This window comes from Pollicipes pollicipes, unplaced genomic scaffold (genome assembly GCF_011947565.3).
Source record: "Pollicipes pollicipes isolate AB1234 unplaced genomic scaffold, Ppol_2.1 Scaffold_5724;HRSCAF=6776_pilon_pilon_pilon, whole genome shotgun sequence".
In the NCBI taxonomy this organism is placed as follows: domain Eukaryota; kingdom Metazoa; phylum Arthropoda; class Thecostraca; order Pollicipedomorpha; family Pollicipedidae; genus Pollicipes; species Pollicipes pollicipes.
In genome coordinates, this window is record NW_023596746.1 from 38,764,759 (window position 1) to 38,834,555 (window position 69,797).

Genomic DNA, 69,797 nt, shown 5'->3' on the forward strand with positions numbered 1-69,797 from the left:
TAAACAGAATACATTAACACACGCTCGATCGGGTGGGGAGGGGGGCAAGTTGACCCTCCGAGGGTTTTTCACGAATGGTTTCTGAAAGAGGCGGCGTAGCCGCGCCAACTTTTGCATAGCTGTAGAAAATTCCATAGCGGATCGTTTGACAAACAAATTTTAGATATACCTTGTAAAGTCGCTGACCTACGACAGGTCATAGTCAGGCCCTGGTTTTAGCGAAGGCAATTTCTAGGGAACCGTTCAATCTGATACAACAACGGAGTGTTTGACGAAGACATACATCCCTGAGATGCTTTCTTATACACCACAAATATTAAATGAGCAAGTAACGTTGACCTAAGGTCAGGTGTGAAGGTCAGAGGAATGTCAAAACCAATCTGACTTATTACTCTAGGGCTTGCTGTAGGGGATGGTTTCTGGTGCTTAGTTCGAATTTATTGACAGCAGGAACCGCATTATACATCTTCAGTTGACTTCTTAGAGGTCTGAACAGGCCAATGACCTAAGATGACCCGGGTCAAACTTTTTATCTTAGGAACATACTGCCTGGCGTAATCTTTGTCGCTTATTAAAATGCAAAACTCAGAGCAGTCTTGCATCATTTTGGTCACCATGACCTTCAAAGGGTCAAAAAAGGTCAATGACCTCAAATGGGATTGTGACCTGTTGCTTAGCGACAGTTGCCTAGGCTCTGGGTGTGCTTTGGAGACCAACCTGGACTTAAGCTTATTTGAACTGAAAGCCATGACCTAGAAAGCTGAAACCTTAACCTAAGTGAGTTCACGTATATGTCAAGACATCCTGTAAATTTGGTGTCTCTAGCTTTCTTAGTTCCCGAGATATCAGAGGGGGTCAAATTGACTCCCGCACCCGAGCGAAGGGTACTTAGCCGGCGAACCGGGCGCGTGTTAAAGCATAGTAATTTCGTGACAGTATCATGAGCATAAGAAAATTCTTAACACCAATAATTTGATGCTGCACTTTTCACTTACCTTCCACAGCACTTTTTAAACAAAAGAAAGCAAAGCAATTCAATAACAAATAACAGCAGAACATTCAACAAGCATAGAACACTCAAACAAACAAACAAAACTTGGACTCCTACACGTCAGCCCATCACCAAGTCAAACACAATTAACACACCTCTGGCTTCTGTTAATATGGGGTCAGGGAAAGCAAACATTTTGTCACTGTTTCTTGCAAAATACCAATGCTTATTTCCATGAAAGTAGCCTAACTATGCCCAACCTAAAGAGGCCTTACATCATCTCATGCTGTATAACCTGTTTGTATCACAGCAGCAGTTGTGAATTACTGGTTCTTGCACAATTTCTATTGCCACTTAACATGCACTTGACCAACTTAACCTAACTTAGAGTAGCCCATGTGATGAATATCATCTCAACTCACCTATTTGTTGACAGCAGCACTTGTGATAAAAATATGATACCTAAAGCTAGTTTTTGGCTAGTTTCAACTTGCATTTTTATTCAGTTAACTTGTGTATGCTGGTTGACATCAGGGAAAGTTGACAACACACAAATCAAAACACTTTAAATCACTTTGAACAACTCATTTTGATTGTCATGGTTAACCTATGTCAAGGGCAATAACGGGTATGCTCCGCAAAACAATCTGTCTTCGCCAAAAGTAACACAACTTTTAGATGACAAAGCCAGTATTGCTGCTTGCCTTTTCAGCTGCAGCAAAGGCATCCATTTAGGCTTGTTGATTCACATTTAATGACAAAATATGAGATGTTGGCTTCACATTTTGAATGGGATGGTCTGACTATTTGTTACACACTAATATTTAACTCATATTATAATTGCTATGCAGCTTTGAGTATCCCTGTGTTGAAAATATAGTGCATATATACAGTACAGTCATTTGCCAGTCAGCAAACCATGACAACTATGGAAAACATCTGGTTAAAGCAACCGTGAGGGACCACTTGAAGAAATTTGGGGCAAATAACCAAGAATATGGAACAAAATAAGCCCACCGCATGCCTTGTGGCATTATAATTTGTCCTATGACAAAACTCGATGGATTAAAACAGAAAATGGCTAACTCTAGTTACCAATCATGCTTTGAAAGCAAGTAAGGCAAGCAATGACTTGGTCCATAGGAGACTTACTGGCTGTTTCCTGCTCCCCAAAAACAAAAAGTCAGTACCTTCTGCATGGTCTGCTGGCAGACAGAGTCATCCCATTCACCCCCAAACATAAATATCAATCATGCCCACCAACTTATGAGATTAGAATGTGAAACAAGCAAGAGGTGTGCATGATAAACATCTCCAAAAGGCAGAATTTCGCCATGAAACACCTCTGTAATAGCTGCGTCAGGTCTGTCCCAAGGCTCTATATGGCAGCATTTGGATGGCCTTGCCAGGTAGCCTGGTGAGTTAAGCACCCGAAAAGCTTAGATTTATCATTATTTAGCACCGCCATGAACCAACAAAACGGTTAACCGAGGGTTTAAGAGGGTAAAAATGACGGTAAAAATAAGTCCCGCGCTTCAAACTGTATCCTTCATTCCCTGTGAATTGTTCACGCTTGTGTGCATATCAAACATGTTTGAGCGGCTGGCGAATTAATCCAATTTATGTATGAAATACGTACAAGTTTGCAGTTGGAGCATCTTGCAGAGAAATTGGTCAATATTTTGAGCAGCAGTTGGTACTTCTAAAGGCAATCGAAAAAGAAGGAAGAATAAAGTGGGATCACACTCGTATGATGCCAGGAAAAACAAGGAGCTACATAAATATAAAAACTGGTACTCTTCTCACAACATTTTTTAATCAGCTGACTCAATTTAAAATCTGTTAATATAAGTGCTCAAATGGTGATATCCATCTTCTAAATTTAATTTAAAAGACATTTCTTGAACTTTTCACTTTTGCATTTCGGGAGTGATGCGATTTAGTGGTCAAGTTTCCTCGGGAGAAAGAAAAACGTGGAGTAAAATTCTCTACCAGGTCTTGCTGGTGTTTGTACCAGGCTCTGCTTTCGTGGTGTGGTGGTGAGACCAAAAAAAGGGTGCGTGAAGACCTTGTATGTGGCGCACAGCCGCATATTTTGAAGGATTTTGCAAACAAACCAAGCTTAATGCGTGTAAGCCCGCTGGGGTCGCTGGGGTTCTTGGGCTTGGAGGTACCTGGCGCCCTTGCTCTGTGCATACATAGACATGATTCAGGTGTAGGTGAGGCAGGACATAGCCATCGGTGTCCAGGTTCTGTGGAGCCTCGTTTATGCTTGGTGGTTTCAAGTGAGCTCGGTTTTGGATGACATCTGAAAAACTCAGAGAGGGAAAAAGGGGTTTGGCATGTGCGACTAGACAATGTCAGGCAGGAGTGGAAAATTCACATAAAATTTGGGGAAAAGGAGTGAAAAATTCCTCCCCATAGGGTGTTGCTTTGCACCCAAAGTCGGCAATTCAAGGACACTGCTCTGGATCGCCATTGGTCAAGGTCGGTTGACAAGACACACCTGATCCCCTCATCGCCTGAAAGCGTAGCCCGTTATTTCTTCGTAATCGTCATTCGCCTTCTCGCGTAAGCTCCATTTATGTCACTTTGGTGTGGATCTGAATATATACCGTGTCGTGTTTATGACTGCAAAACCCAATTCTATGTTCCGAAGTGTTGTTTGTACGTGCTGTGCAGCTGGCGTCTCCTTCGCACGAGACATGTGTACTGGGCCATGCTACCTCTGAACTCTCCCCACGCAGGCTCTAAGCGCATGTTTCTTTCGAGTCAACAGGTACCCACCAACGGTCCAGGTACGCACGCGAGCAGGTACGCACGCTGTGTTGCTACATACGGCCCGCTGCTAGACGCGTGTTGCATAATGCATCGCTCATCCCGTTTCAAGAGCATTTGCGATAAGTACCGTTCAAAGTGCTCTCTGCTGCCCCTGCCCCGAGCGCACGGTGTTCCTACCTCCATTACCAGGGACGTAGCAAAACAATGAAGCAAACTGTGCATATTATAAACGATAGTTATCACACCCACAACGTATAAACACACACACACACACACACACATATATATATATATATATATATATATATATATATATATATATATATATATATATGTATATGCATCGTGGTCGTATTTCCCTTGGTCTCATGCAAAGTCTGGTTTACTGACTTCTGACTTACGCGGTTACGGGCATCGGTTGCCTTGGCCGATCAGCTGATCGTTCGCGCCATTTTCATGCGCGCCAGCTTGCCTGTTGTCAAGCGTGTGAAGTTCGGCGCGTGGATGAAAATGTTCTAATGGCAGTCATAATTGGTCGGAGTGGGACGTTTCCCGCTTTGAGTTTCTCAGGCGCCGTAGTCGTTTAGCACCGGACCCCAGACAGATCGCGACTTGTCGCGTGGGAGTTGGTTTTCGGAGGCGGGCTTAATGTGAGATGAAACAAGGAGCAAGTAAATATGGAAGTAAGCAAACATTCCTGCCTCACATGGTTGCCATTGTCGACAAAATGAGGATTATCTTTTCACGAAACATCATTACCGATATCCAATGCAGCAATAAGATAATGTGTAAGACAATGATATGATAATGTGTGAGCGAGAGTAGGTACTTACACATGCGTACGACACAACACATGCAGAAGGGATATCACCATCAACCACATATTTCTAAGCATTACGTGATATGAATTCACACATTCGCACTCTAATTCTGGTTTCACATATCTCCCGTCATACAACTCCGCTCACAACTGGGCATGATATTACGGAGACAAGAAAAAAAAACGTGAGAAGAAACATCAGCGCACGGTACGCTGTCATCTTAACCGAGCCATGCATCAGAGAAAACCTGCCTCCGCCTGAAATGGTGGAAAAATCAAGTTAAATGGCAGAACCTGCCGCCACCCTATTGCCTACCGGCCACATATCCGCTAAATGCCGACAATAGCATGATGTTCTGACATTTGTCTCGGTGTTTCTATATGCGATCGGCTGTTTGTCGCCTAACGCCTACACTTTTGCATCTCCCGTTTTAAGAGCATTTGTAGCATGCTCCACACACTGGGCTTGCCGTAAACGCACTGTGTGCTACTACATCCATGATCAAAGACATACCGAAACGATGGAATGACCTGAACATCTTGAAAACTGTTATGGTCATATTCAAATTGCATACCCGTATCTCTATCATATTTTCTTTGGTTTTATGCGATCACTGCAGTTCGTCTTACGCAATAACAGCGATCGGTTGCATTGGTTGCTCTCATCTTATCTTATCGTTGGCGCCATTTCCATTCGCGCCAACCTGCCTGTCGCCAGGCGCGTGCGAACAGCCTGGCGCGTCAATGAGGTGTTCTCGTTGTTCGGACGGGGAAGGTTTCGCGAGCATCGGAACCTTTCGGCGCCAGCCCATGGACAGAGCACAACTTGTTGCGAGAGACTTGGTCTTTTGGAACGGGGTCAGCCTGAGGTCAAGCTAGGAGCAAGCAATTATGGAAGGAAGCAAGCATTGTTTTTCCTGTTTTGCCCGCCATGGTTTCAGTCATTAGCAAAATGAGGAGTACCGTTTCACGAAAAATCTTTGCTGACACCCAACGCATCAATAGCATGACGTTTAACCCTTGTCATAACAGGCGGTGATTATGGCACGTGTTTTGACACTCAAACGTGCTCCTAGATTTTCTGGTTTCGGAGCAACGGCAGTTTGTGATGAGCACTCCACGGCGATCTATGGCTGGCTCAGACGGCGGGCGGCAAGAAAATTGCACTACAGAATGTATTCAGAATTGAACAAGACACACACCAATTTAAGGTTCGTGTCATTGCAAGGCTCGTTCTCGTTAACATAGAATAAAGCTATAAAGTGCGGTTTTCTGTAAAATTCGACTTTAGACCTGTCAACAACATAAAAAATAGTGCCGATCGTGAGTTCGTGTTTAGAACAATATACTGCTGTTCTCGGCAAGCTCTATCTTTAAAAGCTTGGAAACGCCGGGGGATGGTAGCATCAACCCCCTCTCTCCCTATCAGTTCGAGCCATGCAAAGCGGCGAAACAGGGCGTTGGCTAGGACATACAGCGAGCATAGGCACTTAAACATACTTACAACGCACATGCAGAAAGGATATTACTATCAGCCACACATTTCCTGAGCGCAACATTACATGAATCCACACTTTCGTACTCCGATCTGTGGATGCCAAAGTTCTCCCGTTATGTCACTCTGGTCATAATTCGGCCAGATATTCCGGAGACTAGGCAATCTTCACAATAAACAGAAAATTGCACCATATGCTGTCATTTTCACCGAAAGAGTCATCTAAATATCTTGTCACCGTCAATCACGAAAGCATATATGATGCATGTGAGCATTTGGCGTGGCGGTGTTTTTGAGACATAAGTATTTTTGAGGGTGTATTCACTTTGCCCTGCCATAAGACTGTCGTTAGTGAACGGGGACACGCACTGAAGCTAATTTTCGATAACAAATCCGATCAACTTAACCCCCAATGGCCCTTTGTCTTGGCCGATTCTGGACCACTACCTGGCGCGAAATCTGATGCATGACTTAACCGCATGTCCCGACTGAGCGGCCAGATGGGGTCCACGAGTTTACCAGAGAGAGCTTCTTGGACTGCTAGACGCTGCTACGGCATTGTCAGAATTTTTATTTGACAACATTTTTGCTCTTCTCATTCAGTATGATCTTTTTTGGACTTCACGGTTACGAAAAGAGCTCCTTCCAGGAGATTCCTGTAACCCTCGACCTTCTCCCACCGCCCACCTATCCCCCCCTCCCTTCAACTGCCAGACCCCAATAAAGTTTTCAGCCAAGCCTTGAGACCTCATGCATTTCTCGATGGGGCTGAAGAACGTTTCCGTCCCCTTTCAGATTGCCAATTGGTTACTATTGCCAATCAAAGTTTTGAATTCTTTAATGCGTCTGAAGTTTGTGCGCTCAAGCAAAACGTTGTCCATATCCATGCACAGTGGTTTAACTGGGCAGCACTGTGCCGCATGACGCCACTCGTCGGCTGAGGTGGGCGAAATCGGCTCCTGTAGCCCTCTATCGGGCAATATCCGAAGTATTAGGTGAAGGGTTGCGAGGAAGTGGGGCAGTATACCAAGCCGTGGATCTCACGCACGCTGGCCGTTATGAACACTGGGCCTTATGAACGCTGGATGCTGCGATTCGAAACTTTGGCCACTAGACGTTATGAACTCGGGACGTTTCAATACGTCCGATTCTGGCCGCCGTCCACGGCCTAGTACACGACGCCAATGTTGCAGCCCCAATGAATCTCCAGCATGGTCTCATGGTGATAAGTTCGACTTTCGACTGGCACATACCCTGTACCGTTCTGGCTTTTTACGACATGCGCAATCAGATCCCTTGTGGCTACAGGTCACTTACCGATAGCTGTTATTCGAACAAAATGCAAAGGGGTCATTCCTGCGCGCTATATGTCTCCATGGGGTTGGATCAGCTGATCCCAGTTGTGCCCATATTTTAAATAAAGGTGCTCTGCATTGGCGTGTTTCTGTGACGTCATCTCAGTGGCGGAACTCGGGTCGGTAAGTCAAGTATGAGCTGAGCCCAGGGGCGGTCTGCTGTAATTTGTTTCCAATTTCACATTTTGTCACCAAATAGTTCTCAAAAGTGTTCATTTTTGTCACCGATCATGCTCTGTACATCGTTAACGTTTTGGTACTACACTAGCCTGGAGTTTTCCCAAAATATTCCCATTCTCCGTACATAGTTTCGTACTATGCAGCTATATACACCAAACGGCAGTTTTGTCCTGCGCGGTTTCATAGCTGTTAAATTGGGTAATTTGGCACGCACGGCCCCCACCCCATCGAACCTGAAAAATAAGGCTGCCAAAGTCCCCTGGCCTAACTGTTCCTAAGCCCATACCTCAGCATATGTTCATGGAGTTCAAGATGGATAGGCGGTTGGAGCTATAGCATGGGAGGCAAAAACAAGGCTTTTGCAAAGCGCTTTTATAACAACGCTCTTAAAACAAGACTTTTATACTGACGGTGTTTTATGCAACGGCTTTTTTCCGCTAGTGCGCTTTTCTGATTGAAACTTTTAGGTACTCTGAAATGCCAGGGGTTTACGGGCGTTTTCCGTAGGTAACAATTGTTGCGCTATTTGCCTGACCGATGCATCCTTTTCAGGCATGTTATGGAACGTTAGTAGGTCATTATGCGTTTCGGAAAGTGCCTGACTAAGCCGAGATAGATCTGATATTAACCAAGTCAATAACCGAGTCAGCAATGTTCAATGTGCTTTCGCATTACATGACAAAATCACACTAACTCGTCATACGTCAACCATACGGTAACCAATTGGTTCAAAACGTACAATTTATTTGGAATAAGTCTTCAGGAGGGTGTTGGCACATTCAAGTATGTGCTGTCAGCTACTGCTGCTAACGGCAACGATCAGAAAGCCTTGAGTTTGCTGGAGGCATTTCTGAACGCTGGTTTCAGGGGCTCACCAGGTCGTGCAGGGGAAAGACAGTGTAGCACTATACACGGGAAGTGCCACACAGCGCGCGTTCTGTCTTTATCTAGATGTCTAGATTCGGCACCTTGTGTCAACAAGTAGACGGACACAAACGGTGAAGTTTGTAGGTCCCATACCAGCAAAGTTTGGGAGAAGGTTTGTCTTTCATTATTGAGCAATGCTTGTGTTGAGCCACAAAGTAAGTGTCGGTGTTTAAATAACAAGCGTTAGCCTTCTCTTTCATGGTTTAGCTCAACTGGCCTTGAGACTAGCACCTTATGCATTTCGCCACAAAATTTCACTTGTGACCGTCCGGGGGATCTTTTACGCGTCACCGAATACGTTGTGACGGTCATGGCTCGTAACTGTGGAGCCTTTCTTCTCCCGCCAACTGACATCTGGCAGGTCAAACAATGAGCCGCCTCAGGAACCCAACCCCAATTGTTTATCGCATGGTGGATTGGAGATTCTGAGCCACCCGGACACAACCGTGGGACAAAGAATAAATAGAAATATGTGGGTAATATATACCCCAATGATCGACCACCGGATTGAATGCTGCCCACCCCCTCCCTACGGTCACTGGGATTGCCTCCCAGTGAAATTTCCTTAAAAAAACCCTGAGCCTGGCTCCCGCTTTTTCAACGTTCCTATTCCTTTCACCAGATATTCCCCTCAGCCCACTAACAGCTTTTCCAAAGCACAGCGCCGTCAGTCAGGTGCGTTATCGCACCTTGATCCCTACCGGCCTACTTCATTATCTTCCCTGGGTGTTGCGGACCGCCTTCTGATCGTCTTAATTGTTTCAGGGCGTTATGCATTTCAGCGGCTCTAGCCGTCAGTGATTTCATGGTCATTTGTTATAAGTCGCTGGTCCTGAGCTCTTCCCTTATCTCCCCCTTTTTTCTCTCTGCTCCCGTTGACCATTTGGGATCCTACCGCCATCGTTAAGGCTCATGGACCGTGTTGGCAACACGGCAACACGACTCCCTTATATTGCCACGGACCAATCGTGAGGCTCTGGCTGACACGGAAGTTTCTGGACTGACTGATGGAACGCGCTACAGGTAGGTTTGCAGACCTTGTCTGTCTGTCTGTTTGTACTTTTGGTCCATTATGAGTGTGTCTCAATGTATAATCGAGTGCTATATGTCTGAGGAACCCTGCGGTGTCGTGTTAAGCTGTGTTGTACTACTATAGCAACCAAACAACTGTTCGTGTTATTTTAGGGTGTCATGACTAAACATTTGCAAGTTTTTACCATACATGTGTGGTATAGGACACATAGAGTGACGGTATTTTCCAGAGCCTACCCTTTTCCTATTTCCAGGGCCATCCCCGTTCTCCATGGTATCTTCAGGCACCAGTCTCATTTCAGAGACTAAGTTCAGAAATTCCTCTAATTTTCGTGCTCCTTTGGCCACCTTACAATCCTGAACAATACCACTGATTGAGTCCCATGAAACGTAACGGAACCTCTGATCAGGGCGGCGCCTCGGATTTTGAGCGGGGATGGGGGGTGGGAGGGGGGGGGGCGGGACTTTCCACAGAGTTTCTAAGGGGCCTTCTAGATAAAATATGGCCTCCTCACAGGGGAGCCTCCTGCTCAGTGTCGTATTTGACAAGAAGGGGAACCAAAGGCATATGCCCCCTTCTCAAAATGTCACAGGTATCAGATCCGAGCAAAGGAACGTCGACACTTAAAAAGTGGATAATGGGGGTTTTCTTGTTAGCCAGCATAGGGTCTCACTTATCTAAAACAGGGCCTATTTTTCTAGAACAGGGCATGCAAATGTAAAGAGGGGCTTCTTTATTAAGAACAGAATGTTTTCGATTAACGAGACAGCCTCCAAATCTAGCCAATGGGCCTCGTTATCCAAAAACAGGGCATCCTAATCCGGAACTACGGCTATATGATACATGAAAGAGGCTTCCTGTTCCTAAAATCAGCTTCCCAAATACAAAGGGTGCCCTTTAACCCAAAACAGGCGCTTCTTTGACACGACGCTGGGCCTCATGATCCAGAGCATTGATGGCCTCATTCATAAAGGTGGCATTATGATTCAGAAATCGAGACTCTTGGTGTAGCAAAGGGTCTTCCGAGCCCGATTTATTACTCACTAGCTAAGTCATGTGAGTCTCCTTGACATGAATTTGGGTACTCTACGCGTATCTACAATGCGTTTAGCTTTGGATAAAGGGATTCCGGTATAAATCCTTGACTTCTTGCTATATCCTGGCTATTCGTTTCCACCGTTTGCTGCGAACTCCACTAATCTAGTTGATACTGTTCTTTCTGAACAATACTTTTTTGTATTTGATGACTAAAGCAGGCATCACGGTTCACGACTTCGTTAAAACGGTGTTGAAAACGTTTTTATTGGTGGCAATACTCAAATCAGTAGCAAAATCCTCATTTTGGCTGGGAGTCATTCCATTAAAAAGTGTACAATTTGATTTTCGTTAACTGGTTAATAGGGAGCCGCTGAGTGAGTGCGGGTCCAGGGCTCGAAGTCGGACTGGACCAACATCGTCAGCGTCAGTAATTGGACCAACGCTGTCCATAATTTTCGTGAACGATCTGCCAGAACAAGTGAGAAGCGTGGTCAAGATGTTTGCGGATGACACCAAGGTCTGCTGTCGTGTCCCGAGGCCCCTGACTAACTCACCTCTGCAGGCCGACCTCGATGCCCTGGCCAAGTGGTCAAAGGAGCGGCTGCTCCCCTTTAGTGCAGCAAAGTGCAAAATAATGCACATTGGGAACTGCAACCCGAGGCTGACGTACTTCTAAGACGGCGCCGAAATCGCAGTCGAGTCCACCGAGAAGAACCTCGGGATCTTCGTGGATTGCCGGCTCCAGTTACACGTGCAGACGGCGGAAGCGATCTCTGAGGCCAACCAGATGCTGGCGGTCGTGAGGCGGTCTTTTGGCAATGTCGATGCTCGCAAGTTGCCATTGCTTTTTAAGATCTTAGTACGTCCGTACTTATCCGAGTATGGCAACGTTATCTGGGGCCCGTTCGGCAAACTGGATCAGAAACAGCTAGAACGGGTTCAGCGACGAGCTACCCGGCTTGTCTATGAAGTGAGGCACCAGCCATACCCTGAGAGGCTCAGACTCCTTCAGTTGCCCTCGCTGTACTATCGTCGTCGTAGGGGAGACATGGTAGCAGTGTACCAGCTGTTTCACGGAGGTATGTCACTGTCGGAAGAGGAGTTCTTGACAAGGCACAACTCGGAGGTGACGAGAGGACACCAATGGAAGCTCAGAAAACCTCGAGCTAGGACTCTCGTCCGTCGGAACCCATTCAGCACGCGGGTTGTCAACGACTGGAAAGCTCTTCCACACCCGGTGGTGTCATCGACCTCAGCTGAACAGTTCAAGTCTAGGCTTGATACGCACTGGGCTGACATCATGTACGACGTCTCACAATGAATCTTCCCATAATTTGAGACTGTTTGGTTACCGGACCGGGAGCCTGACGAGACCGGGACCGACAGGCCTAGTGGCCTTTTACAATTCCCGATCACCATGAGGTAAGGTTAAAACAGATTTATACTGACGTCATTATAAGTAGTATCGGAAGACAGAACTAAACGAGACTGGCCTCCTGCCCAGATACGCATCCTTGGCAATTGTTGAAAGTGCTGGCGTCTTGGGCGCGGATGGGTGGTCGCGTCGTTAACATTGACGAGTTATTTGTTGATATTCTATTGTGATAGTACCGCAAACCAATTTCAGATTGAGGGCTTGCAGTTGCGCGGCGCTGTTAGCTATTCTATGCCGTCTCCCCGTGCCTGCCTCGCTCCGTGAATGGCTGCCAGCGTAGCTGCTGCGCTGGAATCGTGATTTCTCCGTTTGGAAATCTACCTATTGGTATATATTGTACGCTAGGCAAGATGAGGCCTAAAATGATGAGAAGGTAAGATTCAGTTGTTATTCAGAATATTACTATTATTGCGACGTTGTCTTAAAGAAAGTTGCCTTACTAAGGAAAGTTGTCTTCTGTGAAGAGTCATTAAGATGTACTATTTCTGTGCTGTACTTTTCGGCACCCACCACAATTACAAAGATTTCTGAGAACTGGAAAAGTATAAGGTGCAATTGTTTGCTATGTCACATGTGTTATGCTACATAAGTTTGTAATGCTGCTCTGCAACATTCTATTATCATGCAGCATTCCTTTTTGGATGGAAGAGGAAGTCAAAAAAGCTGAAAGTGTCAGGTCAAGCATCTGGGACTTACCATAAAAATTATGTTTTTGCACACGGAACAGTGAAAGCAATGCCACAGCTATCTGCCTCAATCTCCATATGTGTACACTCCGCAAGGTGGGCCAGAAGGACTGCATGTGCACATGAATACATTTACCTTGAATTGTTACAATACTTTCAAAGATAGCTTTTTATTCAGTAGACCACTTCTAAATTTTTTGTGGGGCATTTTTTCTTGCTGACTTATTTACTTGTAATAGGAGTTACATAATGTAAGCAGACAGTTGTTAGCTTTACATTTATTGTATATCATGTGTCAGCTTTACATTTATTATTGTCATTGTTTATTTATTATATGAATAGCTATAATCAGGGCTTGAAAAATGCATGTGTTAGGTTGAAAATGTCATTACTGTGGTGTTTGGAGTTCAGTGTATGGTTACAACCAATTTGTATGTGCAGGGATCATGTGTTTCTGGGATTTGGGATGTTTCAATGGTATTCTCGGTCAATAATACTTCTTAAGTATTCTTGACAATTCAAAACTTAAGTGCACTTTGGCTTGGCCTTTGTTTGGCATAAGCAAGTAAGAGGTTTGAGGGTCAGGGTGTACTTTCCTACCTCATGTTGCAAAAGTCCATTGTACATCATTCATTGTTTTTAAGGCAGATCATATCATAATTAATAGTAAAACAGGCCATCTATACTCTTACCTTGGAACTTGACTAATTACGATACTGAATATCCGACCACCGCAAACACAGCAGCCGCAACACCAGCGCCATTACTGCGTGCAGTCACAACATTAATGCGCATCAAACAGCATCAAGAACCATAAAAATGTATGGGGCCAAGGTAGCAAGAATCCATGAAATTTGATTCTTGACGCCAGTGGGACGATGGGTTGCAGGGGGGATTGGGTGGGGAATGTAAAGCAAAACATGGCAGCTAAATAAAAGCTCACTATATGGTACCTATATATGGCATGGAACATGGACAATGGGATACTGGGTTAAAGGGGATATAGGGTGGGGTTAGGTTAGGTTAGGTTAGGTTAGGTTAGGTTAGGTTAGGTTAGGTTAGGTTAGGTTAGGTTAGGTTAGGTTAGGTTAGGTTAGGTTAGGTTAGGTTAGGTTAGGTTAGGATAGGTTAGGATAGGTTAGGTTAGGTTAGGTCAGGTCAGGTCAGGTCAGGTCAGGTCAGGTCAGGTTAGGCTAGTTTAGGCTATGTTCTGGACTATTCTGGCCTGTGTGTATCATAAACATATCTAAATGCGATAAGAAACGATTTTCATTGCATTGTTATTGTTTCCTTGGTCCCGTACATTTTGTATGGTTCTTGATAAGCAGAAATATTGTAATTACGCAACAACGCAGAAACGGCGCCTGGGAGTTGAGGTGGTGTGGTGTGTGAGACGCGCGGGAGCTCGCTATCGTATTTATTAAAGTTTGAAGGTAGCATGATTCTACCTGTTTTTAGATTATTTATGATATGTTCCGCCTTAAACACAACAAATGGTGTACAATAATTTTTTCTAGTGTTAGGTAGCAAAGTACACATACACCGGTTTGAGCATATATGTCATAAAGATGTCCGGCACAGTGGATGGGTTGTTTACAGACTAGCCCATAACTGCTAGCATGTGGCCTGCTTGTTTCTGTTGGTCTTCCTCCTGCATGGTTAACTATGATCTGCTTCTTGGTTTATATCCCCTCACCTTGCTTGGTGCTTCATGCCTGCTGTAAAATTATTGGGCCTTGCATAGAACATTGCCTAATTTCTTTTCAAGGGTTAGTGGCCAGATGCACATTTTTGGTTGTGCTGTAAAAATATAGTTGGCTTCCGGACAAGTGATGCACCACAACTGGTGTGATACTCACTTTTTTGGCATGATGCAAGTCACCATTTTGCATTAGACAGATTGTAAGTACCATTTCTTTACAGCGAATGATAATTTGTAAGGCCATATGCCTTGCACTACCAAATTGTCCCTGTTATCTGTTTCTGTGATGCTCCATGAGCTGTAAAGAAATATGGAGAACTGGCAATGGCCATGTGTAACAAGTACACTCCAGAGGGAAGATGTGGTATGTGTGGTTTAGGCTGGCTTGTGTGTGATCATTTGGTGGCACTTCAGCAAGACATTAGAAGAGGGCCTAAGTGCACTCCTGAGGTTTCAGTGCATCTGTGTACTGGGTGACAACATCCTGCTATGTTTTTGCTATTTTAGAGACAAGTGGCAGCATGCACAGAGTGAGGACTGGGAAGGACCAAATTATCAATAGATGCATAAAAGCCCTTGATACCCAAGGAATCACATGCTATAACCCATCATTTGACAACATTCAGATTATAGTGCTGAAATGAAAATTTTAATCATATAAATATTATCTGTGTTAACATGCAGTGTCATAAGTGCAGAGGTTCAGATGTGTGCCTGGAGCTAGCTGGTGTTTGTAAAGATGAAATTAACAGGGACTTGCAGTGTATCTGTTACCACCAAATCTGGAAATATGCATGTTTAGCATATAATCTGTTCACTGACCAGGGGTTTTCATGTTCTTTTGTGAGGGCCCTGGTCACCATCCATGGCATGAGTTTCCAGCTCCCAATATTGGTTTGCCCCCTGATGCTTTCTGCCAGAACAGAAAGAATGAAAAATTAAAATATTATATAAAGTATGTCCCAGGGCACCAATCTGCAGACTGTCATGGCTACTCTGCTTTTCAATAAAGGATGATGTGACAAATTAAGTGAAGGTTGCAGCATCATGTTGCTTTATCAAATAAAGTGGGCTAAATCTATTGTGAAACATAGATTTGTGCAGTTCAGGTTGTTAGGCTTTCAGCTTGCCCCCATCCCCAATATTTGCAATTATTGACACCTGCATGAAACAAGCATTACCTGCAACTTCTTTTTTCTATCATCTCAAGGTTGAGTTTTGCTGTTTTCACAAGGTGGTGATTGTTGAATGGGCTTTGAATGAAAAACTGCCTTGTGAACTGCAATTTGTGTCAACATTGTGAAGGTCTTATCTTGCTTCTTTCAAATTTGGGCTTCTGTATTATTGTGATATGTTAATGTAGGTTTTGTATTAATAGATGTCAAATTGACATCATCAGAACTGAGAACAAGCCCATCTGCTGATGGCTACAATGTGCTCACAGTTAACAGATCCCTTCAGGGCATGAGTTACTCCTTTGCACTGGAATGTATTGATACTGAGTGATGGCAGCATGATGATTTGGAGCTTATTTTAGGAATGTATGTGGGGCTCATGGGCCATAAGCATCACAAGATATGATGCTGCCTGCAGATGTGACAGTGAAAATCAGCTTCTGTGATCTGGATGCGGGGTGGAAGCCCTTCAGCATTGGAGCCTGGGAGTATAAATTGTTTGTGGATGGAGAGACAAACAGTGTGGGCAAAGGAGCAGCTTTAATCATGAAAGAGGAGGAGGCAGAGCTCTGGAAAGGCATCAGGCCGATTTTTAATTTTCTGTGATGCACCACCTATGATGAAAAAGGAACATATCTAGGAAGGGGGTGAGATCCCTGCCTTACTCCTGGACTGCACCTGTACATATTTTCTGTCATGGCATCACAGCATTTGTGTTGGGCAATTTGGTTTGCTCCATTTGATTAGTATGCAAAATTTTAGAACATACTTTGCACATTGTGGATAGTTGGAAGGAACAAATGTAGCATTGCCACGGCATACAAAGGCATCATGTTTTTTGTGACAGGCTTGGAGCATATCAAAATTGTAGCATTTCCATGGTTTTTAGAGCACAAACATTGTCTGTTCTTGTTCACCATCTTGGAGTACATAATTTTATAGTCCTAGGCAGGAGGTGGTGGCAGAACATCAGTGGTTTCCAGAAAGCCAGTCAGGCCCACTTCACTGCACATGGATATGGCTCATTCAGTTGATATAGTCCTTGCATCTTGCCCTAATCATTAGTAATGTGGTAATATCAAACTATATAACTTGCTGTGCTCCTGTAAGAGTCAGATAGTAGGAACTGCAAGCAGTCAAAAGTAGGTTGAACAAGTTGTATAGGACTATACTTTTTGAGGGTTTTGGGCCTAGACTCATGCAATCCTTACCACATTAACTTTTGCGGCAGTGGAAGAGCTGTTGAATTTTGCTCATGTCTACAACAATGAGATCTCTCACTTCTCGCAAGCACAAGTGGTATCACCTGAAGTGCTGCAAAAAACATTTTTGTTATGTGCTTTTTAGTGGAATGTCCACCTCATTGACCTGACATGGGATCATCTCTGTAGTGCCACAGTGAGATGACTTTCTTTGGAGTGCACTATTTAGTGAGCTGGAATCTATGTTGCAGAGGCAAAAATGACGACAATGAAGAGGCAGGAAAGATGTTTGTTGGTGGTCTCAGTTGGGAGACAACTCAGGGTAAGTTTGTTATGCCAAGCTGGGGCCAGTTTCTTTCAGTGGTAACAGCAAAGTCTGTCTGGCCCAACTGCATGTGCCCCTGATGCCGTCATAATCGGGCTGGTCCAGTGTGATGAACCTCGCTATGACCTGTCACCACACTGCGCCTGAAGGTCGGGCGCAGCCGGTCCTTCACTGTGCGCGCTGACCTGCCGCCGACCTGCCACTGACCTTATGCGCGGCGATGCCCCGGTGCGCAGACACGATGCTGGCGTACTTCAGCCACTGGGGCGAGGTGGTCGACTGCGTCGTCATGAAGAACAACGAGACGGGGCGGTCGCGCGGCTTCGGCTTTGTCACGTTCGCCGACCCGGAGAACGTGCAGCGCGTGCTGGCCGAGGGACCTCATGAGCTGGACGGACGCACGGTGAGAGAGCGAGAGAGCGCGCGTCAGCCACTCAGCGAGCGCAGGAAGGCGGCGCCTGCTCCACTGTAGTGCCGCCTGCGCCGCGGCGGGCGGCGGCCGCTGCAGGCGGCACCCGCCTGGCGACGTGCGAGATGTGGTGGCGAGCTGCGCGGCGGGTGACGTGCCACCGGAGTGTTGGTGGACTGTGTGTTTGTGCCAGGAGATCAGCTGCGCCTGTTCAGGTGTACTGCTGCGCGGTGTGTTTCAGAGGTACTTGTCGTGGCATGTCATGTCGGTGTTATTTTCCATCTTTGCTGCCGTTGCGGGAGGAAATGGAAGATTATCCGCTTTGTAACGCCGTTTTACCGGGCCGTTTCAGATCGATCCGAAGGCATGCAACCCGCGCTCACTGCAGAACAAACTGCGCATGCGCAGCCAGACGTACCCGAAGGTCTTCCTGGGCGGCCTTCCTCCGAGTGTGACCGAGACGGATCTGCGCAACTTCTTCGGCCATTTCGGCCATGTCATGGAGGTGGTGATCATGTACGACCAGGAGAAGCGCAAGTCGCGAGGTACGTCCGGCCGCCTGTCTCGCGCCCTATCCTCTCCTGACTAGACCGGTGTCACCTGGGACCTGTCGTGATAAAATTACGGCGGTGTTCTGACCTAATCTAACCCGTGGCTCCTTCCGGGTGGCTTACAGCTCTGCTGCCCGCGGGCTGGGACATAATTTGTTTTGGCCCCGCGGATAGAATAGTTGTTTTCGTGTTATTGAGCGCAATAAAACTTTCTTGGCGTGTAAAGTGAAATTGTCAGTTGCCAACGCATTTGGCCGGATATTCTGGAAATCACAGGAGAATACATCTTTCCAAGTTATTTCCATCACAATATACTGACAAGGTCTGCTCAAAAAGGGGCAATAACCTTGGCAGTCTTATGTAAGGGAAATGCGTATGTACTGATTCTTGGCCTCTCAAAATACACTATGTTGAAAAAATCAAGTGTCGCGTAAAGTTAAGGCTGCTTTGTCCCTGCTACAACCTTCCAGACACCATTTATTGTTAGAGGATTATTGCATTCTTTGCTCTGTTACCTGTCCACGGTATCGTCTGCCGTATTTGCCCATTGGTGCGTGATCAGTCGTCTTGTCCCCTGACGGCGACCGCAAGTTCTTACACGTGTGTCCACATCCGTCACCCCCGTAGTTTGGGGGGAGGTGGCAGACTCCTCGCCGGTGGCAGTTGCTAGGAGTCCGAGAGCAGACGTATTGTTTGGTCTGACTGACGCTGACATGTCGACTGGCAACCGGCCGACGAGAGTCGACCCGGGGCCGGGGCGGGCCGGCAGCAGCATTGTTCGGCGCGTGAAACACTCCGCGCTCCTGACCGGGGCGAGGGCGGAGGCAAAATTATCCTTCGAACTGCGCGGCACAATTTGAGTAGCGTGAGCAAGGTGGACGCAACAAACTGCAATTACCAGGTTATATGAACCCAGTCACCCATCCCATCCATTCAGAATAACCTCTGTCCAACCTCGCCCTGTTCTCCCGAGTAAGTAGCCCATCTTTCATCCTGTCAGAGTCGTCTCAATACGATTCTCCCCCTGTTCGGCACTTGTCCTCAAATGCCTCTGTACTGGTTATTACCCACCTGGTGTTGTCATTTGTAAACCTAGCTATAGTTCCTAGCCGACGCAGTGACGTGTTAATTTGTAGCCATTCTTCGTAGTTTCGTATTGCTTCATGGTTTTATTATTTACAAAAATGCCTCCAACTTGCTTATAAGTTATAGTGTGTGGTCAAGCATAAATCGTTCCACGTTTGGTTTTGCTAGATGTTCTGCTGTGTAATTTTGACATGCATTGATGCGAGAGGGGATAAGTAGTTGTATTGAGACATTTGGATTAGATGACCTCAGTGTGTTCACCTTAATAGTAACAGGCCTGTTGCATGGTGTGGATTTGTACTAATCGTTGTGTTAAGGCTCTGTTCCAAGTGTGCAGCTATGTTAGAGCAGTACAAATAGTTTTGTTTCTGAACTGTTTTCAAGTATACAAAGGAGGGTTGGGGCATGCCTGTGTCCCACTACCACCGGTTTGTCTCCACTAAATTAAGATGTCTCTTACATTAAATATTTAGCATGATATTACCTTAATGTGGCTTTGACTGAAATGCCTCAGTAAGGACCAGTCGCAAAACGTCTTTTGTCGACTGCTGGCGGAAAAACAAGCACCTAAGTTGGTGGGAAGAGGTTCTGTGCCACGCTACTTTCCACACCCTACCACAGGATAATGCGGTACACAAATGCTGATAATACGTTAGATGACGTGTTTTCGCTGGAAAGCAGCCCAAAATTACGTGTGATTGTAGTACATGGCGTTTGAATGTTGATGTATAGATAGTACTTTTGTATGGGGCTCGGCACGGTTCCCCGTTATTGAAACTCATCTCCACTCATCTCTGGCTCATCGTTACCTCGAGGGCCATAGAGGGCCACGTATAACGCTTATTGAGGCATTTCATGTCATCTTCTAGCTAAGACAACGCCTAGCTTACGAGTAAGATAAGGCATAGCGTTAAGGCTAGACTTAGGCGACTTAGTTAAGTGTCACGTGCCAATGTGACGCGGGGACCCCGCTGCGACTGTGTGAGTAAGCCGCGGCCGTGTGTGTCGCCGCTGACCGGGTCATGTGAGATGTGAGGTCACCAGCGGCGGGCTGGCAGCCGTGCGGGCGCCGGCCGGCAGTGACCGCGGTCAGCGTGCCCGCGTAGAGAGGCGGGCCGGGCCGGGTCGGACGAGGCGGGCCCGGCCGCGCACGGCTAAGGCATGCGCCCCGCTCCGCCGCCGGTCGGCCGCCGCTCCCCGCCCAGTGTGCGACCGTTGCAGACTCACCGTTCGATCCTCGTAGGGTTTGGTTTTCTGTCGTTCGAGCACGAGGATGCCGTGGAGAGAGTGTTGTCCAAGCACTACGTCAACATATGCGGCAAACAGGTATTTGGATTAAGGCTTCTTGGCGCTTCGCGGTCAGTGATGACGTGTTGGTTGGTGGCCCGGCTGGCCGTCGCACGGCCACGGCCTGGTCTCCAGCTCTGATCAGACGGCTCTGATAGACTAAGTTTGTGACCTAGACTAAGTCTAGTTAAGTTAGTGTTAAGTGTTGCAGCCGTTAGTCTTAAGGCGGCGCTGGGCGCGGCGTGCGCCGCCGCCACCGCCACCGCCGCCACTCTGTCTCCCGGCCTCGCCGGCGCCAGTGCCGGCGGGCGGCGTTTGTGTGCTTAGCCGGCCAGGCGCAGCTTGCATGACCGTTGTGGGCGTGTTTGCGCGTGCGCATGGTGTGCGTTGGAGGGGGCGCGCGCCGCCGCTGACGGCCGGCCGCCGCCGCCGCCGCTAGGTGGAGGTCAAGCTGGCGGAGCCGCGTGAGGCCAACAAGCAGGACGGCCAGCCGATGCAGATCACGCCGGGGGACACCTGGCGGCCGCCGCAGGAACCTGCCCACTGGGGCATGCCCGGCGTGCCGGTGAGACCGCGCGCGGACCCCGCTGCACACTGGGGCATGCCGGTGAGACCCTCTGGTGACCCGCTGACTGGGGCGTGCCAGACTGAGGCCCAGCGGCGGTCCCGCCTGCCGAGCGGTGTGGGTGCGGCTCTGTGGCGGCCTGCGGACAGGGGCGGTCCTGCACCCTGCGGCATGCTGTTGATATGTTTTGGTGGCGTGCATGCCGGTGATGGGTTATGCTGGCTTTAGTGATGGTGATGATGCGTCCTGCTCTCTGAGGCATGCCAGTTAGCCTGAGATGACTGTGCTAGCCATGGCATGGCAGGAGATCATGAAAGTGTGCTGCTCACTAATGAATGCAGGTGGACTCCTGTAGTGACCGAAGTCACCCTTCTCAGTGTGGCACCCTGGTGATGTTTATGAATATATTGCTCATGTAAGCCTGCTGGCTAGACTGGTCGTCTGCTCGTTATGGGATGTTGTTGACCTGGTGGTGAGCATGGGTACTGGACCGTGCTTGTGTGTAACGTGCCATTCTCGTTTCGGTATCGATTTCCGTGACCTCGTGTCCTGCGCTGCTTTCTGCGCTCCCACGTCCGATGCTGATCGCAACGTGTAGCCATTTTGTCATGTCATGTCAGTCATTCATGTTTCTGTCGCTGGCCTCTGTCGTACTTGGTACGGTGCTGACCTCTGTCGTGCCGGGTAGGGTGCTGACCCCTGTCGTGCTGAGTCCTGTGCGGACCTCTGTCGTGCCGGGTCTGGTGCTGACCTCTGTCGTGCGGCATGCTGTTGATATGTTTTTGTGGCGTGCATGCCGGTGATGGGTTATGCTGGCTTTAGTGATGGTGATGATGCGTCCTGCTCTCTGAGGCATGCCAGTTAGCCTGAGATGACTGTGCTAGCCATGGCATGGCAGGAGATCATGAAAGTGTGCTGCTCACTAATGAATGCAGGTGGACTCCTGTAGTGACCGAACTCACCCTTCTCAGTGTGGCACCCTGGTGATGTTTATGAATATATTGCTCATGTAAGCCTGCTGGCTAGACTGGTCGTCTGCGCCGGATACAGCGCTGACCTCTGTCGTGCCGGGTCTGGTGCTGACCTCTGTCGTGCCGGCTCCGGTGCTGACCTCTATCGTGCCCTGTCCGTCGCTGACCTCGGCCGCTGACCCCTGTGCCCCCTGTGCGGCAGCAGCAGCTGGCGGCGGGCGGACACGGCGTGGCGCCCATGCCGGCCGGCGGTATGCCGTCGGTGATGCAGTGGAGCCAGCAGCAGCAGCCGTTCCCGCAGCAGCAGTTCGCGCCGCCGGCGGCCGGACCGCCTCAGGGCTATCCTGCGGGCTGGGCGCCGCCGCAGGGCGGCTGGGCCACCTACGGCCAGCCGCCGCCGCACCAGTACTCGCAGTTCCCGCCGCAGACGGCGGCGCCGGCGCCCTGGACGCCGCAGCCGCAGCCGCAGCCGCAGATGCCGCCGTCGGGCGGACCCTCGCCCATGCCCGGGCCCGACCCGTACGGCCGCATGATGGGCGGCGGCGGGCCGCCCATGCCGCCGGCGCCCGTGCTGGCCGCGCAAAAGCAGCCCGACTACGCCGGCTGGCAGCAGCAGTACGGCCTGAACGCCGGCTTCGCGCCCGAGTACGCCGGCGCCCGGCCCGTGCAGGCGGCGCCGCAGCACCAGGAGATGGCCGCGCCCGGTGAGTGCGGCGCGACGGAATTGCTAGCGCGCACGCCTGCGCTGCACGGGAGGTCGGATGTGGGGGCGGGTAGGGAATGTGGAGTGCGTGAGACCGTGTTGTGGACCTGACATTATGCTATGATGGCGGGAGACTTGCGCAAAGGGAAACCCTTACATGCTCATTTATATGATAGGCAAAAGTGCCACCGTTCAGGCCGGAAAGCGTACCTATGTTAGGAGTGTCCCGACTGTGAACGCATTGCATTGTTCCCCAATAGCTCGTATTGTTAGTTTGAAGTGACCATTTGTACGGGATTCTTATGGCGCTCCCCGCCCAACACCCTAAAGCGTCCTTTGTCCAAGAGGGCTCACGTGGCTGTTGTCCACCCACATCAATGTGTACATATGCGCAATCACTTATGTATGCATATGTATACATGTGATATTTCGACCACAAAAGTGATCACGAGATCACTTTTGCCATAAGCTGCTTGACAGATTGCAGCTCTTTAGCTGATGGCTTGTCGGGGTGAGCGAGATGCCCAAAATCTGAGGGCAATCAGCGTCCTCGTGTCTCCCTTCGATCGCGGCGTGGGAGCTCCCGGTCGAAGGTCAGGCTTGAAACCCACGGCGTGGCACACGCGGTGGTGAAGCGAACTCTCTCCCTCCCCTCCCCTCTCCGCTGAGTCGCGCTATCCCTTGCCAAGTACGTTACGTATCGGTGTGCATCAACACACCGTATTTCGATCAGAAGATGTCGCGCCGAACATCCAGACCGCCAGCGGAAGCCTGGGGCCCGTCAGCACTGCCAAAGGCACTCTTGGATGCGGCGAATGCGCTAGGGCCCCTGAAGCTGGTTGGCTACCTCCAGCAGACTTATCAATGCAGCTACAACTCAAGGGAGATCATAGTCTTTGCTGTACGCTGCAGTCCCGCGTGCTGTCCCGACCATACGCTGCGGTCCGGTGTGCTGTCCCAACCATATGCTGCGGTCCGGTGTACTGTCCCTCACGCCCGATTGTGCGCTGTCCCTCACGCCTGACCGTTTGCTGTCTCTCACGCCCGACCGTGCACTGTCCCTTACGCCCGACCGTGTGCTGTCCCTCACGCCTGACCGTGTGCTGTCTCTCACGCCCGACCGTGCACTGTCCCTTACGCCTGACCGTGTGCTGTCTCTCACGCCCGACCGTGCACTGTCCCTTACGCCTGACCGTGTGCTGTCTCTCACGCCCGACCGTGCACTGTCCCTTACGCCTGACCGTGTGCTGTCTCTCACGCCAGACCGTGCGCTGTCTCTCACGCCCGACCGTGCGCTGTCTCTCACGCCTGGTCGTGCGCTGTCCCTCACGCCCGACCGTTTGCAGGCCCGCAGATGCAGGGGTACGCCAGCTACCCGGGCAGTATGAGCGAGGTCATCAACTACGGCCAGCCAGGCGGGCCGGGCCCGCAGCGCGGCGGCAACTACAACCAGCCGGTGCAGGCGCAGCTGTACCACCCGTACCGGCACAGTCCGTACGCCGCGCGCCGGTAGGGCTTCCGCGGCCGAGAGAGAGAGAGCGAGAGCGAGCGCGAGCGGCCGAGCGAGGGGTGCGGCGCGGGCGTGCGTGCGGGGGTGTCTGGTCGGGGGCAGGGTCAGCAGCAGTGTGCCGAATACAGTCTGGATTCGAGTACAAAGGTTAGTGAAGCTAATTCGGTGATATCTTAGCATTCGACTGACCGTTAATTGAATACAGACTGTCAATACCAGGGCATTGGCGAGCGAGGCGTTTTTATACAAGGCTTTCGCGGGTGAGGCGCGCTGCAGCGGATGTTCGAAGTGGTTTTCTACCGGTGTCGGTACACTCGCCGTTTTGGGTTTTTCCACGCAAGCGCTGATACTGCACTCAAATTTGTTGTCTTGTTGATTCGATTTATACTGCGTCGGGCGTGCTTGGACGAGTGGCTGTAGCGGCGGCACCGAGACGTTTTGTTCCGTTTTATCTAGCACGAAGTTATTTTGAATGGACATTGTGTATATAGGTGCTGCTAGGAGCGACCAACTGTGAGCATTGTCCAACTGCGCGAGACGACGAATAAAAGTGAGAAGACCGGCGCCGTGTCTCCACTGACGAGCTGGAACGCGCCGGGGGCACAGTCTTTGTGTGTATTAATAGTCGATTATAAAATATTCGTACCTTCTCGTCAATATCAACAGTTCGATTGGCCGCAGCAGGATTTGGTGGCACGACAACACAATACAAAACGTCCGCGGGTTGGCGGCTCCTGAAGCCGCGATCAGCCGCGTTCTACCCGCCGGGCGCGCAATCCGGCCCAGCGGCTCCGCTGACTGATCGGCGCTCACTCCCGGCACGCGTGCACACGCCTCACGGCCGGCCGGCCGGCGGCGGCCACCGCTGCCGCCGGCTCACACTAGGCTGTTCGTGAGCCGGATGAGCGCCACGTTGCTGCGCGCCTCGCTGTCGGTGGTCTGTCCGCGGCTCTCATGGCTCAGCGTCTCCGAGCCGTCCAGGCTGTCCAGGTCCAGGTCGGCCGTGTCCATGGCGACCGGTGGCGACGCCGCCGCCTCCGCGCCCCCTGCCGCGACGACATGTCCCGTCAGCTCTCCGGCAAATGGCGCCTCAGCTGGCGCCTGTGGCGCAACACAGCAGCGTGGCAGATAGGCAGATCGCTGAGTGTAACAGCGCGCACAGCAGGCGCCTGTACAGCGACGCAGTACCCGGTTCCGCGCAACGCGTCATCTGGGGTTGAAGGTCAATGTGGAGCGGCCATCCGCGTATGCTCCTACGGCACTGCCAGACCGCGCGCTGCCGACACAGAGAGCCCGCACAGCGCGGCCGTCCGGGCTCGCCGCCGGCCACTGCGCTCGGATCCCACCCGCCCTCCGTCGCGCCCCCGTACTCACTGTTGGCGCGGCGTGCCGACCCGGCGGCCTTCTGCGGCGACGCTGCACCCTGGCCGCCGGCCGACGGGCCCGCCGCCACCGACGCATGCCCGTTCTGCGGTGGAGAGGAGGTCAGAGCGCCCCGGACCTCGCGCTGTCACGTGGGTCGTGATGGCTGTTGGGGGGGGGGGGGGGGACATTGAGGCCGGTTCAGTCGCAGGGCAGGGATTGGGTCGCTTCTGCTTAGCGTAGCGGAGCTGATGGCGCGGCTCCAACAGCAGAAAACCAGCCCATCAGTGCGGCAGCGGGGGCAATCACGGCGCCCGCACATTCGCAATGGGGTCAGGCTTGGCGGCTCGGAGGACCCATCTCGGCTGGGCACACAGCACGAGGCGGCAGGGAGCCTGCAGGCCCCCCCCCCCCCTCCCTCATCTGGCGCGGTCACGCTCCGTTGAAGCGCGGAGGCGGCTCAGGCGCTTCGATGCGGGCGCTTATCTGCCACCGATCCTATAAATAGGCCTGTCCGCCATGAGCTCGGCAAGCACGCAATCGGGTCCAGATATCGACTTGTACTCGAGGCAACAAATCTGTCTATGACAGGCATGTGACACTGCGAGACTCCCACCGAGTCACTGCGATCCGCGAGACTCCGACCGGGTCACTGCGATCCGTGATACTCCCACCGAGTCACTGCGATCCGCGAGACTCGCACCGGGTCACTGCGATCCGTCATACTCCCACCGAGCCACTGCGATCCGCAACTCTTCTTGTTTCAGCCGTCCCGCCAGGCCGGGTCAGCCACATATATAAACTTCGAGACTGATGTATGCGCACCGATCTATTTCACGATCTTTGAGAGCGGCCCTTACAATCTGTCAGGCGTCACACCGCAAGCCGTGCGTCGTGTTTCACCCAGCCGTCACGCGGTGCATCCACACGAAAGCCCCAACTTACAAAAGCAGTGCCGGACAGCGTGGGAGAGCGGGCCGGCGGGAGCGGCGTCCAAGCCATGCGCATGCCGCTCATCACGGCCGACCCGACGCCGCGCCACGTGTCACCTCACCTCCAGCCCAAAGCGGCGCCAGTCCGCGCGCGCCGGCCAGCTCCACCCGCTCCTCTCACGCCACGCTCCCGTGCCGCGCGCCGTGTCTCGTGTGCACCCTCGGCAAACGGTGCACGCATTCCCGCCGCCCGTGGCAGCGGCCGCTCAGGACAGCGCGGCGGCACCCCGCGGCTCGACGGTGGCCGGGGCAGCATGCAGGCCCAGCTCGCCGCCGCCCCCCTACCTGCAGCGATGCCGGCCGGCCGGCCGGCGGCGGCGGCGCGCGCGCGCTAGAAGTCCCCCCGCTCCACGTACACCTCTTTGCGGTCCGGGAGCGGCACGACCTGCGCGGCCGGGTCAGACCGGCCCGGCGCAGGGGTCACATCAGTGAGGTGTGGCCAGAACCCCAGGGCGGAGAGCTGATGTCGGGAAGACGCCATATATGGCACTAACGGAGGACAATTCCAGAGAAGATTTCAGCGGTTATATCAGGAGGAAACACAGATAGTACTGGCAGAAGACGACATCAGACTGACGTGAACTCGTTGGGCGGTCGGCGATGAGCAGACAACGGACCACGGGCACCCTGACTGCGGTGGTGGCGGCGAGGAGGCGTGCGAGCGATAAGACTGCGCCTCGCGACATTTTCCCAGCACCATACACAGGCGTGAGCCCTCATATCTGCGGCGCGTCACAGCCCCAAGCCGGCGTGCGGGCAGAGGCGGTGACGTGGTCAGGAGAGAGGGAGGTGTTGGTCGAGGCCGGGGTCGGACGGTTGTCACCAGCGAGGACGGCAGGCATCTGCCGGCGCTGCGACAGGAGAGGATGCGGCGGCGGCGGCGGCGGCGCGCTACTGCAGCGGATGGTAGCTGACGCGGGCGAAGGTGGCGGCGGCGGGGGGCGTGCAGGGCGCGCGCCGGGTAGCCGGAGGACTGGGCGACGGCAACATCTGGCGACAGCCGACGGCACGTTCCGCATAGGGCTCTCGTAGCCGGGTCTCCTCAGCACGGTACGCGGGGCCGACCCCAAGGGACGCGGCACAGCGCCAGGCCCGGTCAGGCTGGAGACGAGACAAACGACCACGTGCCGTGGCATCCCCAGCCAGCGCGACAGTGGGCCGACGAAGCGCGGCGCGCGAGCCTGGGACCCACCGGGGACGCCGCAGGGCTCACGAGCAAAGCAAAACAACGGCCCGGACGAGACCCGGTCCGAAGCTCCGATCCCAAACAAAAGAGGACCGATGCACAGATGGGAACGAAGCGGCCCGGTGACTGGGCGTAGGACCGGTCCGGAAACGCAGAGGACCGGCCCACAGACGGACGAAGACAGCGGAAGAAGACCGAGTCGGCCACAGACAAAACGGGCCGATCCGGGCACATACGAGGACCGGCCCGCAGCCGAAGCGGAGCACCACCGTCCGCATGCTCACCTGGTTCGCTGGGGCGCCCTTGGGCTGGCCGCTGCGCACGGCGCCATACGAGCGGCCAGGCCGGGCGTCGGCCTGGTCGGCCGCGCCGCGCGCCGCCGCCGCCGGCTCCGCCACCGTCACCAGACCGCGCCGGTCTGCGGCAGGGCGGCGCCCGTCAGCCGGCGGTGCGCCGAGGAGCTGTCGCGGCTCCATTCGAGGCGTGACACAGTCTCTATCAGGGAGGTTGGAGGCGCATGGTCCGTCCACCCCCGGAGACGCCCCCGATCCGGTGCCGGTGCGCGGCTCTGTCCCGCCGGGCACGCCCGTCTCCCGAGCAGGCGGCCCGCCGGCCCGTCGGCCGACCTCGGCTAGCCGGAGAGCGGCGCGACGGTGCCCGGCTGAGGGTCACCCACTTGTGTTTCAGGTGGTCAGCTAAGGCTAGAGCGTTCCACGGCAAATGGACGGAGAACAGATTGCTAGGAGCTGAGGGTCACCGCACTGGTTGCACAGGGCAGCGGGTTCGGGCTCGGGGTCCGCTGTGTGACGGATGGCGGACACTCGGGACCATGCCGACACTATGTTCATGGTGCTAACGGAAAGGCTGTGACCGCAGAGCCCAAACTAAGCGGCTTGTGTGCATGACGTAGCTGTTTGTGCAAACTACAGCTTGCGGGGTATGGCGCAGGTGCGAAGACGGGGTCAACTCAAAACAAAGCGAACGCCGTCTGCCAGCGTTCCCGCTTACAGTGAACGTCAGACATTGACTGGAGCGTGGCGCCGAACTGAAAACAGACAACAATCACAACATGGTCTGACGAGACACGTCCCGAGCACCATTTCAGCCAGTATTTTGTGACGCGCCGCACCACATACTGGTGGAAAACAGACATGTGCATCGCCATAAAGCACACGTTCCTCACCTATTAAACTAGGATAAGTTGGTCCACAGAGGACGTCTAAACAGTTTGAGACAACATTCCCCTGTCCGTACGGATTGAAGGCTTCCTCGCTGCGCTTCCCAGTAAAGGAGCCTTTGATCTGGAACGAAAACGAGCGCATCGCGTCAACGGACGGCCACGAAGGCCAAAGCGGCGCCGACGCGACGGTGACCCGACGCGCGCCTGACGGCCCTGGTGCTGCCGCTGAGCGCTGGTGCGAGGCAACGTCACACCCGGCCACTGTTCACGGCCTCCTGGCCGACAAAGCCGGCACGGAAGTGGTGAAATGAACAGCGGTCCGTGCTGATCGGCAGCGCAAACAACAGACGGCAGAACGGTCACTGCCATGTGCGGGGCAAATCACGATAAATCGCACGCGATGTCATCGATCACTGTTCCATACGACACAACCTTGCGCAAATGCTTGCAGGCATGGATTATGTTATATATTATATTAAATATACCCAGTTGATAAGAACCCTTAGTTGACTCTAGAATAGCTCCACGCCGTCTGTTGGAGATCATTGTGCTTTATGAATACTCCATTTCACATGTGGTGCTGTTTGTTAATTTGACTTGAAATAACAAAACAGTGTCACCCGTAAACGATCGGATACATCTGACTAAAGCATAGGAAGGATATGTGGAGTGTGCGTAGATATCAATGAGCATGTCCGTCCCGTTGACAGAAAGCGGCAGCAGCTTAACGGCATGATGCAAGAAAGGAAGCATGCAGGCAGCCAGCTTCCCGTACCCTTTAGCACCGTATTTTTACACATCTCGGAGCCAAATAACAACCGAAAAAGTTATAATCCGGCATCCCAAACCACCAAGGCCATCCGCAACATGAAGAACAAAGCTACAGCACTTAGGCGCTATTCGCGTTCATGAAGTAGTTCGTATGTAGTAGCAAGTAGTTCGCGTTCATGAAGTAGTAAGTTCGTGTCTCGCTCCTTCTCGTTGGGAGGGGGCGGGGGCCTAATGCTTAGTGGAGCCGGTCATATCACCAAAGGCATGGATTCAACTCCTGCCGCGGGGGGCCTTCACGATCTCCCGTTTCACGCAGAGGCGAAGACGTCAGTGAGCTTAGCAGTTACCCACATCGGCAAATGGCCGATACAGTTATGATAGCCGACCGATCGATTTCCAGCCCGCGCCCTGCGCACTGCCGCCCTCCGCTCCGCTAGCTACCGTTGGCAAGCGCCACAGCGCCAGGCCCCTCGGCCGGGCAGCAGGCGGCGCATCCCCACCCAGCCCCGGGGCGGGCCCGACCAGAGCGCGGCCGTGGCATCGATGCATCGCACGCGGATGGCGGAGGTACCGGTGCCACAGGCGGCACGCCGGCCCACTCGGTCACCACAGAACCACGCGCCGCCGACGCCGGCTGGCGCTCCTGCCGCCCGGCCGCCTGCCAGCCGCGGGCCGCCGGGGTAACGGGCTGGTCGCAACCACCCCCGGCGAAGGTGGGTGGCGTCCAAAACCAGATGCCCACTCTGCTGTGGCATTGCTTTTTTATATAAATATTCAGGCCTGAATGAGCTTGATTGCTCCAAGCGATACGATGTTGAATAACGATATGGCGTGTAGTGTTCGGAATACCGATATGGGCAGGAGGCCTAACCTCCCGCGGTTCTTGTTTCACACGGTATTAGACTTTGAGTGCTTCTAAACATCAAAGACATTGATTTCCGCGCAGCGTGATTTTCTGACATTGCCCCATTGAGCAAAATCAAGCTTCCGGACCCGCGTTCAGACCCAAACCAGCGGTCAGACCCAAGGTCCGCATTTCAGCACTGTTCCCACGCCATGCCAGTGTCTGCTGACCACCGGCGCAGCACGCCCCCGACGCCACGAGTCGGCACACTCACGTCCTCGTTGGTGGTCTGGTTGGAGGAGACTAGGTACGTGTGGAAGCCAGACAGGCCCAGGATGGACCAGATCGAGAAGAAACATATCACGCCCTCGATCACGCTGGCCGGCGACTCCTTCATGGCGTCCAGAAACTGCCTGTCGTCTTTGGTTACTGAAATGACGGAGGCGGTCGAGTGACGCAAGCGATGACGCGCGACCTCTACGGCGGACGTCCGTGATTGCGTCACGGCCAGAACGAACGAGACCGGGTTGAAACGAGAACGAAAGCAGCATTGGACGCGGTGTCGGGAGCGACGATTTATGCAAGACAAGACCTGCACTCACCGCCAACATGAAACGCGCCCCATCTCACGTGCCTAACTCACATATCCATGCATGAAGCATAGCACCAAATGTCAACTCAAGAACCACTGGAAAACCGGGGTGGAGTGGACCTGGCAACGGCCGATTGGCCTTCAACTTACACAGGATAAGATGAGTCATTACGCAGGCGAATATGAACACGCAGAGAAAAGCTAGCGATACGATGAACATGTAGAAGTATCTGTAGTTGCGCTTTCCCACGCAATTGCCCACCCAGGGGCAGTGATGGTCGAAGCGATCTGAAAGAGTAAAGAAGCAGGTTTAGTGCACGCAGTGGTAACAGAACACAGCCCATTCTTCCGGAGACCATGTGTGTTTCATCGGATTCACATGTTGTCCTTGCAGACATGTAGCAGTGCAGGGGCGCTAGTAACCAGTCTTTTCACACCATCCACCCAACGGATATCGACTTGCAAGCCGAGTACCACAATAGTCGAAGAACGACATGCCAGAAGCATTATAGCCTTGGAAGTACCTTAAAGAATCTAGCAGTGATCCTAAGCGACTAATGCTCACACCAGCCGAGTCATCCCTCATTAAACCAATAACAACCACCCGTATACCTACAAATCATGCGGAAAACAGCACATCCACAACGGAAAAAGGTCCTACAGCTCAAGGCCTTTACGGATATGACTGCAACCGAATTGAAGACCTGTTTCGTTCCGAAACATAAACTCAAAGTACGCGCCACAAACATACGCGAGTGTACCACTCTTGCAGCGCATATCAGCCGTCTGGGCAAGACCATGGGTCACCGACACAACACAAGGCCTTCAAGACAAGACAGGACGCGGCACCCACCGACACAGTTGTCGCATATGCTGCAGTGCGAGGCACGCGGCGGCCGGAACAGCTTGCAGGTGAAGCAGTACTTGAGCTTGACCGGCTGGCCGCGCACCGTGACCTCCCGCGTGCGCGGCGGCGGCCGGTACGTCGGCGAGCTGCTCGCGTTACTCGGCACTGCAGGGCACGCGTCACCGTCAGCCTTTCTGCTCCAAGACGGTGCACGGCTGCCGTAGCCGAGTACCAAGCGCGCAGCGACTACAGGGGCATCATGGCGGCCACGAATTACGTCGGGAATCGATCTAGGACTTGTCTCCTGCGCGGCCCTGACGCGGCCCTGGGCCATGGCCGGCGACTCAGATACACGGACGGGCTCAGGGACATGGACACGGACGACGAGACGGTTCACCGGCTTCTGGGAGGGGTTCAGCAACAACAGCGCCCGGCCCGCCAGGCGGCACAGCGGCTACTGGGAGGCGTTGAGGGACAGCAGCGCCCGGCCCGCCAGGCACCGCAGCGGCTACTGAGGGGAGCTGAGAAACAGCGGCGCTCGGCCCCCCAGGCGGCACAGAGGCTACTGGGAGGAGCTCGGCAACAGCGAACCAGGTTCGCCAGGCATCTCATGCATACCATGTACGAAAATGCAATATGAGCCAAGAAGGCAACGAGAAACCCGGATTAGTACCTCGATGTGGCATCCGACGACACCGCCAGATCTGTCCACGCCCGTCACCGCGCCTACATCTGTAACGCCACACACCAGTCGGGAGAACCACGCGGTCGTGCCGTCGCGCCATTATCCCGGAGCCCGGGATGAGCCGGGGTCGGGGTACTGACCGATCTGACGCTCGATGTCGGCCGCCTCGTCGGCCGTAGCGCGCGGGATGACACCCGGGTCGCTAAAACTGGTGCGCAGCAGCGCCGCCATCACGAACACGAACAGCACGCCGCCCACCACTGGGATGACGGGCGTGATGCGCTGCGCCAGGAACTGGCAGCTGCCGGAGCGGAGGGACGGCCCGTCACAGTCACGGACACAACAACCGCGAACGCGTCACACGGCACGCGGGCGAGACGTTTGTCGGAACGGCACAGAGGGGACGGACCACAGAGAGGCCCTGCAGGGAGGACGCATCACAGAATGGCGAGGCCCTACGGGAAGGACGAACCAGACAAACGCCCTGCATGGAGGACGGACTAGGGAGAGGCCCTGCAGGAAGGACAGACCACAGGGGGCTCTGCAGGGAGGACGCACCACAGCGGCCCTGCAGCTCCCACGCGCCGGTAGCCGGTAGGGGGGGGGGGGGGAGGGAGGGCGACACACGGAGAGGTCACACAGGCACAGGCACGCCGCCCACCCCGGGGTCACGCAGCACACACAACCCACTCAGACGAGACGACGGCATACCGGGAGGTCACACAGCACAGACGCACCACTCAGATTCCCGGCACACAGGAAATGGGCCGCTATCGGTGGCCGAGATTAGGACGGCAGCACCCGGCGCCGGATGGGGCGGTACACACGTCCCTGCCGCCGCCTCTTGCGCCAAGCGCGAGACAGCTGGCGGCATGGCCAACCGTCGGACAGAGCCGCCCGGCGAGGCACAGAGACAGCTCACAGCGGCCCATGTCAGCGGCGGTGATGAGACTTCAGGTCAGGTCAGGTCAGGGCGAGAGATCCGGCCTCGGTGGGTGAGGCCTGCCACTCCACAGTCCCGTGCCGACGGCAGTGCTGGAGCCGCAGTCGACTGACTCGCCACCGCTAAACTCGGTGCAATGGCGCTGCTCCAGCATTGCTAGTCACTTTCGCTTTCAAACTTGACCACATCACGAGCCGAGATACTTGAGCGTAGTGTTACTTTCGCTGTCAGGTCCGCGCAGGGGCGGCTAAGCGATCATCTTCCGTCACACGCCCCCGAGCTGTATCCGGTTTTGGGCACCCGACCAAAAACGAGGAGGCGTGGACCCCAACTCCCTGGCCGTTCGCCATAGCCCCACTGCAGCACTCCCGGTGCTTACACTGGGAGCGATGCTAACGGCGCGTATATACGTGCCTCGGCGACAACAGTTCACGTACTGCGCCCGGTACGGCAAAGCTATTCCCATACAATGGCCATCGCAGCCTCGATCGCGAACACTGCTGAACTCCTGCAGCGGACATCAGCATATTAACGATCGCAGATTCAGTGCAGACCTTCCCCGCTGGGAGTTGCGCTGCTGGTGCTGTCCCACTGCATACACGTCAGACATTACAAGCCAACTTAGCTCTGGGAAATGCCTTGAAAACAACGTGCGACTACAAACGCAAGCCGCTCGTTGTCTGCTTCACAAGTGTTGCGAGGGAGCCCGGGAGGTAAGCCCGCACTTCAGCGGGGTAAGCCCGCACTTGCGAGGGAGCCCGGGAGGTAAGCCCGCACTTCGTCGTGGCAGCCGCGAAGGACAGCTCCACCCTGTGTGTGACGCACCCCATGATGTCACCTCTGGTCTGTAACCTTACTTCCCGGACATCAGGACACACCATTCATTCCCTAGGCTCGGCCGGCCAGACGACCGCTATAGCAGCGGCGCCACCTCACCCGTTGTCCTTTACCAGCTGCCCGTCCCACCTGACTGCTGTCAGCCCGGCTGCCCGGACCCGGGCCCGACCGGCCATACCGTCACGCCACCAGCGCACGTACACTGCCGCTGACAATTCGGCCCGCTCCTCGGTGCCGGCCACGCCATCGACGGCGTCGCTAAAGGACAACTCGTTTATGCCTGTTCCGGTCTGTCAATGGGCCGAAGTAATAGGTCTGGGGAGGGGGAGGGGATAATAAGGTTGCCACGCGGCGCACACCAGGAGCAGCGGCGTAACGAGCGACCGAGTAAACAACGACATGGGCAAAGCCAATGGGGTTCAGTATAGAGGGGCTGAATGCGTTTTCCACAGAGCAGAGCGATCCAATAGCACAACGCATGCATGCACACTTCAAACGCCAGCCCCAATTCCAAGCAATGCAAATGCAATCCATTGGCCCGCTACAGTCACTTCGCCGAATAGCTGCGCCACACGAGACCGACGAAAACAGCCGCGTCCTGACGTGTGCCATCGAGCCGCTGACAGTCGCCCGACCAGTCGGCCACACGCGCCGGCCGGCCGGGCCGACCGAGCGACCTTGCGCGCCACTCCAAGGCCCCAGCCGTATGTAATCGGGTCGCCTTCAGCGTGTACTCACTCGAACACGAAGAACAGCGTCGTCGTGCCGACGATGAGCGTGACGGTGAAGTAGAAGATGCCCATCTTGCGCGCCATCATGATGCGGCCGTCGCAGAAGAAGCGGTTGCGCCCGGGGAACTGCTCCCACTTGCGGACCGGCCGCGCCATGGCCGGGCGACAGGGCGGGGCGAGGCAGGGCGGGACGGGGTCGGGTCGGGTCGGGTCGGGTCACCGCACTGCGAGCCGGAGCCGCATGGCGGCCGGCGGCGCTGCTCCGGCCGGCCTGGCCTTCCTGTCGGCGGACGCGCGCCGTCACAAGGAGGAGCGCCAGGCGCCAACGGCTGCCGCCGCCGCCGCTCGCACAGAGGCGCACGCGTCACGCCGGCCGACATGTGGGTCAGCCGATGGGCGCTCTTACTCAGCGAGCCGCACCGCCGCGCGTGGGTGGACGCCGATGACATCCGCCCTGCCCGGCACCCAGTGGTCGGCTGGGTGAGCCCGCAGCACAGCTTGGTTAGTCGTCAGGCAACACACGGCACACCAAACAAATAAGTCCTCGCGCCATCGCGGTCATCACTTTCCTCAGACGCATGCATGCAGATTATCGGTTTGGCGAACAGCGCTTTACCACACGCAGCGCGACAAACCGCCATTGCCAGCAGTCACCCCACCACAATTCCCTGCTTACCTTTTGATCCGTATCATTCATTTTTACGGGGCCATTTGGTGCCAAGTATTTCCTTGACGTGCCAGGGCTCGGTCGCCGCCGTGCCGGCCGCTGACCGTAGCCCGAGCGCCGGCCCGCCGGCCCGCCGGCGCCGCTCGTTTCCGGGCGGCCACAGGTGCCGCGGCCGGGCCCGGTGGGCACCGGGCGACACGTGCCACCGTCACCGCCGAAACCGGTCAAGGTCGCGCCGGCCACTCGGCTAATCACGCGCCGCGGCCGGCTGACCGCGTGCCCCGCCGCCTGGCCACTGGAAGCGGACGGCGGCCGGGCCCGACGGCGCTGGCCCCCTCCCGCGTGCGGTACCGCCACACCACCCCGTGGGCGGTACCGCCATACCACCCCGTGGGCGTGTCCGCGCACGGCGCCCAGCTGCGGTCACTGCCGCTGCGCGGACCGCACTGGCGGGGGTGGATCGGGACGCGCCGTTGATTAGAGAGGATCCGGACTTACCCTGCTCGTCTGGGCAGTCGCTCCAGCGAGATCGCCGGGGGGGGGGGGGGGGCGGTGCCCCCAGTGCCGGTGCGGAAGGACGAGGTCGCCCAGATGGGAACAATGCGCCCGTCACGACCGGGCTCGGGAGGACGCAGACACGCCGTGACATACAGACGGGGATCCGACATTGTGACCAGTAGCCGGTGCGTTCAAGACATAATGACTCGGAAGTGATAACCGTGATTTATTAGGGGAAGCCATAGCCACAACGTCATCTCAACGCCACAGCAAAACACATCTCAAAATAAGCATTAACCCGGAAGGTCCTTTGGAGGAGTTATGACAACGCCGGTAGACATGAGTAGCCTCACAATCATGACAATGGCTTAAATCACGTGATGAAGTGCCCACAGATTACAACACAAGTGTTTTGAAATCTGGAACAGCTATCTTTTCGATGATGAGGTTCTGAACCCTCCTATCCGCTTATGCTGCCTTCCTTTCCGAACCCTCCGATCCGGCTATGCTGGCTTCCCTTCCGAACCTTCCGATCCGCTTATGCTGCCTTCCTAATTCGAGATCTTTGGTCTGATTTGGTCTGTCATATGCCATAGCATTGGTCAAGCATACCTATCTGAAGCCGTTTGATGAGAATTCAAGTGTTATGCAAGGGTCTAGCCTCCTTACTTTCGAGATCCTTGGAGCGGGGCTTTGTGGCTCGGTTGTGGGGCAAAGGTGAAACTCGCGTAAGGTATTAGCTTCCGCGGACTTTAACTTGTGCACACGTGTGGCCCTCCAGTCTAAACATCATTCACTCTTCTACTTAAACATGATTCCACTCCTTACAACATTGGTAGACATTAGCAACAGACCACAGGGCCGTCCGCCAAATACGTCACGCATGTTAAGACAGGGTGAAATAATGGAACGTAACCGAAGCGTAAAAGGTCAGAGGAAGTCCTGGATAAAGTAGCGTTATCCTCAGGTGTGGGTGCAAGTCACGCTGAAACCTACAAAACAAAGCTTCACGGCGTAGCCGGGTGTAGGGGTTTTTGCCAAGCGTAACCAGAGGCAAACGAGGCGGAAGGAAAGCTGAACAATGGCATACAATACACAACATAATTTACGGACGGCCGCACATATGAAACAAATGGTTGGTCTTGTTGACATGATGAATTCGAGCAGCGAGAATTTCTTCAAAGGATGAAGATCAAAGAACTTGTGGACTCAGTTTAAAAGATGAGGATCTAAGAACTCGTGGATATAAGTTCAAACAGCTTCCTGTAATCTAGTGTTTAAAACACATAAGATAATGCCTATGACGGCAAAGCCCGTTGTAAGTAATTTTACTTAAATGATTAATCGCCAAATGTTATGAATTATGAATTCCTAAAACGGTGAAAACATACGGGGGAAGGCAGTGTTGCCTGGCCAGTTTTAGGATATGACACCGTTTGCTACCATGGGAACCCATGTGTGAGGGCTTAACATTGAGATAGCCTGATAATGCTATGGTGTGAGACAATATCCACGCAAAGTTCGTTTTCCTAAGTTACGTCGAGCGGATATCCTTCATTTTGGGACCTCAAGAGTGATGTTACCATCGTACTCGAATTCGCTCAGCACTCGCTATTTGCCCTGTCTGGGATGGCCTGCGGCCAGTGGTAGCGGCCGTGCTAAAGGTCAGGTGACATCAGAGGGCAGAACACACCAAGCGGAGCAACACAGCAAGTTGAACATTTGCTGCGCAAGTCTGCCGATGACCCAGAATCGCTTGGTGGGATGGTGGGATCAGGGCTCACGCAAAAAAACCTTTGCTTAAGATAGCTTCATATTCCCTAACAAACCCAGCCCCTCAAAAGGTTCGGAATAAACTCTAAAGGAAAACCCATCGCTGACAGCACACAGCTGCACAGTGACGGTAAATGTGTAGTAACGCACCGCGGCTCCACAGCGTCACCGTAGCCGACGGCGCCGTGGCCGGGCGGCCATCGGCTGGACCCGCGGGTGGCCCCTCCCCTGCGTCCCGCTGGTCCGCGGTGCCGGCCACGCGGCCGCCCGACGCAGCGGTGCACAGCGCACCCGACCACGTGCACGATGTCCCTTATAAGCAAATGGTGTGGAGAAGACACACGCCAGACATGTAACGGACCTACAAAGGAGCCGGAGTGGCACAGGCGTCCCTTTCCCCTATGCCCCGGCAGGCCCAGACGCTGGCCGCCCGATCACGGCGGCATCGGCTGCAGAGACGCTGTGAAGACGCGCGCCAGGGATGCAATGAGCCTGAACAGGAACCGGAGAAGCACAGGTGTCCCCCTCCTCCTACGCCCAGACAGGCTCAGCCGCTGGCCGTCCGATCACGGCGTCGTCGGCTGCAGTGACGTTGCCAAGACGCCATGCACGTGGTGGTGCGGCACCAGAGCTTTCCCATGCACGACACTGATCACCATGTGTGTGTGTGTGTGTGTGTGTGTGTGTGTGTGTGTGTGTGTGTGTGTGTGTGTGTGTGTGTGTGTGTGTGTGTGTGTGTGTGTGTGTGTGTGTGTGCGTGCGTGCGTGCGTGCGTGCGTGCGTGCGTGCGTGCGTGCGTGCGTGCGTGCGTGCGTGCGTGCGTGCGTGCGTGCGTGCGTGCGTGCGTGCGTGCGTGCGTGCGTGCGTGCACTTATCAGTAAATCACAAAGGAATATGTTGCACAACCTATAATGTAAGGTTTGGGTTAGGTTTGGCCACAGGGCCACCCTATTTCTAAGGATTTGCTCTCACTGCTGCCCCACACCTATCAGCCTCCATGGAATTGCTTCCCATGTTTTGACACAGATGAGTGACCATGTCCATCATCTTGATCCAGTTCAGTAATGATAGTGGACATTGCACAGAGCAACCTGTTCTTATAGTACCTATGGTTGTCTGTGGCATGACACACAGAGCAAATCTATAATTTTTCCCTGGTTATTTCAGGTGGCAGACACTTCCCCTAATATTTATCAGCTAGATGCCACACTACACCTCTGTGCTCCAGGAAAGGTTGCATGTTTGACATTCTTTATCCAGGCCAATGGCCTTCAGCTGACTCTGGATGTTATGTGCAAAACCTTGATGATATACCCCAGGATGTATTGCATGGTAACATGGCCACATCCAGGGCATTCAGTTGGTATGCTCAATGCTTGGTGACATGCCGCACCTGGTTGGCTTTTGACATGCCAATCAATATTTCTTCACAGAGCTTCAGCTCCTAGTGTGCCATTACTTTAGCTACTCTATATATGTGCCAGCTTTGTTGAGAGCAGAGCATTTATTCTTACAAACTTGTATCTCATTCATAACATGGATATACATATATATGAAAAATAGCAGATAAAGTCAATTTCAAAGGCAAGAAATGCTATCCAATCCAATCAAACAATCACCAATATTGGAATTACACATGACACCCACACACCCACAAATATTTATATGGATATGTGTATATAATATATAACATCATATATATATATATATATATATATATATATATATATACATATATATATATATATATATATGGCCATGGGCACATAATAAAATAAATAGCATAATAATAGTAAATAAATATATATAGATATGTATATACATGCATTATAACACATGTCTGAATACCAAAGCAATTCACACCATTCTTGTTTCATTCTTGGCAAGTTATATTCCAGCAGAAGTGAAAATAAAAGGGCATTTATCATCAACCTTGCAATACTCAGCCTGTCAGCATACACTTATCTGCAGCAAACTCTAAGGTGAACTAGGGAGACTTAGTTACCACAGATATCACCACATAGTTAGAAAGGCATAGGTACCAAGGATGGAAATGACCCTTATCATGGAAGATAGTGTGGAAACCTTGTAAACATTCCTAAGTGACTGATTTTCCCAAAGGCACTGATTCTTGCTTTACCTTCCCCCACTTGCATATCAACTGCACTGGACAAAACATCCTGCTGGTTATGTTATATTAGGTGTAAAATTCCAAAAAGGTAACATCCATTTTGCCCCCAACTGAATTCAAGGTACAAAACAAAATTGGAAATATTGCTAGTAATGAGATAAAACCAACACCATCTATCAATGCAGTTTTAACATGTAACAAATGACCAGTGTTTTGTAACCACACTGAAGCATAACATTTTACTGCTCCAATCCATTGGTCTTTGTTATGCTTTGGCTACACTCCATCAAAACACTCCTCTCTCCATGTGTAACAGAATGTATGGCTGGTCAACTAGTATGAATCAAGCCTAGAACTAGAATACCAGACTTCAAAAGTTCATGTTATGCCAGAGCCAAACACCCAGCATATGGCCTAGCTCACAATATAATTTCAGTGCGCACTGACAAAATCTGAACAATCTGGAGTTTGGCAGATACTCACCACATTTATTGGCATATGGTAGCCTGTATTTTAATGACTTTGGATTTCACCAAGGGAGTTTTAAGCAAAGCTTCTAACTAAAATAACTCAAACAAAAATAAATTCATAATTTACCACATTTTGGCTTGGCCTGTGTTCAATACATAGATAAACAATATTCAGCACACCATTCTTATGTGAGTTTTCAGCAGTGGCACAATAAACATGCTTTTTTTGCAGAATAGATGACAGAAGAGCTGTTCCAGAAATTTCCAGGCAACTGTGACCAAAAAAATTGGGTTTCTTTTAACCACAAGTGCACATTTCAGACCTATCCTGCAACAGGTTCAATGAGGCATAGGTTAAAATGCTCCAGGCTGCTCTGGCAGAGCCTTTTTTCTTAAGATTCTGGTGAAATATGTTGTGTTGTATCAAGATGCGTTCTCTCAAGCAGACTTCAAGAAGAGAGAAGGGGCCACTAGATTTACGTTAGCACTCCCAAAAATTCAGGTGTGTGGTGGATATCTGTCAATTTGCCTGTTTAAAACTGCATCACAGCACACACTAAAACAGAAGCTAAAAGTCCCACACCTGAACCCAAGAAGACAGGATTTAAATCGGCTGCGGCCACTGCTGGATAGCTAGGGCAGGTAGGCACCCTTTTTGCTCACTGCTGCTAACACCTACCTTTATATAGTAGGGATCGCAGCTCAGTCTAAGGAGTCTCAGAACATCTTATACAGCGACAGCAGAGTATTTTACTTCTTTTTTAGAGAAGCTCCTAGACAACCACAAACAACACTGGCACCTGGAACCGACAAGTAAAGCAGCAACGTACACCCTACTCACGCCTGCGCCATTACACTCCGTGCGTCGCGTTTGTTTGTTGATAGTGAAGTATATATATTGTATTTGGAACAGCGCCACCAGTGACGATATTGGGAAGCACGAAGTGCGTAGATATTGAAAAATCAATTCTTACGCAGATCTGCGTGAAGGGGTATAATCGACAGACAATGCCGCATCCGATATCAGGTGGTAGCTGCTTTTTGGTGTAGGATGAAATAAGGTTTAAGTCATACGCTCACAACCAGCGGTACATTTTGTTTTATACCTAGGGGTTTGCACTCGCGTCGGTGCGGTAAGTGGGCGCTGGCAATAGTATTTGGAAGGACGTCCTGTGGTACATCTTGAGATCAAATAAAATTTTACTAAATATTCATATCAGGTTCTGTTTCTAGACTCAAGTAAACTAAAATGAGCTGGAGGAAGTGCGTATGCTGAAAAAACGAAGCCGAAATATGTACGTTCTCTGATAGTGCTGACCTTACAATTGTCAATTACAATTCCCGGAATTCGTATCATCGCCCTGTAATGGACGACAGTCGTGCGCGTGGACGATTACATGGCGTCCAATTTTTTACTCTGTTTTTGTGCGTTGCTCGGTGTCACAGTTTCTCAAACCACAGCTCAGTCATTTGGTAAGAAAGATAGAAAGTTTGGTCAGTTTTAGTGAGTTGCATGTATCAGTTGCAATGAATTTGTCTTGTCCGTGGCCTGCAACTTCATAAACAAAGATTTCCTGTTGCAGTCTTAAGGTTTATTTCCTTGTGTGAAGATTGTTTTGATAATTAAGATCAACACGGGATGTTGAATGTGGCCTGAAGCCATTGTTTTCTAGTGTGGGTTTGCTGTATTTGGCCACAAGATAGGAATCAGAGGTGGGTGTGTCCCTGTTGGGAAGTGGCGTCCTTTCTTACATTTTGGGTTGCTGCATTTTTTAGATGGGGTCTTAGAGTTGGTAAAGGGTTTTCAAAAAATACATTTAAGTGGTAGAAATGATATGCGGATGCCATTTGAGTGAAATGATTTACCTACCATTGCCACGTTCACATCAATCACCTGTCTTGATGGTGGTGCCACCAAATTTGTATTATGAGCATTGGAGTAGCCAGACTTAATCTTCATGGCAAGTCAAATTTACTGGACCCTCTGGTGGTTCTCAAGATGCAGGCATATATTAGCATATTTAATACAATTGATGGCTGCTCTACAGTTAAGCAACAGCTGATGAGTGACAACTGTCAATCATCAGCTTTTGTCCAATATAAAATTCAGCAACTGCAGTGGATGCCTATATGAAACTTGTGTGCCTAGCATTGAATTTGCTTGGATCAAGCTCAGAATAGGTCAAGTTGTGCTAAGTTGTCAAATATTTTTGTGAAAAATGCTTTCAGAGTTTTTTTTAGTAAATTTTCCTGCAGCAATATTCCCTGAAACATTAGCTCTTTCTTCACTGATTGTGGTTTTACCTATGTATCCAAATTAGCACCTGAACTCAGGCTGTATAGCACGCTTGTGTTCAAGTTTTTGCTGTATAGTGCTTTACTGGGGATGTGGTGTAGCATGCATTTTTTGTGTTGGGTTGTCAGTATAATGTATGGTCAATGCATATGCAATATTTTCTAGTGCATACAAGTGATTATTCAACACTCATCATGCACCATCCACAAGAACACAGTTCACCTCATCACATTATCCATCCAAATGGTCCAGTTGGTTCAAGTGCCCCCATGTGCCAGTGTATCATGGTGGGATGGGTTGGAGATGCTTTGGGTGCTGGTTTTTTGCTCTTGATAGGTATGGCTTGTGACAGGGGGCAGGTGGCAGTGATCAAGGTATGGGTCAGATGACTTCAGAAGGCAGGCAGATGGCAGAGCATTACAGCATTTTCAACTTTTGACACCAAAGTCTGCTGTTAAACTGGCATTGTCTGATCAGATAGTAGTTAACAGGGCTTACACAGCAGGCGTTGTTTATCATGAGCACTGATTCTAGAAATCAATTCAATTAAAAGGTTTTGATGAAATCTTTAAAAAGAAAAATACATTTGTAAAGAGAATTAGTTTTCTACTGGTGGGAGGTTAAGGTGACTCAAAACTTCCCTGCCACAGGGAATCCAAATGCAGGTACCCCAGCTGTTTGAGATACCTGGATGAGCTGATATGGTCATGTATCCCATAGTCTTAAAAATGGCCACAGTTGTCAGTAGCTGCACGTCATTCCAGATCTTGGATTAAACAAATTGCTGGTTTTGGTAAATAATTTGGCATCATTTATGCTTTGTATGAGTACATTGTATATGTTGTGTGCATACTTGAAGGTTAGTGAAAAAAGCAATGCATACATCTGGTCTCTGCAAGACATGTGCTGCTTTTCTAACATGTCCAACCAAAATTATAAGTGCCATCACATAAAGCCACTTAGTATAGAATATTCTTGGTGTGGCCCAAATACAATCTAGATCTTCTATAATGGGCCACTCAAGTGGCAGTTTGTGTGGAGCAACAAAATGGAAAAGTTAGATGTCTTCCACTCATAGACACTGCCATCATTGAAGTGTCACTGGCACTTCATGTGCTTTGTTTGGATGTTTATGCAGAAAGTCCAATTGTTCAGTGTCATGTGGGAATCTGCATTGTTCCATGATACATGTCATGCTGTTGTGGTGCAATGATGTATGCAAACCTGCAATCGAACATCCCTTGCTTATGTGTTTCTAGGGTTTCCATCTACCTCTGATGCATTGCAAGGGTCAAACCATTTAACAAGTGATGATGGACCACCATCCCTTCCAAGGCCATTAGGTATGTAGCAGAGTACACCTGTTCACTGCAATGGTATGTACTCCTGTGTAGAAAGCAAGAGCTGGATAATTGAGAGCCAGAAACAAAGTTATATTTTGACAGAAGGAAAAATGTTCTAGTGCAGAAGTGTAAACCAGGATTGATTTTTCTTCCTTTTTACCATGCATGCAGTGTATTTTGGTGCAGTGTATAGGCTGGTGTTTTGTCATTACTACCTGATGGGAATGCAGAATGACACTTTTGGTATTCTATGTGAAAATTACCAAATACAGTTGGGCCATCACCAGCTGAAATATTTAATGATAGTATCTGTGTTGAAGATGCTCTGAACTGTGCCTGAAAGAGTGTTTTTTTTTTAAAGCTCTTGGAAGCAAATTCAGCTAATGCTCAATCCAGAGATGAATGTATAAAGAGGCTTGTACCTAGAAAGGCTGTCCTCATTGGCACAATGTGCCCTGGAGTCAAGCACTTCAAACACTATCATTGCAAAGCCTATGCTTGCATTAGCCAGTGCTATTGATTAGGCTTACTTAGCCCATTTCTCTTGAGAAGAGTTGATTATTCACAAGAAGGTGCTCAGGAGAGCCCTGACAGCACTTGGATGTTGATATATGTATAAAAGCATACCATAGTCATCTGAAGGCCTAAGAACCAAGTTTGATAAACAGTATTGAAAACCCACTATCTGTTTCACCTCTCTGTGCATGTTTGCTACAAAGCATTCCTCATGCTCCTGTTCCTTGGTGGTTGGCCAGTGGCACGTCGTTGTTGGCGGTGGCCAACGACCAGCCCGTTGACACGGGCTGGTCGTTGGCCACCGCCGGCGCCAACCGTCGGCTCCACCGCCGTCCGCACTCTGACGAGCTCCGCCGGGGCCCCGCAGACGCGCCGCCGCTGCTGGCCGACGATGACCCGCCGCCGGCGCCGGCGACGGACGCGCCGCGGCCGACGCGCGACCGCAATGTCATGCGCTTCGTGCGCGAGCCGCAGAGCCAGCTGGTGAAGAACGGCGGCCGCGCCGAGCTGGCCTGCGCCGTCAACACGGCCGGCGTCACTATCGAGTGGCTGTACGGCGGCAAGTCGGTGGTCACCAACTCGCGCAACCGCCTGCGCCAGAGTGACGGCACGCTGGTTATTAGCAAGGTGAAGCGCAGGGGCAGGGGCGAGGGCATGTACCAGTGCAAGGTGCTCTCGGACGCCGGCGCCATGCTGTCGCGGCCCGCCCAGATCACCATTGCAGGTGAGGACCGCTGGCGCGCACGCACGCGTCGCGTGCTGGTCGGTGTCGCGCGGTCGGCGGCCGCTGGGCGGATTTGCTCCGAGCGTGGGTCCCATGCTCGGTGCAGACAGCATGGGCTGGGTTTTAGTGAGGTTTCACAGGGTGGAATTGACTTGGGCGTGTTTTTTTTTTTGGGGGGGGGGGTCCCATTCGCCATCACGTCTCATTGGGCTGCTCCTTCGTTGGGGTACTATTACATGCCTTGACTGGATTGTGCATATTATGGCAGCATTGTCAATTTTGTTGTATCACGTAGATCTCATGGTTGCTTCTGACGTCCAGTCATGTCGCCTGTTCCACCACTATGTCTTGCTGCCACAATCCACACCCTTAGCCCCGTACGCTGCCTGCCACGTCCAGCTGGCGCCTCCGACCGCCGGTGTCTCACACGCGGCGTCTGACTCGTGCCGTCTCGTCGGCGTCTGACTCGTGCCGTCTCTCGTCGGCGTCTGACTCGTGCCATCTCTCGTTGGCACCTCACTCGCGGCGTCTCACTCAGAGCGTCTGACTCGTACTGTCTGCCGCCAGGTGCGGAACGCGAGTTCTCCGTCTCGCCGGCCAACGTGTCGGTGGCGGCCGGTGGCACAGCGCTGCTGCGCTGCTCGCTGGTCTCACTGCCTCCGGCGCGCATCATCTGGATGCGCGCCGGCCAGCCGCTGCCCGTCAACGACTCGCAGCGGCTGGCCGCCGACCTGCCCGGCCAACTGGTGATCCGCGGCGTGACGGCCGCCGACGCCGGCCAGTACAGGTGAGCGGGCGTCGCAGCGGCCACGCCCGGCTGCCGGTCGGCGCGCGCGGACTGGACTGATGCCGCGCGCTGCGCCGTCGCCTCGGTCGCGGAGGGACGCCGTCCGGTCGAGTGGTCGTGCCGGGGCGGGCCCGGCCGTCGTGGTGACTCCGCGCAGGCGTCCGGCCCGGCCCGGTCCGCGCCGCCGCCGCGCCGTCCCGCTCACGCCCTCTTACCTCTGCCTTCCTCCGCAGTTGCCTGGGCGTCAACGACCTGGCCGGCCGGCAGCGACGCAGCGGCTCTGGCTGGCTGCAGGTGACGCCGGCCGGCGAGGCGCCGCGACCGCCGGTGCTGCTGAGCGCGCCGGCCAGCCCACGCACCGTCAGCGCCAACGGCAGTCTGGTGCTGCCATGCGTGGCCGACGGCAAGCCGCCGCCCGCCGTGCGCTGGACACGAGCCGACGGTCAGTACCGCAGCGGCCCGAGACGGCAGGCGCTGCAGACGAGGAGAGGGAGAGAGACTGCGGACGCGGAGATAGCCTGTGGGCCCGAGCCGGCTCTGGTGGGCGCTTGTCCAGGCGTAATGTGTAGCCAGGCTGTCTTGGGATCGGGTCACTGGTCAGGACGATGGTAGTGCACCACCACCGGATCGACTAGGCCAAGACATACCCGGCGCAGCAGACGGCGACGCCGTTTAAATATGGGTATAAAAAAGCGCCAACAGCGCATCGGTGTGGCATTGGGAGGCGCATCATTTGTGTCGTATCGGTATCGCACACGCTGCCGCGAGAAACGTGACACGACACGTTAACCGTCTTCTGCCGTATCGCGGTGCAGGAGTCGCCTCGCTGTCAGTGACCGAGTCGTCGCGAGCCCGTGCGGGCAGCGGCCGCCTCGCCACAGCTGCCGCCGCCTCCAGCTCGCGCACTGACGCCGCCGTGTGCTTGTCGACAGGCGGCGCTGTGCCGGCGGCGGCTGTGACGCGCGCCGGTAGTCTGCGCCTGGCGGCCGTGCGCCGTGCCGACACCGACACCTACGTCTGCACCGCCTCCAACAGCGCCGGCGCCGCCTCGCAGGTACGGGCTGCTGCGACCGCGGCCGTCGGGAGCGAGGGAGGTGACGGGTGAGGCCGGTCGGGCCAGCGGCCGGGGCGGTGGCTGGCAGACCTGTGTGACCTGTGCGGACCTGTGCGTGCCTGTGTTTTCCACGGAGAAGACCTGTGTGTGTCGCTGCTGACATGTCTGTGTGCCTGTGTTCCCAACAGGAGACGGAGGTGGAGGTGCTGGTGCCGCCGACGCTGACGTCGAATCTGCCGCCGCTGGTGGAGCCGGTGCCAGGCCGTCTGATCCGGCTCCGGTGCCTGGCTGACGGACAACCGCCGCCTACCGTCACCTGGCTTAAGGACGGCCAGCGCATCACCGTGGAGGGCGGCCGCGTCCGCGCCAAGGACGGCCAGCTGGTCATCACGTAAGCCGGGGAGGCTTGCCTGACTCAGGCCGGCCGTGGTGGGGCTGTGCCTGTCCCGCCGCCAGATCCTGGACGCGACCATCTGAGAGTTGGGGTGGCAACGCTGTGGCCGCTGAAGTGCGACTTGCATGTTGTTGGCGTGTGAGAACCGCAGAACGTGCTGGTGCATAATGCACGTGTTCTCAAGCCTGGCAGCTTAAAGTTGAACCTAAGGGCCAGGGTGTCTCACAAATGGCATGCGCTCCCACAGCGCCGTGCGCTGTTCGTTCGCCTGCGACGGAGCACGTTCCGGCGTCTCGGGCAGGCCTCGCCGTGTCCAATTGTCTGACCCCGCCCGCCGGCACCCGGCAGTAACGTGCAGACCAAGGACGCCGGCATCTACCAGTGTGTGGCGTACAACAGGGCCGGCTACACGGCCACGGGCGTGCGCATCGAGATGGCGGTGGGCACGTCCGAGCAGGTGCACGCGCCCACCAACGTGCGCGTGACGGGCATCACCAGCCGCTCGGCGTTCGTCTCGTGGAGCGTCGACGACCGCAGCCAATACGTCGGCTTCTCGCTGCACTACCGCGCTCCTACCGGTGAGACTGCGCAGCGCGCTGGGCGACGGGCTGGCCGGGTGGCTGGCTAGCACCAGCGCACGGGCTGAGGGTTTTGTGTTGGATATGTGCCACCCTAGGATCAGTCTGCGCGTGCTGCGATGTGTCTTCGCTCGCCGCGTTGGTGGGGTCATGGGCATGTGCGGTGCTGACGGCCTCCGCCGTCGCCGCAGACGAGATGGACAGCCAGGAGGTGTCCAACAACCTGTCGCTCCAGCTGAAGTACCTGCAGCCGTTCACTAACTACAGCGTTTACATCCGCGGCTACTCGGGCAACATGGCGTCTGACCCGTCCCCGACGGTCACCTTCGTCACGTCCGAGGACGGTACGTCGGCCCGCGGCCGGCTAGTCGTGCCGCCGCCGCCGCCGCCGCCGCCGCCCGCTCGTCAGCTCGCGCCCGCTCGTCAGCTCGCGCCCCATCGCGCCCGTCATTTGGTGTTGATTCTTCTGAGTGCCCGGGAGGGGGTGCCAGCGGCCGGTAGCAGACGCCAGCGGCCGCGGTGGTCGTGTTGTTGCCGACGGCAGCACCCGCCGCCGGCAGTCGTTCGTGCCCGGTCTCCCGCGTGGCGGGCCCTGCGTATCCCAGCCCTGGAGGCTGGGGAGCCACGTATGTTGTGTGGCGCGGGGGCGCCTCCTGTGCGGTGCGCCGGAATTGGGCGGATCGCTGCGCGGCGCCGCCGGCCAGCGTTCCGCTGACTGTGACCGCCGCCGCTTGCCGCAGTGCCATCCCAGACGCCGCGGGTCACGCTGGTGACGGTGTCGCCGACGGCGCTCAACGTCTCTTGGGAGCCGCTGCCGCCCAAGGTCAGCAACGGCGTCGTGACCGGCTACCGCATCATCTCGCAGCGCTACCAAGACGGGAACACCGCCTCCATGGTTGAGGTGCCCGGCGACCGGCGCTCCTTCCTCATGACGGGTGAGTGACGCGCGGGGGCGCGGCCGTCCCGCCGGCCGACTGTCCGTCCGGCCTGTGGGCGGCGCGCAGTTAGCCGGCGGGCCTTCTGTCGTGGCTGTCGTGGGTCCGGCGCCGGCCCGGTTCGTGTCTTCCCGCCGCCTCCGCCGCTGCGGTCTGACTGACGGCCGATTCGCTCCCCAGGTCTGGAGCCGGGCGGGAGGTACGAGGTGCGCGTGCTGGCCGCCACGCGCGTCGGCTACCAGAACGTGACGGGCGAGGGCGTCAACGACGCCAAGTGGGTGGTGCAGCGTATGCCGCTCGTCTCGTCCGTCAGTCACGGCCCGCAGACGCCCACCGTCCACCTGGTGGTCAGCAACCACTCCACCATCCGGGTGAGGCGCGACGACCGCCTGCGCGGCCGAGGCGGGTGACGGGCTCAACTCGGGAACGGACGTCGCCCGGTGTCGGAAGTGCGAATCTGTCGAGGATCCGTGCGTAAAGCCTTCAGACTAGGACTTGGTGACGTCTTGGGACCTCCATTATGTTTTGATTTTAAAGTACTGTGACCGCTGGTCTTCTCTGTGTTCAGATGTCCTTATATTTCGGTAAGACATTAAGCATGGAACCGACCAAACGGTTCAAAATGGCCAGGTGTCCCGTAGGACACTCGAATGGACTTGGCCGTGCGTTGGATCCCATCGACCCCTCAGGGGTCCATTCGTCTCCGTTTGGTTGGGGGTCTAAGCAAATAAGGCCCATGAAGTACAATGGAACTCGCTATTGTGTGTGAAGCAAACTGTTTTGACTCGATTTGTGTTTTTAGGTTCTTACGGGGATCTGTTCGAAGTCATCTCAGCTAAGCATAGTGACATCATTGTTCGTTTCCGTCGCTATGCAGGGCGCAGTGCATACCTGCCGTCAGCTACAACCTTCCGGTGACGATGCTGGCGATTATACCGATGCCGCAAACTGTCGTGGCCATTTTAAACGGTCATCAGAACCCATTTGAGCTGGCGGCGGTCCGGGCGTGACCGGCGTCGCCGCCTGCGGCAGATCTGGTGGGAGATGCCGTCGGGGCCGCACTCACCGCCGCCGGCGGCGTTCGTCGTGCAGTACCGCCGACTGGAGAAAAACGCACACCTCAGCAACGAGGTCCGCCTGCCAGGCAACGCCTCCGAGCATTACCTGACCGGGCTCGGTGAGTGCGCGCCACGCGGCGCCGTGTTGTGAGCTATCATGTCTCGGTCTCGCCCGCCCGGGGCTGCCTGTGTGGCCCGTCCAGTGTGGCGGCCCGAGCCGGTCCACGTCCTCCCGTGCCGTGCTCCTCTCCTGGACCTCCAATCCGGCTCGTGTCTCGGCGGCGGCCTTTGGGCCCATCTCCAGCCCTCGTGCGGCGTCGGATGCCGGCCAGGCTGCCGGTGTGGCGTCGCGGCTGGCGTCGGCGCCGCCTCGAGGGTGCGGGTTCACCGCCTCCCGCTGCGCGCCTAGCTGGCTCAATTGTTTTGGCGGGTCTCGCTATGGATGGAAACTGGGCTCGGAGTGGTCAGGGGGCTCAGGGGACTGGGCTCAGGGTGATCAGGGGGCTCAGGGGACTGGGCTCGGGGTGGTCAGGGGGCTCATTGCCACCTCGGTGCAGGTATTAGTTGCGTGGCTGCAGATAGTGACAGATGTGGTCTTTATTGATCTGGGCCTCGCTCAGCGGAATGACACTGTGGTGAAGATGTGGCAATAATGGAGCGCGTCGTGCAAGGCCCCGGCGCGGTCTTCACGCCCGGTGCGCCCGAAATCGCCAATTCATCGATCGATTGGCCGGCACGCCCGACCGGGCGCGCGCGTCTTCTCCGCCCGCGCTTCGCCCAGCGCTCTAACAGCCGACCTCCGGCCGCCGCAGCGCCCAAGACCTGGTACGAGGTGCACGTGAAAACGGTGTCGGCCGACGAGCGCACCGCCGAGTCCATCAAGACCATCTCGACACTGCCGGTGGAGCCACACCGCCAGAGCGGCTACAACATATCGGTGATGCTCGAGCCGCCTGTCGGGCTGCATGTGAAGGCGCGCAACGCCACGGCCGTGCTCGTGCGCTGGGAGCAGCCGCCCAGCGCGCGCATCATCAAGTACTTCACGGTCATGTGGCACCCGCTGGGCCGCGACGCCGTGCCGCCGTCCCAGCTCAGCAGGTGAGGCTGGGCCGCCGGCGGACGCGTGGCAGGCAGGCCGGCGAGGAGGGGAAGGGGACGTGGGCTGTGTTCCGCAGCGGCCTAAACGCCTCGGCGTCGAGATCGATGGTGGGTGGCGGTTTTGTGGTCTGTGGTTGTGTCTGCCGTGCTGGCGGTGGGATGCCGTGCTCAGGCCGGCCAGACCGCGCCGACTCTGTGAGCTGGGCGCCGGCCGCCGGCTCCGCTGGCCCGGCCCGGCTGACCGTCGTGCGCCGCTGACCCTCGTGCACCGCTGACCGTCGTGCGCCGCTGACCCTCGTGCACCGCTGACCGTCGTGTGCCGCTGACCGTCGTGCTCCGCTGACCGTCGTGCACCGCTGACCCTCGTGCACCGCTGACCGTCGTGCTCCGCTGACCGTCGTGCACCGCTGACCGTCGTGCACCGCTGACCCTCTTGCACCGCTGATTGTCGTGTGCCGCTGACCGTCGTGCACCGCTGATCCTCGTGCACCGCTGACCGTCGTGTGCCGCTGACCGTCGTGTGCCGCTGACCGTCGTGCACCGCTGACCCTCGTGCACCGCTGACCGTCGTGTGCCGCTGACCGTCGTGTGCCGCTGACCGTCGTGCACCGCTGACCCTCGTGTGCCGCTGACCGTCGTGCACCGCTGACCGTCGTGCGCCGCTGACCCTCGTACACCGCTGACGTGGCCAGCTGATCTCGGCCCCGCTGAGTCAGCCCCGCAGACCCAGCCCCACTGACCCGGCGCGCCGTTTCCCGCAGTACCAGCCGAGAGGTGACAGTGATAGGCCTGGAGCCGTACACATACTACGAGTTCTCGGTGCGCAGTCATGACGCCGAGGGCACCGACGGACCGTTCTCGGAGGGCGTCAGGGTCCGCACGCTGGAGGGAGGTGAGGCGCCGAGTGACACCACCGCACTACCGCGTGAGTGTTTGACTCTTGCCAGCGGTCCCTGGCCGACAGCATACACACGGGCACACGTTGCTGGGGTTTCCCTGCCCAGTGATTTAGATTGGTCGGACCGGAATAAAGGGTGCTTGGCTTGTCGGCCGTCGACTTAACGCGCCTGCTATCTGCTATGATACGTCTTAACGACTTCCTGGCTCACTGGTTATGTGTCCTGAGCAGCACCATCTTAGCAGTTATTTTCGCCTCGTCTGTGTATTGTGGGTGCCTCCAGTGCCGTGTCGGCCCGGTGCCCGTGCGGGCGTGCCCTGACGCGCCCCGCCGGCGGCCACAGTGCCGACGCCGCCGGCCAACGTGACCTGGTCGCCGCTGGACGCGTCGCGCATCCTAGTGCGCTGGCGGCCGCCGCGCTCGCCGCACGGCCAGGTGTCCGGCTACCGCGTGCTGTACACGGCCGACCGCGACTCGCCGCTCGACCGATGGACTGCGCTCGACATCCCGGCCAGCTCCGGCACACAGATGCAGGTGGGCCTGGCGCCGCGGACGGGACGGGGCCGGTCTGGCGGCTCGGCTGGGAGACGGACGAGCCGGGGCGGGTCTGCCGTGTCCTTGCCGCCGGGGACGGGACGGGCCCGGCAGCTCAGCTGGGAGGCGGACGAGCCGGGGCGGGTCTGCCGTGTCCCTGCCGCCGGGGACGGGACGGGCCCGGCAACTCAGCTGGGAGGCGGACGAGCCGGGGCGGGTCTGCCGTGTCCTTGCCGCCGGGGACGGGACGGGCCCGGCAGCTCAGCTGGGAGGCGGACGAGCCGGGGCGGGTCTGCCGTGTCCCTGCCGCCGGGGACGGGACGGGCCCGGCAGCTCAGCTGGGAGACGGATTAGCCTGGGCGGGTCTGCCGTGTCCCTGCCGCCGGGGACGGGACGGCACGATGGCGCTGCGCTCGGGTCGGCTGTGACCCGCTGGCATGCGCTGTCGCCGCACTGCACTGCTGGGACGTCTGCCATGACCGGGCGCCCCGCCCTGACGCCGCACGTCCGCCGCCGCCAGATCGCAAAGCTGGTGCCCAATCAACAGTACTGGGTGCGCGTGCGCGCGCGCACGGCCACGGCGCTGGGCGACCTGTCCGACCCGGCGGAGTTCCAGATCCGCGCCGTGCTCGATCGGAGCGCCGAGGGCAAGGCCGACGAGACGCCTGCCAGCACCAATGTCGGTCAGTGCCCGTGATGCAGACGCAGGAAAACTGCGTTTTATGCTTCAGGGAAACGGAACGTTCACGTTTGGTTATAACCAGGCAGGGACTGCGGATTAAGCGTAGCACGCTGACAATGCTCTGGGTTTTTTTTAGAAGTGTGAGGATTATGCAGCTCTAAGAAAAATATTAATACCGTCGCATTTTGCTGCGCATGACGCCAGACTACAAACACTGCCCAGGCAATTATTGCCGAACACTTTTCGCTGTTGAAATGCTCTGACCAATGGCGGAGTCGTGCACGGGGGTCGACCAGTGATTTGCTTCAATGAAGCTGTTTGCAGCAAATCTGCCGCGGTATGCTGCACTGCGTGATGTTTCATCGCCAGTCAGCGTGTCGTGCTATGTTATGATGTGCGTAATGCATAGTTGCATACTTGAAACGAAATATACGCCAGGTGTAAGGTTTATATGTGCGGGAACTAATGCGCTCGAATTCGCGGGAACTAATGCGCTCGAACTCGCGGGAACTAATGCGCTCAAACTCGCGGGAACCTATGTGCTCGAACTCGCAGGAACTAATGCGCTCGAACTCGCAGTGGTGCTATCATTGTGTGGATCTCGCTAGATACGTGCCGTGTCACCTAAAGTTTGACATAAAGTTACGGTGGAACGTTTCCTTAAAATGTACGCCACTCTTACAAACGGTTTATTTGGTTTTGTGCAACTGTGATTTAAAATAAACGGTTGTGTTCTACAATGGTTGAAGATGTACCAACCATTGCGGAATTTTAGGGGACTGTTCCACATTAGAAAATATTGAGAACTTTCGGCATGCTTTTAAGTCAAAAAGATTGTTCCAGTTGAGTATTGAGTTATTACGTTTCTTAATACGTCACTATCTGTTGCCTTCGCCCTCGTTTTTCGTTGCCTTTTCTCGTGGGGTTCTTGGAGTTTTCCGTTATGAGTTCCTTTTTACTTGCATTCGCATTGTCGGTTACGGCGCAAGTCCTGCCGTATTCGATTAGCAGCCTCATGTCCGTCATAACTAACACTTGCCCAAATGCTCGTGCTGTGCTTCACCAAACGCGGTTCCTAGTGAGGGCATGCAGTCTGCGGCTCGGCATGGATGTTATTCAGTTGGTTGCTGTCGTGAGAACACTCAGTGCAGATTCATTTCAAACACGAATATTGCAGCGGCCACGTTTTTCTTAACCATGGACACAATACAGCCAATGAGGTGGGGCATTCGCTTGACGTTCCTTTGACGTCACACATGTCTGCGTGGCTTTCAAACAGGCGGCGCGAAATGGGCCGCGCATGTCCGCATGCGTCAAGCTCAAGAACAAGAGGGTTTGAAATCTCGGAATGGCATGGCTGTTAACTGCAGGGAATGACACTGAAACTGGCTTTCTCAGCTCAGCGCCCCATGCAAATGTGGAACAGTCTCTTCATCATCGCGCCCGGGGTGTCGCATAGAAAATTGTGGCGTGTTCCACGAAACCTTGAACGGTTGTCCCCTCGGTGAATGGTTGTGATTGGTTGGTGGATGTGTGCGGCCGTCTGTTTTTACGACTAGTGCGGCATGCACGACGTCACTAATCACTTCTTTTTTGTGAAATGTTTCCGCTGATGATGCCGTTATTGATGAAGTGTAGGGTATATTCAAAAAGTTGTCTTTTTGTTTCTCCTAGCGCGAACAAAAAGCTGTGATTCCACAAAGTAACATTTGAACCCCGGCAAATTGAAAAGAACTAAAAAATTGCTGCTCGTGTGTTTCCGTTGACCTAAACCTCGTAAACAAATACAGCGCCAGACAAATGGACGTCAGCGGGTTAGCGTGCGTCCGGTGGCTGTGGGGCGCTCGCCGGACGCTGCCAGACTCCGCGCGGCAGCGGCCGGCTTAGACTGCGGCGCTCTGACCCGACAGCGCCCGTGGTAGCTATCCTGGTCGGCGTGCTGCTGCTGGCCCTGCTGCTGGCGACGCTGGTGGTGCTGGTCGCGTGCTGGCGCCGCCGCCGTCGCCGCCACCGTCATCTGCGGCAGCCGCCACCGGCCGACGGTCGGCCGCGCGGCGCCGGCGCGACCTGCGGCGCCGGAGCCGCCGCCGACGGCGCCGAGCACCTCGAGATGGACGCGCTGACGCCCATGCTGACGCATGTGCCGCCCGCCGGCGGCCACCAGCTGGACACCAAGGTGAGGCGCCGTGGCCGGCGAGTGGCCCGGGTGTGGCCGGTCACGGCACCGATCACTCCCCCGGCCAGACGCCGTGTGGTGTGTACTACAGAGCCCATATGTGTGTGGCCGTTTGGGTGTTCCGCGGCCCAGTCTGGCGTGCGTGCGACGCCCTTCCGTCGAAGACAGCGTCTGTTCGGCCTGCATGTCTCATATACAACAGAGGTGGAAGCGCGAGAGTTAAGCCTGTGTGTGTGATTGCTGACCCGCCTAGCTCGGCTGTGACCAGCGCAGTTGGCACGCTGTGCCGGTGCGCTCCTCGGACGGTGCGCGGGCTCGCCGCTGACGCATCGCCGCTCGCCACCAGGGCGGCCAGGCGCCAAGCAAGCCGGCCAACGGACGCGCCAACGGGTTTGTGCATCCGCTGTACCGGGGCTCGGAGCGCCAGCGCCGCGGCTCGGACGAGCACGTCGAGTCGCGCGTTAGCCTCATCAACAACAACTCGTCGCTGCTGAACCACTCCTCCGCCCAAGACCAGCCGCCCTGAGGCACCGCCCGCACAGACACACCGACACACAGCAGACACAGACACTGAGACACACCTGCATATACTTGAAACGAAACGGGTACTTTATTTGGAGATATGTATGTATTTGATTGGCCGCCGCGCCCGCGCCCCGCTCCCATTGGCCGGTCGCGCGCCAATGATGCGCCTCGCAGCTGCTGGTGACGTGACGCTTTTACCTCTGTTTTCTGTCGTGTATGTGTTTAGCGCCGTTTGCCTGTTGTTTTTATCGCGTGCGCTCATGTTGTGCTCGGACAGCTCCGGTTTTATTTTCGCTCGGCCAGCCCGCCACGGTCGCCGAGTTCGCCGCACGTCCCGCCGGCGGCCGAGACACGTAGTCGACATACCAGTACACAGCCCCTCTTCTCTTGGTTCTTGTTTTAAGTGCCTTGTTCCGTACAAAGTTCGGCGCGGCACGGTTCAGATGCCAAATCCAGACGCTCCTAGCATCGAACCACTCAGTGGCAGCGCCCCGAGGCCCGTCCCGCGCGGCGTACATGTAGAATCTAGTCAGGTGGCCTGGTCTCGAACACACGGGCGGCGCGTCCGCACGCGCGGGCGCGCGCCCGCTGAGAGCGCGCCACGCCGCGCGCCACTGTCGCGAGCCGATCGCCGCTGGCGCGTGGGCGCGAGGTGCTCGTACATACCGACACACCCACACATGCACACACAGACAGATGGGCGCCTGCGGCGGACCCGGGCGCGCGCGGCGCAGCCGACACCGCGCGCCGCCTCCTCAGCCGCTGCGTGGCGGTGCCGCCGGCCAGCCCGCGGCCGGTCGGGCGAGCCGTGCTACACCTCCGACTCCGAATACTCTGGCCGGGCTGCCTGCAGCTGACCAAAATACCTCGCAAACATGTTCGGGTTCTCAGAGGCTCATAGTGTGTAAGCGCAGACAGCCGAGCGGCCCTGGCGCGAGCGCGGGCGGCGTTGCCCCCGCGGCGCCGGCCACCGGTCCAGCCGTACCTCTCCCTGTCGGCCGGTTAACGATGAGTTCCTTGCGTTGGCGGCCCGCCGCAGCCTCCATAAGCGGCCAGCTCCATACGGGCGGTCGCGGTCGCGCCCGCCCCCGTCGCACACACCACTGCAGTTCACATTCCCGAACGTTCAATACAGACAGGACCTCGCCGGCGCCGGCGAGTGCGCGTGGGAGCGGGCGCCGAGCATAATATTCGGGTCGCTGGCGCTCGGCGTCCGCTGGGTCGCCTGGCGGCGCGCCGGCGCGACCCGACCCCGTTTATCGCTTCTGTAGCATTTATAGTAGTTTTAATGCTCACGCGGTAGGGTGGCAGAGTGTGAGCGCGAGTTGACACGTGTGGCGCCCGCCGCGGACGACGGAGGGCAATCCGCCGCCCTGTCCCCCCATTGTACCTGCGTAGTGTCGGGGGCGCGAGCCGCCGCGCGGCCCGTGTCAGGCCCGGCCGGCGCCGCCGCCCTCCCTGACCAGTGTTCGTGTGCTGCCGGCGATTCAGTACAAAGCTATGACTTGTCGCCCTAGGCCGAGTCGTACTTGTTACGGGCATTTGTATCCTGACTGGGATAGCTCCCCCGGCGGCCATTGTCAACGGTACCTGGTGTGCGAGAGAGCAAGCGAGCGAGCGAGCGAGCGAGCGCGTGTACTCAACTGGCCGCAGTAGTTGGTAGTTGTGACGGCCCGCTGACGTGCGCGCCGGCTGGCTGGCTTGGATGCTTGTGAGTAGCTAGCTTGGCGCGGGGTGGCAGCAGGGCGCGCCTCGGTCCACTGCTCCCTCCCTGTCCCACCCGACCGCCAGACTTGGCGTTACCTCAGCGGGCCCTCTGGCGCCACGATTCAGCTACCTTCTATCTCAGGTGATTGTTAAACTGCGCACACGCACCTCCACGCTGTCGGGCCCCCTGCTGCCACATCCGCGCCCCTCGGGCGCCCCGTCTTGGACACCGGCGTCTGTTGTTGCGTTCATACTGCATACCCATAGAAAACCTCGTTGGGACTCTCTTTTTACATACCTAGATACTAAACTGTTCTATACATATTGTTATTTTCTTTAAAAAATGCAGTTGTAATATTCAACAATATTTGTAATTTTTGCCAATTGTACTGATATTTATGAGAATACAAATGTATGTACAACTTAGTGCGGGTATTTGGTGTCTGTCCATTTCGTCTTTAAGGAATCACGCGGCATTGACAGCAGATGATTCAGATGGTGGACGTGGTTTTGTCGCCAGAACATTGAATTGTACCAGCTGACATGATATCTGCCGTACTTTTCCACGTATCCTGTGCGTTATGTGTTTGTCTCAGACGAGCAGGGTGCACTTCACAGCTTTTCAAAATACATCGTGGTAAATGGATTCCATGTCCGACGAAAGCCCAGCTGGCTATCACGTGTATCGGCCGGCACATCCCCTTGCCACTTCTATCTGGCACATGTGCGCGGAGATTGTCGAGCGGCCCTTGATCCCGGATACCTGCTCAGTCATGGCGCGGCCGGGATACTCATTGTACGCTACGTTGCGTAAAAAAGTTGTCAAAACGCCATCCAAATTGTTGCTCTTGGTTAGATCTATGTGGTTCCAATGTTTGCATCAGGAGCGAAAGGGAATGAGGCCCAAGACATTTCTGTGCTGTTGCCGCACCTGAAAGACGCATGGCATCAATCAGGCGAGAAAGTCCCGAATGACCCCGTGAGTTGAGCTGATGGTTTAGATACCCACGGGCGACCTGAAGCTGGCGTCGCTGCGGTGTTGGGGCATGGGTGGGTGTACGCAAGGGCCCATGGGCCTCCCCTGTCTCGTGAAAGATCAGCAATAACTTAACTGATGGTCATGGAAAAATCGATGTGCTTTCTAACAATGTTAGGTGTGTCTGTGGGGAGGGGTCCAACGTCTCCAGACTCCTAGTCCCTACGACTTTACGGAAACCAAGGGCAGTTTGTCGCAGGCAGGGGCGGATTTCGCTGGGGAGGGAGGGGGGGGGGGGGCAAGGCGTTCTTGTGAAATGCCATTTAAAACGCCTAGTGGGTCGCATATCCTGACTCAGACATGGTTTTATTATATATGTATGACACGGCCCCGTGGTGGTGGCTTGGGTTCAGGTCGCTGTCGCGCGTCGGACGGCTGAGTGCGGGGAGCAGGACAGTCTGTGACAGCTAGGCGGGGTGTGATGACGGAGCTAACGGGTAACTGGGGAACCCAGCCAACATGACTGCGGATTAAGTCACCTCTCGAAATATCAATGTGATAACGGGTAACCATCCACCAGCAATGAACTACTCGCGTTAGACCCGCGGCCGCAATCGTAAGCTGCCTGTACGCGATGACTGTTGACCTAGTCGACTGGCCCAACAGGATCAAAACGGATAAACTTACGTCATAAATTGTTGGAAGCATGCCGCAGCATGCACATAACAGCATACGCCCGGCCGCATTTTCCTGGGGAGAGGCAAGGCAAGCCATGGTTTCACGGTCTTTCAGGGGGGAGGCACGGCCCTCCTGCCCCCACCCGCGGTATCTGCTGTCTGCTGCAAGCAGAGTCGGACCTGGGCGACAGTGGCTTTGGTAATGTCAAGCATCACTCGCTCTACCTAGAGCGTGTTTTGATTATAAGCGAGCATTAGTCGAGTTCCGTAACGTCGAGAGCGGAGTGCTCTCCTTCAACAGTTCGAACATTGCGCATGGATGCTCGTCCTAAAGCATGTGAGCTACATAACAATGTTCCAAAGCCGTGAACCGCAACAGCCATGGGGTATCTATTTAGCGGCGTAGGTATGCATGAGGGAGGCGGGGTTCCGAAAGTAGGAAAGGCCCGCTGAAGGTGCGACTTCTGCACACCATTCCCGAAGTGCCAGTTTTAGTAAGACGCAGAATGCCCGGTGTCCCAGATATCCGTGATTAAAAGTAAGTAGATAGTGCATAAACCATATTTCTGACGCGCTGAACATTATTTTTTAAACTTTGCTTCGGTGCAGTCGGATTCCGGAGCCGCTTGGCACCTCTCGAATATTTGCACCTCTAGTCGCCATCTTTACGACGGAGAATAGGGATGCCAATGAAAAACAGCACGTTTTATTGAGTCGTCATCTGGAGTCACTCTTCGCTGGTATGCAGTATTTCGCTTGCACTTCGGAAACATCATTCTTCTAAAAATGCATGTTTATACGTTCTTGATCATGGTGTTAAAATCATATCCTCGTAACTATCTCAACTTTCAGTTTTCATCCGGAATATCCACGCTGCAAAACCATTCAACTCTAACATAATTTTTCTGACCAGTACTATCCGGACTGTGCTTGCATGGCGGCGCGCTGTGGTTGTGCGTGTGGGCGGCGCGGTGCATGTGCGTGGATCTGACAATCGAATGATAAGATGGATAAGGAGAATGAGCTGCCGAAGAGATATTTTCCCAACGCGTATTCTGATTATCATGGAACGCAAGTCATCCTATACGACTGGAAGCCTCGTATAAAGGAGTTTGTCAAGATCATTACGACGCGGCAATCCGTAACCCTCCGGGACTGTGATGGTGGCCTTTATGTGGGTTTGTCAGGGATTTCTTATGTGTTTTGGTACCTGGCGCACTCACCTCACTTCACAGCTGAGAGGGTAGAGTATTTGAAACATGCTCAGAGCTTGATGCAGATTGCTCTCCAGCATGCACAGGCTCCAGAAGTTCAGTTTGACCCCACCATGAAGGCTGGGTTTCTTCTTGGTAATGCAGGGGTATATGCTGTGGCATCATCACTATATGCAGCACTGGGTAAGTATCATCAAATCAGATTTTTATCCAATGTTGTGCATGAGGTGTGATGCTATCATAATTGCTCATGTATGTGCTCTTCCCAATGGGGATGACTGAAAATACACATTGTATGTAAATTCCTTTCAGGGTTGTTACAGCCTTGTGCCACTAGGCCATGACAAAGTTGGCTTATTTAGGGGCTACACTGATTTTTGAGCCAACTGATGTGGTGTGAGACAGATGCTTCCATTTTTAAAACTGAGCCCTGGCACCAGATCAGTCACAATTCCTGGTTGAGTATTTATGGCATCCAGTTAGCCAAGCATAAATGCTGAGGCAGAGAAATATTGGAATGTAACGATTATTCAAAATAGGACTCCTGTAATAGGAATTAGGGTCAGGGTACACATTGCCACCTCACGTTAGCCCCACACCATAGCCACCTCACCATAGCAAACATCCAAGCGCCACAAATACGCAGCAACCACAACCCTGGCGCCATCATGCAATCACAACATTTCTGTGCATCAAGAACCATAAAAATATATGAGGCCAAGGTAACAAGTATCCAATGAAATATGCTTTTTGTGTATCCAAGCAGTCTTCCATATTGTTTGTAGATTGGTAGACACAGTGGGAGGAATATGATGTTTTTGGGTGGGAATGAAAAGCAAAATGAGAATATGATGGCTAAACAAAACTTGTGATATGGTACATTATATATATATATATATATATATATATATATATATATATATATATATATATGTATATGTATATGTACATGTATATGTATATATATGGCATGGGATATGGGTGCCAATGGTCTGCTGGTTTCAAGGGGTTAGGGTGGGGGGTTAGGTTAGGTTAGGTTAGGTTAGGTTAGGTTAGGTTAGGTTAGGTTAGGTTAGGTTAGGTTAGGTTAGGTTAGGTTAGGTTAGGTTAGGGCAGGGCAGGTTAGGCTAGGTTAGGTTAGGTTAGGCTGGCTTAGGCTATATTCTGGACTATTCTGGCCTGTCCATTTCATAAACATACCCAGATGTGATAAGAAACGATTTTTCATTGCATTTTTATTGTTACCTTGGCCCCGTAATTTTTTATGGTTCTTGATAAACAGGAATGTTGTAATTACGCGACGTAACGCAAAAACAGGGCGGGGGAGTCAAGGTGGTGGGGTGTGTGCGGCGCTCGGGAGCTCACGATCGTAATTATTAAAATTTGAAGGTAGGAGCATGAATCTACAACAAGTAAAGGTAGAAAATGTAGGATGTATTATGGCAACATCTTTGAGTAACACCTATAGGTATACCTTTAAGATAAAAAGTAGATAAACTCAAGAAAAAAAACAAAAGACAGTGTGCTAGTCAAGCAGTTCATCTAGAGTACCAGAGTTATTAAGTATGTAACTGTATATGTTCAAATACACATCAGCACTTGTGTAATTAGTCAAAGCATATCTGTGAATTAACTTGTATTCTCAACTTGAGTCCTAAATTGGCAAGTCCTCTTCATCTTTTTGTTATCAAAAGATGTGCTCCTATCACAATTTGCTGTCATTTTTATGTTTTGCACTGCTGATCAGTAGGTGCTCATGATATGCATAGTTTTGTTTTCATAGGTGGTACTAAGGCAGTAGATTTGAGACTTTACTGTACATCATATTCCATTGTATGATGTCAGGGCTGGAATGATGCTATTCATATTATTGAATTTATCACAATTTATAAAACAAGGTCTGTTCTGCTGCATACTGATAATGCTTCTTGATGTTTTGGTTATGGTACATTTAATGACAGATGTTCAATCATATAGGCTGATGGTATAGATGAGTTTTGATATAGTTGAGCAAATATCCTTGGTGGAGCAAAATATGTGTGTAACATGTATGCATTGTGTGACAAGTAGGCTTGTCTTGTGAATGCATTTGTGAACTTAATGTGGCATGAAGTCCTACTTTGTTAAAGAAGGAATTAAGTGTGGAGGAGAAAAATGGTTTCCATCAGGTATCAAAGACATGTATACAAGACAGCAGTCTATTTTCCTTTTGAATTTCCATAATTTTATGCATCTTCTCATTATAATTGGAACCAATGCTGCATGCCTTGTACCTTATTGTAGTTTCGGAAGGATCATGCTTTTACATGTTATGCACATGTATTGCTTAAATTGTGAGTTATTCAAAAATGCATAATTTGCAATTCAATTCCATGACAGGTGTGTGAATCTTATGTGCTTCATGTATTCAATTTTTTGAACAACATATTTGGAAATTTGGACACCACACTATGAGGGAAAGTTGAAGTAATTGAGTCAACCCACTGATCTGGGAATGGGAAGGCAATGCCATATGGCCTCAGCAGCTGAGGGGGTTGTAAAGCCCCAGTGACGTGCACAATTCTGGTCTGGACTCTGGACACATTGTTTTCAATATAATTCAAAAGTGTGGTGTCAAATGTTGCTCAATGAGCCTGTGTGTCATGCCTTCCCTCGTGTTCATACTGACATGCCTTTGACATGCTGATGCCTTCCATCATGCAATAGGCATGCTCATGTGTCAAGGTTATGACCTGGGCATCACCTGCACCACTTAGCATTGCTGTTTGATGGTATGCTGCCTTTGTCACCAGGTGACCAAGAGCTATGTCACAAGTACCTGCAGTCTTATGCGGCAGCTGCCACCCACTGCCAGCCGATCCACTTCCTGCGCTGCGGCGGCGACGAGCTGTTTGTGGGGCGCGCAGGCTTCATCTGTGGGGCCCTGTGGCTCCGCAAGACCCTCAGCGTCGACGTAAGTGTGCGGACGATGACGGGAGGCTTTTGAATTTTTAATCTGACTGAGGGCAGGCACACTGCTCACATGCCACACAAGCTGGCTGACATTGCACCATTGGTAACATTTTATGTATTGATACCGTGCTGTCACATGTCCCCGGATGCTCGCTCTGGGTTGATCAGTTAAGGAGCTCTGTGGCCCGGCGCCTCGCAGATCCTGCCTCAGGAGCGGATGTTCTCGCTGTGCGACGCCATCATCCAGTCAGGCCGCGAGTATTCGCTTCGTCAGCGGTCGCCCGTGCCGCTCATGTACGCCTACTACGACACCGAGTACCTAGGTCAGTCTGAGCCGGTCCACTCACACTGATCTCCCGAGTGTGGCGACAGTCATGCGCTGGAGGGGGTTTTGAATGCGCATTACACCGGATGTGTTTTAGGAGATCAATGGTTATCGTGCACCAGGTACCGGTAGTGTGGTGGTCAAAGGGAATGTTCCACACTTGAAGATATTGAAGCAAATATCGGGGATGATGAGTTAAGCTCACTTGTAACTCCAAGTGCACTTTTAAGCGGCAAAAGACTGCCCTAGGTAACACCATTTCTCTGTTGAGTTTATATGCTCCTCGATGCGGCGTTGTTTGATTACGTCATCGTAACTTACACGGCATTGATTGGGAGCCAATTGACGGCCGTTATATCTGGAAATTGTGCTCACGAACGCCAAATTTGATCAAATTGACAATTTTTTTTTCGTTTGAGCTTGTTCTCCATATAGCCAGTGGAATGATGGGATTTGGACGACGTTATTTTGGCGTCATTGATACCTGGGTGACCTTGGACCAGCCTCCCCAAAATAATCTGCCCAAGTCAGTAAAAAAATAGTCAACAGTCTGCGTGTAGCTTAGAAACTGGGGAAGTTGTGTCTCAAGAAGGGCAGGGTTGTGAGCTCCATAAAATGATTTTTAAGGTGGCTATTTCAGTTCAAAATCCTATTATAATGTGGAACAGTCTCTTTAAGCTGCTCGTCTAGGAAGCCAGAGATGCGGAGTTCGATCTCCCGCGGTGGCCGCTTTGGCTGTCATTGTAAGAGCCAGGCGACGCCATACAGCGGCAGCAGCTGAGTGCGTCGTAAAGCCCCAATGCCGATACCGCGCTTCATGAGGTGTTTGTTCTCAACCTGTCATAACTATGCTTCCCAATTGTAAGTTGGCACTGAGGAGGCCCGTGAAGCTGTCATTTCCTCCAGCAGGTAAACGAGAACTCTGTGTCCTCAAATCCCTAGCGTGGTACTGACATTCCGGACCGGAGCTCGCCCGGACGCCCGCTACGGTTTCGCCTGGTGACCGAACTGTGCGCCATTTCTCAGGCGCGGCGCACGGCATCAGCGCCATCCTGCAGATGCTGATGTCGGTCCCAGACTACCTGCTGTCGCGGCCGGACGTGTCGCGCGACGTCAAGACGACGCTCGACTTCCTGACCAGCCTGCAGCAGCCCAACGGCAACTACCCATGCGCCATGGACGAACTGGGCGGCCGGCGACCAGAGCCCGAGGAGCTCATCCACTGGTGTCATGGAGCGCCAGGTCAGTGCTGCTGTCCCATCCACGGGTGCCATTGTTCGTTCTGCCCATGTCGCTGTCTCGTCTACTGGTGTCAACTGTCCTTTTTTGCTGTTGTCACTGTCCCGCCCACTGTTGTCTTGGAGCGCCAGCTCAGTGTCACTCTCGTCCGCTGGTGTCATGGAGCGCCAGTGAGTGTCACTCCCGTCTGCTGGTGTCACGGAGCGCCAGTTCAGTGTCATTGTCCCGTCCGCTGGTGTCACGGAGCGCCAGGTCAGTGTCACCGTCTGGTGTGCAGCACCAGGTGAGCCCACGGCTCGTCCAACTGGTGTCGCCGATCACCAGGTCAGTGTCACGGGGCCCGCCACTGGTGTCTTGGAAAGCCAGCCTAGCGTTGTAGGCTGGCCTGCTGGTCCCGTGGAGCAGTGGACAAGTGTCTGAGCATCATCTTCTGGTGTCGCAGAGAGAGGGTCACTGTCTGGGAATGTTCTACAGATGTTGCGTAGCGCCCGTGCGGTGTCAGATGGGCAGATGGGCCATTGCCACCGCTCGTTGTTGTCTTGTGTTTCTTATCGAACATTCGGAACGTTCGTGGGGTTCTGTAAATGATGGGCCACTTCAAGCATATATGTAAATGTGGATTGTGAGTAGTCTGGGATGTGGTCGCCTGATGCTTCAGTCATATGTTTGCTTTCTGCTGGTTCCGTGCGCTCGTTGCCGTGGATAGTTCGGCAAGTGCGCATGTGACGGTAGAAGTCAATCATAGCAGTTTGTTGTTTTGTTTTCATGGATGTCTTCCGCGATGAGCGGTGCATACTATGCAAACCTACCTGTGTTTTTCAGGTGTGGTGTACATGCTTGCCAAAGCATACCTGGTGTTCAAGGAGGACAAGTACCTGCACGCATGCCTCAAGTGTGGAGAGATCACATGGCAGAAGGGACTTCTGCGGAAAGGACCCGGTAAGGAGCGGGTCACCCCCCAGCTTTTTGTGTGCCAGATAACTTGCAAACTGTCGGATATTGGAACTGTCATTTATCAGGCAGTTGTAGCAGGTAGGGGCCCGAGCGAGCGGTGAAACAGTACAAACACGGCGGTGAAAGGGTTCTGACGCGTCATAGGAGTACCTTAATTAAATGCCGAACGCTGGATGCTTCCAGTTCCGCCAGTGTTGACCAGATCGTGGCCAGTTACGCGCGCCGGTAAACACCCAGCGGCCGGCATTGCCACCGCTTCGTTATGCATTCGCCAGATCGCTGACGTGGAACGGCCGTGACGTTGCAAGAGCAGGGTTCACGATGAGCCCAGCCTAGTCCGTGTGTGACTGTCACCAGACCGCACCGGTCTTCGGCGCGGGGCGGGGAAGGGAGGGGAGGGGCGGGTCCCTGTCAGCCGGGTGACTGCCGCGAGTTTTCCGAGTCCGAGTGTAAACAACGACAGTCGGCAGCACCAGCGCGTCAACGCGGACGGGCCGGCCGCCGACGGGGACATGGCCCGCCCTCGCATCAGTCCGAGCGCGTCTGTGCCGAGATGACTCACCACCTGAAAAGACGAATCAGGCCGTTGTGGATGAGTCATGTACAGGCTGTCGGCGTGGAGTTGTGATCTTGGCGCGTCATTAGCGTCGGAGGCTGTCAGAGACCGCCGTGGTTTAAGCGGTAATGCCGTTACGCTGGGTATCGCTCTGGCGGCGGTTTCCGGTATCGGTGCCCACTGGGTAGCAACTGTCACATCCGATCACGCAGCCGCCGAAGGGATGACGGGGTGCTGGTCACTGACTGCGGCGTGTCTGCCTCTCGGCCAGGCATCTGCCACGGCGTGTCGGGCAGCGGCTACGTGTTCCTGCTGCTGTACCGGCTGACGGGCGACCAGCGGCACCTGCACCGCGCCCAGCAGTTCGCCTCCTTCATCTTCACCGAGCAGTTCCACCGGCACTCGCGCCAGCCAGACTGCCCGTACTCGCTGTTCGAGGGTCTGGCCGGCACCGTTTGCTTCTTGGCCGACCTCATGCAGCCCGAGAAGGCATCGTTCCCCTTCTTCGACATCTTCAGCTAGGCGGCCGGCCGCCGGCCGGGCGACTCAGCAGGGATGGTGGTCGCGCCTCGTGCGGATGCATTCCAGTGACGATGGACGTGGGGTAACAGTGTCGCGCGGACCGAGGGGGCCGAGGGACGCACAGCGACGGCGGCCTAGTCAGCGGGCTGGGCGGCACCGTTCTCCTCATCAAGTGCCAGAATACGCGCGAGGCAGTGTCTATTTTCGTACAATAGCGGGCGCGAGCTCGCGCTAGTTCGGCTCGTCCGTTGTACCAGATTACTCACGTTTAGTGACCCATTGTTACGAATGTGCGATCGAGATCACACTATATGGGCTTGTTGCTGCAGTGCTCTGAACCTTCAACTACATCCGTACTCTACCTTCGGCTCTTAATAAACCTGTATTTTTATTAACATGCTAGACACGGCTGTGTGCCTACTCGGGCGGCGGCGCGGCTAGCCAGCCCAGTCACAGTCTCCGGTCGCGTCACGTGTCGTGGCGCCGCACCGCCGGCGGACAGCCGGGCCCATCAGCTCGACCGCGTTGTGTAGAGGTCAGCGTCCTCGGGGTTCGCCTGGCCCGGGTCGTCCACCACGGGCGCGATGACCTGCCGGCGGAGGCGAGCACGCTCCGGTCACGGCGTCCCTGCTGGCCACGGCCCGACCCCGGCCGTCACGCACTCGGCGGCCTGGACGCCCACAGCCGCACCGGACCCACTGCAAGCCACGCAGCCGAGCTGTGTCGCGGCCGCACCTTCTGGGACGCCGCTACATTCGGACGACGCGCTGGAGCTTGAACGAGCCATGCCGCGCCCTGTTCACTGTATGCGAGCATCGACTACCGAGCCCCGCCCGACGAGCAGGGCATGAGACAACCGCGCGCCAAATTGCGCGGTCGTGACAGCCGACCCCAGCCTGCTGTGCCGGCGGCGCCTGCGTCTGCGCCAGGTCTCCGCGAGGGAGCCTCTGTGGCGCCGACGCTGGGCCGTCATGCGTCAGCACGGCCGCCCGGGTCTGACCTTGGTCGGCTTGGGGGCCGGAGTCGGGGTCGGCGCTGGCACCTCCGGCGTCGCCGCAGGACCCGGCCTTTCGGCGGGAGGCGCCGGCTTAGGCGGCGCGCTCGGTGCCGGCTTGGGCGGCGCGCTCGGCGCGGCGGTCTCGTCCGGCCGGGCTGAGGACCAGGGCAGGCGTCAGGCTGAGTCGCGAACCGGCCGGCAGGTGGCGCGACGCAAGATCTGTGCAGAAGATAAGAACGCACGCAGCGGCTCCAACGTGTCAGCTGCTCTACTGAACCGGTGCGGAAGGAGGCTGGATTAGCGTCACGCAATCGAGGCTGGTCAAAATGTAGGTTATTTTTGGCAGGGTCTGAAAGGCTGTGAGATGCCCTTCTACGTCGTCAGACATGGCTGGGCCGCGTGGTGCCTTTAGGACATTGGTTGATTCACACCTCGTCTGATAACTAGTTGGCTCAGGACGGAAGGCAAAACTGCGTGAATTTCGATGCACGTGGAAAGTACCGTCTCCAGCACACAAGATTGTATTTCCCGGACACGAGAAAGTCCGTGGCGGGGCCTCATGATAAGAGACTTATTTTCAATCCTGCAATATTGCTTGGTTTAAGACAAGACAGAAGTACGCGACGAGAGTGATCTATCGAGGTGTGCTTACCACTCGGTGAACACCGGGAGTCCTCTGATCCTAATGTCACTTGGACATACGCTGCCATCGATTTAAGAGCAAGACAAATAGCGGACGGCACTTGACTCACCACCGAAGTAGACGCCGCGCGCCGGGCAAAAAATCAGCGACCAGCACGACGAAAGTGCCGGCACCGACTGTTGGTGCATCAGTTATCAAGCCTCGTTAAGGGTGGCCGGAATATACGGAACTACATGAGCTCAGGACTCGCCGAAGTTTGTCACGCATTTGATTTCCTACGCTCTGCACCTTTCACCGTCATGCTAAACTTGTGATGCCCGACATCCCAGGCATCATCATCGGCTGCCTCCAAACAACAGTCCTGTTGCAACAGCTACAACCGAGGCAGGGACATCAGCTGTTGTGATGGGGAGCGCCGAGCCGGGGACCCGACGACCTAGTTCCCCAACGGTACGTTTTCAACGGATTTAGCCCACTATTTGTCATGAATTATATTTTTGTTTGTTATTTATTGTGTATCATCACCGACACGGTCCTTTATTGAAATAGCATCGTACTCTCATCGCCAGCAATTAATGCTCAAAGAGGATTTGTGCAACAGGCAGCATCCCTAATTTTGTAATAATTCGTTACGATATCTTAAAAGATATTGGAGGCCAAGTTAACAGTAGGGAGGGGGAACTCAACATTTCGGCCCGGGC

At 54.1% G+C, this 69,797-nt stretch overlaps 4 protein-coding genes and 1 long non-coding RNA gene across 5 annotated transcripts; 3 read left to right on the top strand and 2 right to left on the bottom strand.

Moving 5' to 3' along the window:
- Positions 1-12,156: 12,156 nt before the first annotated feature.
- On the top strand, positions 12,157-24,791 carry LOC119103017 (heterogeneous nuclear ribonucleoprotein 27C). Its single transcript, XM_037226467.1, has 9 exons — positions 12,157-12,428; positions 17,072-17,142; positions 17,382-17,548; positions 17,907-18,099; positions 20,435-20,517; positions 20,918-21,085; positions 22,217-22,453; positions 22,577-22,718; positions 24,064-24,791. Exons 1-9 carry the CDS (start codon positions 12,406-12,408, stop codon positions 24,228-24,230), a joined length of 1,251 nt encoding a protein of 416 aa, XP_037082362.1. The 5' UTR covers positions 12,157-12,405; the 3' UTR covers positions 24,231-24,791.
- Positions 24,792-26,912: 2,121 nt separating this feature from the next.
- Positions 26,913-41,593, bottom strand: app (Palmitoyltransferase app). Its single transcript, XM_037225940.1, has 9 exons — positions 41,416-41,593; positions 35,205-35,477; positions 32,827-32,987; positions 32,008-32,166; positions 31,305-31,442; positions 30,837-30,991; positions 28,951-29,068; positions 28,052-28,185; positions 26,913-26,966 (listed from the first exon to the last, which is right to left on the bottom strand). Exons 2-9 carry the CDS (start codon positions 35,351-35,353, stop codon positions 26,913-26,915), a joined length of 1,068 nt encoding a protein of 355 aa, XP_037081835.1. The 5' UTR covers positions 35,354-35,477; positions 41,416-41,593.
- A 497-nt stretch (positions 41,594-42,090) lies between these two features.
- LOC119103018 (protogenin B) lies at positions 42,091-53,648 on the top strand. The gene is made up of 15 exons (XM_037226468.1): positions 42,091-42,209; positions 44,292-44,375; positions 45,259-45,615; positions 46,183-46,402; positions 46,768-46,844; positions 47,718-47,847; positions 48,199-48,428; positions 48,620-48,772; positions 49,169-49,363; positions 49,544-49,734; positions 50,396-50,540; positions 51,234-51,519; positions 52,281-52,411; positions 52,761-52,951; positions 53,472-53,648. The coding sequence occupies exons 1-15, from the start codon at positions 42,134-42,136 to the stop codon at positions 53,646-53,648; spliced, it is 2,643 nt and encodes an 880-aa protein (XP_037082363.1). The 5' UTR covers positions 42,091-42,133.
- A 6,813-nt stretch (positions 53,649-60,461) lies between these two features.
- Positions 60,462-67,858, top strand: LOC119102552 (lanC-like protein 3). Its single transcript, XM_037225941.1, has 6 exons — positions 60,462-61,091; positions 63,701-63,861; positions 64,060-64,183; positions 65,212-65,427; positions 66,247-66,363; positions 67,206-67,858. Exons 1-6 carry the CDS (start codon positions 60,701-60,703, stop codon positions 67,454-67,456), a joined length of 1,260 nt encoding a protein of 419 aa, XP_037081836.1. The 5' UTR covers positions 60,462-60,700; the 3' UTR covers positions 67,457-67,858.
- Positions 67,828-68,498, bottom strand: LOC119102553 (uncharacterized). Its single transcript, XR_005094708.1, has 2 exons — positions 68,457-68,498; positions 67,828-68,045 (listed from the first exon to the last, which is right to left on the bottom strand). It is a non-coding gene; the product is annotated as an uncharacterized LOC119102553 (long non-coding RNA).
- Positions 68,499-69,797: the final 1,299 nt, after the last annotated feature.

Bases quoted from the DNA above. Each gene is read 5' to 3' on its own strand.
- LOC119103017 (XM_037226467.1), top strand. From the start codon at position 12,406: ATGAGGCCTAAAATGATGAGAAG. The intron at 17,143-17,381 runs GTAAGTTTGTTA...CCCGGTGCGCAG, and splicing joins CAGTTGGGAGACAACTCAGG to ACACGATGCTGGCGTACTTC. The intron at 21,086-22,216 runs GTGAGACCCTCT...CCTGTGCGGCAG, and splicing joins CTGCACACTGGGGCATGCCG to CAGCAGCTGGCGGCGGGCGG.
- app (XM_037225940.1), bottom strand. From the start codon at position 35,353: ATGGCGCGGCCGGTCCGCAAGTGGGAGCAGTTCCCCGGGCGCAACCGC. The intron at 30,992-31,304 runs GTAAGTTGAAGG...CCGTCATTTCAG, and splicing joins AATGACTCATCTTATCCTGT to TAACCAAAGACGACAGGCAG. The intron at 26,967-28,051 runs GTGAGCATGCGG...CCGGCCGCGCAG, and splicing joins AGGGCGCCCCAGCGAACCAG to GTCGTGCCGCTCCCGGACCG.
- LOC119103018 (XM_037226468.1), top strand. From the start codon at position 42,134: ATGGCGTCCAATTTTTTACTCTGTTTTTGTGCGTTGCTCGGTGTCACA. The intron at 44,376-45,258 runs GTATGTAGCAGA...GGGGCCCCGCAG, and splicing joins ATCCCTTCCAAGGCCATTAG to ACGCGCCGCCGCTGCTGGCC. The intron at 49,735-50,395 runs GTGAGGCGCGAC...CGCCTGCGGCAG, and splicing joins GCAACCACTCCACCATCCGG to ATCTGGTGGGAGATGCCGTC.
- LOC119102552 (XM_037225941.1), top strand. From the start codon at position 60,701: ATGGATAAGGAGAATGAGCTGCCGAAGAGATATTTTCCCAACGCGTAT. The intron at 64,184-65,211 runs GTCAGTCTGAGC...GCCATTTCTCAG, and splicing joins CTACGACACCGAGTACCTAG to GCGCGGCGCACGGCATCAGC. The intron at 65,428-66,246 runs GTCAGTGCTGCT...TGTGTTTTTCAG, and splicing joins CTGGTGTCATGGAGCGCCAG to GTGTGGTGTACATGCTTGCC.